The sequence below is a fragment of the Callithrix jacchus genome, chromosome 14 (assembly GCF_049354715.1).
Source record: "Callithrix jacchus isolate 240 chromosome 14, calJac240_pri, whole genome shotgun sequence".
NCBI classification, from domain to species: Eukaryota; Metazoa; Chordata; class Mammalia; order Primates; family Cebidae; genus Callithrix; species Callithrix jacchus.
In genome coordinates, this window is record NC_133515.1 from 87,771,395 (window position 1) to 87,828,381 (window position 56,987).

Genomic DNA, 56,987 nt, shown 5'->3' on the forward strand with positions numbered 1-56,987 from the left:
CTCACCCAAATGCCCGGCCAATGCCCCCTTGCTGTTTCTGGGGATATTACTGCAGAACTACAAATACTTTCCAATTTTACACTGGGAATTGCCAACTACCCTTTTAAAGTCTATAGGTGGGCTGGGCATTGTGGCTCATGGCTGTCTGTAACCCCAGCACTTTAGGAGGCTGAGGTGGGAGGATCACTTGAGCCCAGGAGACCAGCCTAGGCAACAAGGTGAATCCCCATCTCTACAAACAAAACAAAACAAAACCAAGAATGAAAACTGGCCAGGTGTGGTGGCATGCGCCTGTGGTCCCAGCTATTCCAGAGGCTGAGGCAGGAAGATTACTTGAGTCCAGGAGTTTGAGACCAGCCTGGGCAACATGGCAAAACTCTATCGCTACAAAAAAATAAAAAATACAGAAAATTAGCTGGGTGTGGTGGCATAGCCATGGTGGTCCCAGCTACTTGGGAGGCTTAAGTGGGAGGATCGTGTGAGCCCACAAGGTCAAGGCTGCAGTGAGCTGAGATCACACCACTGCACACCAGCCTGGATGACAGAATGAGGCGCTGTCTTAAAAAATATTTTTTTAATATAAAAAAATAAAAGCCCATAGGCATATCGACTTGCCCATGGCTGCATGTAGTTAGTTGTAAGGGCCAGCACCAGAATACAGCTGACAAACCTCCTGGACTACCTACGTGGAGGGAGCTGTCTCCTTTACTAGGTGGACAGTGAAGAGGTGGGAGGAAATGCCTGTAATAGCAAGCCAACGTTAGCCAGACTTCTTTCAAGGTCGGGGATAGACTCAAAGGATTCATCCAAGTGTCAAAAGGGACGTTAGAATCTGTAAAGTGCTTAGAACAGTGCTTGGGACATACATGTTTCTTATAAAAGAAATAGACCAAACCTCTTAAGTACCTCAGGAAGGACACCAACTTTTTATGCTTCATGACAATTACATGGCACATATGAAATTGTTTCTCAGTGGATGTGCGACAAGCTCAGCCAAAGGTACTGTATTAAATGGTTAATTTTGGTTAGGCATGGTCGCTCACCCTGTAATCCCAGGACTTTGGGAGGTCAAGGTGGCCAGATCACTTGAGGTCAGGAGTTCGACACCAGCCTGGCCAACATGGCAAACCCCATCTCTACTAAAAACATAAAAAATTAGCCAGGCATGGTAGCATGTGCCTGTAGTCCCACTTACTTGGGAGGCTGAGGTAAGAGAATCGCTTGAATCTGGGAGGTGGAGGTTGTAGAGAGCTTGAGATTGCACCACTGCACTCCAGCCTGGGTGACAGAGCGAGACACTGTCTCAAAAATAAACTAAAATAAAGGGCTAATTTTGTTTTTTGCTGAGAATTTTTTTCATTTTATTTCCTGATATTATAATAAGATCTACTTTCTGGTTGTACGGGAAAGAAGTTTATTCAACTTAAGCTGTGTTATGATTAGAAGAGCCAAAGAAAGGCTCAGGACAGGAACACCTCCCACCACTTAGCAACTGAGTAAAATACATTCGCTACTTGGCAGCCAACACTGCTTCTACTTGAGGGTGAGACTCTCCAAGTTCTGTGGGAATCTGTGTGTGACAGAGTCCTAAGTACTCATGAGTACTTGGGAAAATAATCTCTGACTTGTTCCACAGTTTAAGTAGGGAAATGGAGTCTCTAGAAAGGAGGAAAAGTTCTAGAAATGACACTATTTTCCAACTTGTATAACATAGTCCTACAGGTACCTGAGGGAGACCTTGTCAGGCAGGGATCTGGGTTTGGAAACTGGAAAGGGTTAACATTAGCAGGACTGGAGATCCCTATGCTCTAGGACTTGGCATTATACTTAACACCTTCCTTCTTCAAATAGTACCTGTGGTTGTAAATTAACATTTCTCTGACATGCAAACCCCTGGTCTGGTCTGTCAGACTCTCAACCTTCACAACAGAGTAGGAATCTTTTGCTGTGTTCAGTGTCTCCTCACCGTACCACAGACGCAATTTCCATTCCTCTCGAACTGGACTGTAAAGGAGACTCGTCTTTGTTCCTCACAACCCAGCTCACACCACATGGCACAGGCTTCCCTGACTGTATCTGTGCTGACCTCTTATAAAAACTAGTTCCCTACAGGACACCTTAGGTTTGTTCTCTGGTTGCTTAGATTTGTGGCTTTTCTTTCCCACTGGTTTTTGGGTAACCTTAAAACCAGAAATGACCTTTCCCAGAAAGGTGGATTATAAGGTCAAGAAGTCAAGTGTATGAGTCTCAAGGTGAGTGGCCCAACAAGCTACTGCCTTTTTTTTTGAGATGGAGTCTCGCTCTGTTGCCTGGGCTGGAGTGCAGTGCCACGATCTTGGCTCACTGCAACCTCCACCTCTTGCGTTCAAGCGATTCTCCTGCCTCAGCCTCCTGAGTAGCTGGGATTAGAAGCACATGCCACCACACCCAGCTAATTTTTGTTATTGTTAGTAAACGGGGTTTCACCATGTTGGCCAGACTGGTGTTGAACACCTGACCTCAGGTGATCTACCGGCCTCGGCCTCCCAAAGTGCTGGGATTACAGGCATGAGCCACCATAATCGGCTCCCACTACTTCTCTGAGCCAGTGTCCGTATCTGTGAAATGGATGGAAGGCTGGTAGGAGAAGTGAGAATATGCATCAAGTTCCTGCTCACATTAAGTTCTCAAAAAAAAAAAACGAGGCCCTTCTTTTCTCATCTCTAGAATATGCTGATACTCTCTGGGTGAAGTAGGTGCTCCCTGAATGATGTCAGAGCAGTTTGCACTATCATGTGCCAGTGTGCAGCAGTTTAATCTGTAGAAGCCACTGGAAGCCTTATGACCTGAGCCTGAAAACTGAGGGTGAGAATTGCCTTGCTCATCCTCGTACTCCCGCTAGACGTGGTGCTTTGTACTCAGAGGCCGCTAAGTTTTGTTGGAACAAGAAATGAGATTTCTCTAATCAAGTTCTTGGGATGGAAGAGCCGCTCCTCAGAAGCCCTCAACCACAGACACATGAGCTACTCCCCTCAGGCCCCTGCCCTGGGGTCTCCAAGCCAAAGTGCTCTCCAGCCCTCCATGGCATCTGCCCCTCTGTCTACTGACAGGCAGAGGCTCTCAGGGATGGGAGGTAGGAGGGGCTCCTAACAGTGACAATGGCTGAAGAACTCCAGGGTGAGGTTTTGAGAATGCAAAGGCAGCCTTAGCCACTGGAGGAGAACTAACCAGAAAGAGTGAAGAGTCAAGGCCTGGCATCAGACCGCAGGCTCAGCCTTCCTTTCACCCTGATGAGTGTTCTCCCAGTATCAGGCAGAGGGCAGATCTGTCAGGTTTTTGAGTCAACTGAATTGAGCAAGGAGGGCTGGACACGAGCCAGAGCCCCCAGGTAAGCTCTGGCATCAGCATGACATGGGACCCAGAGAACACAAACAGAGTAACACGCTCCTGTTGAGTTCCAAAGAGCCCCAAGTGTGAAAATGCCAAGTGTGGCTGCACAACCCTAGCCAGAGTCCTGCCTGGTGAGGCAGCTCTTGTAATTTGGGAATCTGCTCCATTTTCTAAAAGAAAGCTCCATTCTACTACACTCAGCATCAAGGAAGCAGGAAGTAGGGGCAGCTCAGCTATTTATTAAGTCAGTAGAAAAATGACTGTACAGGTTTAAGGTGCAGGAATGAAGATGGGGCAGACTGGGCCCCAGCATCTGAGGCCTCAGCCCCATGCCAGAGAGCTCCAGTCCAGAGCCTGAAGCGTGGTCGGCACATGTGAGCTATCTGAATGCCCAAGAATATCTAAGTGTGCTGCCCCCGTAGGGGGCACTGGGATTCCTTGCCCAGCAGCTGGGCCTAAAGAGAAGAAGCCGAGGAAGCCAGGCCCTAGAAACGGCCCAGCACAGTGGCTAACAGAGCCATGCGGATGTACATGCCATTCTCAGCCTGGCGGAAATAGGCTGCGCGGGGGTCCGAGTCCACTTCCACACTGCAAAAAAAAAAAAAAGGAAGTGCTATTGTGCAGCCCATGGATGGCCTGTCCAGGACTACGTCTCCTCCCCACCGCCAGCCCCGAGGCAGTCTCCGACTCTGATGCTTCGCCACCTTATCTCGTTGACACGGGGCATCGGGTGCATCACCACCATCTTCTTCTTGGCCCGAGTCATGATGTGGGGAGTGAGGATGAACTGACCAAAGCACTGCAAGGCAGATGAGGTCCCCATTAGTGCCTTGGGGTAGGTAGGGGTGGCTACAGAGGACACAAATCTGGGCTCCACTGGGGTCCCCTCCATACCCACATGCAGCAATGGCAACTAAGGGACATGAGGTTTACCAGCTGACCTAACCCTCAGCCCAGCCTTTCTGTCCTCACATCTGATGCCCTACGGCAGCAGCTCTGGGCTCTTCCTTAAGCCCAGCACTCACAGCTTCGTACTCCTGGGTAGAGCCAAATCGTTCCTTCTGGATTCGAGTCATGTATAGCACATCGGTGTCAGGCAGCGCCTCCTCAATGCTCTCAAATTCCTCCTGGAGGTTGAGGAGGGCCACGGTAAATATAGTGCTGGGTTCTGACTGCCCAACCCATGTCTCCATGGCCTCCAGGCTGGGCTGTGAGGGTCTTACCTGCTTGATGCCACGTGAGGCCACAAAGGCCCAAACAGTGGGTGGCATGTGCAGGCTGGGAGGTGCCACGTAACGCAGGCTGACACGATACTGGGTGAGCAGGCAGGCCAGGGAATGTACTGTGCGTCCGTGCTTCAGGTCACCCACCATTGTGATCTAGGGGAGAAACATAGTCACCATGTGGACCCCAGACCGAGCACCCCTCCCATCATTTCCAAGCTTTCAAAAGCCTCAGGAGCAGAATGAAGACCTCCTTGATGCAGCTGTCCTGGACCGGGGTAACCACTTCCTGCCTCCCTCTCTAGATTGTCCCCTAGCAGGGCTCCAGCCCCTGCCACCACACTTACTGTCATGCCATTGACAGTTCCCAGCTCCTCACGGATGGTGAAGATGTCCAGCAGGGCCTGAGTGGGGTGCTCTCCCACCCCGTCTCCAGCATTGATCACTGGCCTCCGGCAGTGCTTGGCAGCCAGCTGGAAAAATGGGGAAAATCCTGTCTTTTGCAGCTCAGAGGCTCCCCTTACCCCCCGCCAATCCCACTCTTCTGAGGTCCCCTCACTCATCTGGCCCAACCTGAGACCTGCAGTGTCACAGAAAATGTGGGCAGAAGGGACCTCACATCCCTGGGTCCAGCGTTTTTTTCTTCTTTGAGACTGAGTTTCATTCTTCTTGCCCAGGCTAGAGTGCAATGGCACAATCTCAGCTCAACACAACCTCCGCCTCCTGGGCCTCCTGGGTTCAAGCAATTCTCCTGCCTCAGCCTCTTGAGTAACAAGGATTACAGGCACCCGCCACCATGCCCAGCTAATTTTTTATATTTTTAGTAGAGATGGAGTTTCTGCATGTTGGTCAGGATGGTCTTGAACTCCCAACCTCAGGTGATCCACCAGCCTCGGCCTGGGTCCAGCCTTTTAACCCTATCTCCGTACCCAGGCTGGTCTCACCTCCACTGCTCCAGGCTGGGGGTGCCGGAGCACAACGACGTCAGCATAGCAGCTCATGGTCTGTACAGAGTCAGCCAGGGATTCACCTTTCTGGACTGAGGAGGTGGCTTCCGAGAAGCTGAGTACAGCACCTCCTAGCCGGGCCATGGCTGCTGCAAAGGAGCTGCTGGTCCGTGTGCTCACTTCATAGAACATGGAGGCCATGACCTTCCCCTGGGGAGAGAGCAAGGTGGAAGGTGTACATAAGTGTGTCCACCCTGGGGAAACGAGAGGAAGGCACCACCACCCCAAGTGACACTTGATGGATACTAGGAGGATCCTTCTGCACCCAAAGCTCCCCTGTTAGAACCTAGACATTTCCACCACTGGTGTCACTCTAAGCTAAAGGCTCTGCCTCCAGAAAACCACCCATTATTAAGTGTCTGAATGAGCTCGAGGAGAAGGACACACCCTAGCTCTCTCCCATGATTATGGAAGCCCAAACCAGATGACCCCCACTAGTGGGGTGATGGTCTCATACTCAGGACCTCCCAAGCCATCTCAATCCTGCTTTGGAGAGGGAAAACATCAGGGGAAGATCTACAGCAGCAGAGGGACAGACTAACATGAGGAGACAGGATGGCAGGGGAAGGAAGACCCATTGTGACCACTGTGCAGCCCTGCCCTGATGCGGCCCAAGGGCAGGCGATGGCGTGGACCCCACTCCACGGCCCTGATCCTGACCTTTAGGATGTCGAGGCTCCGCTCCTTCTGCACCATCATACGCAGTGTGTGTGCCACATTGAACAGGTGAGACATCTAAGAAAGAGCCTAAGTTAGCTAGAAAGGTCCTAGCCCTAACTTTCCAAATCCTCAAAGCTCTGGGTGGTCCCATCCTCCCTGCCCCAAGCACCTGATCCTTGGTGAACTGCTGGACGGACAGGATATGTTGGCCCACTAATGAGTGTAGCAGGGGTGAGGTCTGGGGGTGCAGCAGGCCAGGTGTGCCTAGGTTCTGGGGAGACGCCTGTCTAGGTACTGGTGGTGGAGGATAGCAGGTGCCATCAGGAGTTCCCATCAGCTCTGCAGTGAGGAATGGGACAGAAGAGGCTGGTCAGAGGGTTCCTCCTATCAAGGCAAGATCAGAGGTGGCTGAGGTGAGTCTGTGTCAGGGTAGAGTCTCACCTGGCTCAGCTGTCTTTCGAGAAGACTTCTCCTTTGGCTCCTCAGCTGCAAACAGGGCAAGAGGACAGATACACGTTTATGGCTGAGGTTTAGAAAGAAACCCCATATTCCCAGGAACTCTGAATCAGTGTATGTGTTAAACCAATTCACAACACAGTAAAATAGCAGGTTAAGGGAGGGCAGGGGACTGCAGCAGCTCTGGGCACAGACGTGGCTTCCCATGGGGCTGTGTTGTATGGGAGCAGTGGTGCCCTCCCGGGGCTCTCCCAGTTGGCAAAGGCATCCTAGGCAAGAGGAACGGCCAGATTCACACCAACCAACAACCTGGATTTACTCCACAATCTGCTGCCCCGTGGAATTCCAGCTCTTGAGTAGAGGAACACAGCTGCCCACAACAAAAAAGGGCCATGAGAAGCTGTGGGATGTCTACTCATACTGGGGATAATTGTTTAGACAAAGGACGGGACAGCAGATCGGACAAGGATAAAGGGATGGAGAGGAAGACATATAAGTAAAGAAAGGTGAGGCACTGGCAAGAAGTGGATTTCGTCCCTACACAGCGTCTGAGTCACAGCAACTCCACTCTTACCTGGCAAACCTGGGTCGGAGGCTCGATGGATTCGGGGTGGCAGATGGAAGCGGCCATCAGGAAGCCCTGGGATGCCCCGGCGGGGCCTTTCAGGTGTCTGGAGGGATAACATTGGCCCAGAGTTTTGTTTTGTTTTTCCGTTTGAAATGGAGTCTTCCTCTGTCGCTCAGGCTGGAGTGCAGTGGCATGATCTTGGCTCACTGCAACCTCCACCTTCTGGGTTCAAGTAATTCTTCTGCCTCAGCCTCCCGAGTAGCTGGGATTATAGATGTACATCACCACACCTGGCTAATTCTTGCATTTTTAGTAGAGATGGGATTTAACCATGTTGGCTAGGCTTGTCTTAAACTCCTGACCTCAGGTGAGATGCCTGCCCTGGCCTCCCAAAGTGCTGGGATTACAGGCGTGAGCCACTGTGCCTGGCCAGGCCCAGCATTTTAAAAAATTGACCCAACCCCACTTCAAATTCAGTCCCTCAAGAAAACCCCAACTGTTCCTGAACCACCAATGAAAATGTTCAAGCTGTCTGTCCTGCCCTGGGACTAACACCTCCCAGCCCCCTAGCCAAGCAGCACTGTGGATACCGTGGTCATCTCACTAGTGGCAGGGGCTGAGGGTGGGAGCTGGGGAACAGCCCCCTGTGGCCACTTCCGTACATCTTGTCCATAACCTGGGGGCACCAGAACCTGCAGGCAGAAGGCAGGGCACTTAGGAGAGAGCAGAGAGAACTCGGGTCCTAAAGGAGAGATGTCAGCAAGGACAAAAAGCGCCTTAGTGGAGCTGTGCCCTCTCCACCCCCCACCCCACTTCAGGTCCAGGGCAGTGGTGCTGATAGTGGGACAGTGTAGATGGGTAGGGAAAAAATGAACGTGGTGTGGAAGAGGACACTCCTGAGGCCAGGCAGGGGCCACTTGCGTACCTGCCCATCAATATAGGCAACCTCCCCTCGCAGGACCACACGGCGGACGGTGCCCTTCACCTTCTGCCCTTCAAAAGGTGTCCAGTGGGCCTTGGAGAAGGGCATGTGGCTGGGAACTGTCCACTCATGCTCCAGATCCACCTGCCCAGAGGATATGGGTTATGTTAGGGAAAGGCTACCCCAGAGAACAGATCCTAGGGCTGGAGAACCCCCCTCCTGCTCTGGGCCTTATTCCCACACCTCCACATAGGTGTCGTCCTGTGGGGGCAGGTGAAAGATGCGCCGAGGATTGTGGTGCAATCGCTGCAGCAGGTCATCCAGGCTGAGCCGGCCCTCGCTCACAGCCGTCAGCAGTAGTGGCAGCATGGTCTCTAACCCTGGGAAGCCAGGTGGGGGCCTGGACCCACACTTCTCCTCCAAGGTATGGGGAGCTGGGAGAAAGAAAGCCATTACCCTCAGGACCAATCACCTCCAAGCCTGGGAAGTCATCCACATCCCAGGACTGCACTTCCAACAACCTCCTTACGCTCACAACCACTCCCGATGCTCATTTTTTCTGGGAATTGGAAATGAGGGCAACAGGACTGCTGCTGTCTTCTGGAGCCCACACTTTACCCACATATTCTTTTATTTGCAGTTTTACTCACTGGCTCATTCATTCTTTCAGGCACCTATCACAGACCAGGCACCCTAGAGGCTAGGGTCCCATTCAGATAAATACCCTGTCCTCGGAGAGCCCTGAGGCCTGACCTGGCTCCCATTCTCTTGCTAGGGCTGTCCCACAAGCCCCACTGTGCAAGAGGTACATGCTGGCTGGGTTCCCTCACCATGGTCTGAGGCAAAACAATCGATGATAGCCATGTTCTCCCACAGGGCTTCCACATCTTGGCGGGAGCCAAGCTCAGGCCGGACCTCCCCCTTCCCAGGCCCCAGGCGTTCCAGGTCATCACGGCTTAGGAACAGGTGATGCGGAGCCACCTCGCAGGTCACTGGCAGGCCCCGTGCTTTTGCCGCTTTAATTAGCAGGATCTGGGGGACAACGGAAAGATCCAGAAGAGGCACCACCTATATACCCTACCCTACAAAGAGTCCCGTTGGCCAACATCCCTGCTCTGAAAATGATGAGGCAGAGCTGCAAGGACACTGGTTCGAGACTCTCCTCCCGCTGTCTCCTGTCCCCAAGGACTACCCTGACCTTTAATGTTACTGGGAAGGCAACAGGGACAGCAGGACCTCTGGTGAACTCTTACCTCCTCCTTCCGTGCCACGTGACATATGTGCACTGAGCGCTGAGTCAGCTGAGCCACCATGAGGACAGCAGCCACGCTTTGCTGCTCTGCGTGAGCCACAATGGGGAGGTGGCAGGGCCATGTCTCAAAATGCTGAGGGCAGAAAGAACTGATGAGGGAGTGTGTGGAATCTCTGACTGTGCTCATCGATCAGAGCCCAGAGCCCCTAGGAGCTTCCCTGAATCCTCACTGCTGTCAGCCCACTTAGGTAGGGGCCTGTAAGCCAGGAGAAACTGGGTGGTAGCTGCCTGCCACATGCACACTTCCTACCTCCATCCACTGGACCACACTGTCTAGCCGAAGCTCAGAGAAGGTCTCGCTGAGGTAGAGCTTCAGCCCGGCTGCAGACCCAGCCACAGTGCCCAAGGTTCCTGCATTTTCAGACGAGGCTCCAAGGAATAAGGCATAGTCACAGCGGGCACCAGCCTCTGCCAGCTGGAGAGGGTGCACAGAGGTAAGGGTCACTGGCATTCATTGGCACCCATGCCCACACAGGCTAGCCTGCACCAGTGGCCTGAGCCCATGGGGAGGGGCAGAGGGAAAAGGTCTCAGGGAGGCAAGGGTGGCTGGCGGGGGCATGTGGGTCTCGTCTCCAATACCAGGAAGAGGAGTGCAGTGGCTCACCTTCTGGGCCAGGGCCAGAGCAGGGGCATCAATGATGGGGGGCCGGGTATTAGGCATGGCACACACCATGGTGACACCCCCAGCCAGAGCAGCGGCCGTGCCTGAGGCAAAGTCCTCCTTATGTGTCCCACCTGGTTCCCGCAGGTGCACGTGGACATCAATCAATCCTGGGAGAACATAAAAGCAGCAAGATTATAGGAAGAGTCAAAAATAGGAAGGATGGGCCAGGGATGGTAGCTCATGCCTGTAATCTCAGCACTTTGGGAGGCCGAGGCAGGTGGATCATGGAGGTCAGGAGTTCGAGAACAGGCTGATCAACATGGTGAAACACCGTCTCTACTAAAAATACAAAATTTAGCCTGGTATGGTAGCACACGCCTGTAATCCCAGCTACTTGGAAGGCTGAGGCAGGAGAATCACTTGAACCTGGGAGGTGAAGGTTGAAGTGAGCCGAGATGATGTCACTGCACTCCAGCCTGGGTGATGGAGCAAGACTCCACCTCAAAAAAAAAAAAAAAAAAAAAAAAAATCCCAGACAAGGCCACTGTGGATCAAGGAATGAAAAAGTGGGAAAGATTCTGGGATCATCAGTCTGTGCAGTCCAGGGCAGAGAGTGGGCCCCCAGCCATCCTTCACCAGCTGGAGAGAATAGACAGAGGTAAGGGTCACCGGCTCTCACTGGCACTCACGCCTACACAGTCTCTGTGCACCAGTGGCCTGGGCCGTGTGGGTCTCTATGCCTGCTGTTGCCAGTGTCCAGAAGCCAAGTTCTCCCCAAAGACTTACCTGGCAGTCGCACAAGCTTTTGGGAGGTCATACAGTCAACATGCACCTTCAAAGGAGGGGCTGGCCCAATCTGGCCTAGGGCCTGCAAGTGGAAAGCAGTCAGCTTTGATTTAAGGGAAGGGTGATCCTGGGAGTTGTAGGTAGGAATTTACGTTTTCCCATAAACCAGGCTCTGCACTCTCCATATCCACCTTCTCTCCCTCTGTAGCCACAAACCTTTATTACTAGCATGGCTGTTCCATATCACTCCTCCCTCTTTCTTTCCCCCATCAACACTGGCAGTCTCCCTCCCAGCATGTGGGTTTCAGTTACCTCCACAAAGAGTTTGGTGCACTTGATATCGATGATTAGGGGCACGGAGAAATCAGCAGCCAAACGCCGGGTGCGGTAGCCCTTGGTGACAAAGGAAGAGAGACGCCGGCCCCCAGCTCCACGCATGGACAGGTTAATCACCAGCTCAAAGTTTTTCTCAGCCAGCTGCTCCAGGATGCTCCGCTGTGGTGGGCACTCACCATCCACAGCCTCCTCAAAGTGCCAGTCCACGGCTGTTACCTGTCAACCCGGAGCCAAGGTGAGGGCCAAGCTGAACCTGGGAGGGGTCACGAAGGCCAGCCTGAAAGGAGAGGAGCTGGCCCAAGAGCCCATGATAAGGAGACTGAGGACCCATAGGGTGGGGACCAGGAGCTGCCTCTATTTGATATTGGCAAAGTATATTTTTTGACAGGAAACATGTCAACACTAAGTAAGGTAGGTTACCAAGGACTAGGTGCAGTATGAGCTCACATACATGTACACAGGGAAAATTCTGGAGGGAAAAATATCAGAACAGTGGTAGAGAGATTTTTAAGAGACATTTCTCTTTGCTTTCTGTGTATTCTGCTTTCTACATGGAATATAGCTTATTAGTATAATGGTAATAATAAAAGTAGGGGAATAGGAGATAATTCCTTTTCCTTTTTTCTTTGAGACAGCATGTTTCCCAATCTGGAGTGCAATGGTGCACCCACTGCACACTCACAGCTCATTGCAGCCTCTACCTCCTGGGCTCAAGAGATTCTTCTGACTTAGCCTCCTGAGTATCTGGGACTATAGCCTTATGCCACCATGCCCGGCAAAGATAATTCTTTGGTGCAGTATTTTCACCCCCTTGGGGAAGTAGAGCAGTGGGGTAGGTTGGCAGAGCTCCTGTACCTTGACACCATGCTCAGTGTAGAAGTCAGCTGTGCCCAGACTGGCATAGAGGCTATAGCCCAGGCTCTCCAGCAGCCGCACAGTTGGGAGCAGCTCGCTTTTGTTCTGAAACCAAAGAGAAGGATGAAATTGTGTTCCTCCTGTCTTCCATTTCAAGGTCAGCCCTGGCGCAGGGAGTCACGGCCCTCAGGAAGCCCTCCTGGATTCTGGTACCTTATAGCTGCCAATGGTTAGCAGGATATTCTTCTTGGGGATCTTAAAGCCGGTGCTTAGCATGGCCTTGAGGTAGGCCTCACAGCGGCTCTCCCCAAAGCCGGCCACCTCCCCAGTACTGGTCATCTCCACACCCAATACCACGTCAGCGCCCGCCAAGCGGGAGAAGGAGAACTGAGGCACCTAAAGGAGCAGGAGGGAAGAGAGAGGGCCAAGGTGTGAGAGGACCTCCTCTCCCACCAGCAGAGATGGACACTGTCCTCTGTTCTTGATCTCACCCAAACGGCAGGGTCAGCCAGCCCTCTGACTGCTACCCTCTGTGTGCCCTACCGCTTCCCAAACATACTTGAGGTCTTCCCTCGGCTTCTGCTTAGCATGTGCCCTTGCAAATAAAAAACCTTAACCATCTTTCAAAACTGAATTCAAATAGCACCCCTTCTCTCAAGCCTTCCCAGATCACCCCTTTTGGAAACAGCACCTCCTGTCTCTGAACTCCTGCAGCATTCTGTGCATAATTCGAATATGTAGTTTTATCAGACTGTTCCATACCAAAGCTTTTTTTGGGATCCAACTTCTCTTGCCTCCCATTCCCATAAAGTAAGCTCCTAAGGGACAATGACCACCTCATTACCCCCATGATCCGGCACTGTGGTACTTGGTTTACATGCTGATTGACAACTCGATGTGTCAAGTGACCTCTCTGCTGCTGTTTTTCTGCTAACACTGAAGGTTTCAATACTCCTTACCTTTACTCCCACGACTCCAGAACCAGTCATGAGGCCCACAGGTTCCACTTCTTCCCCCATGATGACTCGCGTGGCCAAGGCTACTAAGTCCACGCCCAGTGTCTTGGAGACAAAGGGGAAGGAGCGAGAGACACGTACGTTGCATTCAATAACTTTCAGCTGGTCGTCCTGGGGCGGAGAAGACTGGTCAGGCCTTCTGCAGGCTGGCCGTGCTGACACTACCTACAGGCCTAGACTCTTCCTCTCAGTCACCAGTCTGGGGGATCAATCTAAGCAGGGTTCAGGGTGACTGACTGTCATAAGCCCCAACACCATGGGCTCTAGCTACAGCCTCTTCTCTCCAGCTTCCCTGCCTTCTTGGATGAAGGCAGGAGACAGTGCAGGGCTTCATGGCACTGTGGCCAGCACAGAATATGGAGGAGCTGTGGCCCTTTAGTCCTTTCCTTTAGCCTTGTTACCTTGGCAATGAGCTGCAGATTGAAAGGTCCCGTGACCTGTAGCTCCTGGCCCACAGCATGCACGATGGCTTTGATCCGCTCCAGAGTTTTGGCAGTGATATCTTGTGGGGGGGTGACCAGTGTGGCATCACCTGAATGCACACCTGCATTCTCCACATGCTCAGAGATGGCGATGGCTGCCACCACACCATCAGAGGCCACAGCATCCACGTCAATCTCCTAGTCAGGGGGACACAGTGCGACCTAGGGCAAGGGCCACTTTGTTTTCCCACTTACTCTAGGATTGTCTCTCCCTTTAATAAGCCCCACATAACCCACTGTTCCCAGCCCTGGTGCCTGTGATTCTGCCGAACAGAGAAGGGAGTCTCCTCCAGGGCTGGCAGCATGCCCTCAGAGACTTCGCTTCTGTAGCCTCCCACCTTAGCCTCCTGGATGAACTTGGAGATGACCACAGGATGCTCTTTTGAGACGGCTGCTGCACTGCTCAGGAAGCGCTCCAGGTCCCCATCTGTGTAGGCCACATTCATAGCAGCACCGCTCAGCACATAGGAGGGGCGCACCACACAGGGGTACCCCACAGTCTGGCAGAACTGTCGAGCAGACTACAGGAGGCAGTGGGCTTAGCTGGGTTGTTCACACTCACCCCTAAGCATCATCCAGTCTCTAGGTCTCCCACCAGGTCCCAGCCTACCTCTAGGTCACTGAGCTCCCTCCACTGAGGCTGGCTGATACCAATGGTGTCAAGGAGCCGAGAAAACTTGAAACGGTTCTCAGCTGAGTCGATGGCTTCAGGGGAGGTGCCCAGTACCCGGCACTGCTGCCGATGCAACGCCATGGCCATGTTGTTGGGCAGCTGTCCACCCATGGATAGGATCACACCCTCAGGGTTCTCAAGCTCATAGATGTCCATCACCACCTACAGTGCAGGTGGAGAAACCAGTGGTGGCAGCAAAAGAGGGCAAGAATCTGAGCCTTCCTGCTCACTGCTTCCCCCAGCCCCCACCAAGTTTCAAAGAATCTTAGGTCAGCTAGCTGTTCCACTCGACCCTGGCCACAAGCTACCAGGAAGCCCCCATCCCTCTCACCTCAAAAGATATCTCATCAAAGTAGAGTCGATCACACATGTCATAGTCGGTGCTGACTGTCTCTGGGTTGTAGTTCACCATGATGGTCTTATACCCCATCTGCAAGAGGGAGGGGAAGGATACTTAGCAGTCAGGTGGGAGGAAAATCATGGAGCAACTAAGCCAAAGCCCTCGACTTCAGAGAGTGCCAGCACAGCTTCCTCTGAAAGAGCTGTAGAGGACCCCTGCCTTGGGAGGGAAGGTACAAAGTGTTGAGGAGATTCATGTACTGTATGAGACATGAGAGATGGCCTAAGAGAACCCCTACCCCAAAGCTCTACGATCAAAGGGGTGGCAATTAATAGGAAATGCCAGGATTAGTGCCAAGCAATTGCTAGAGATGAACAGAGAACAAGGAAACTGGAAAGAAAATGAACTCTGACCTTTCGGAGCTGCTGGATGCAGCCTACGGCACACCAGTCAAATTCAACGCTGGAGCCAATACGGTAGACGCCAGAGCCAAGGACTAGGACATGAGGCGTTCGAAAGGTGAGGTCATGGGTGGTTCCCCAATATGTCAGGTACAGGTAATTTGTCTGGGCTGGCCACTCTGCTGCAACTGTGTCAATTTGTTTCACTGCTGGACAGATCCCCAGTTCCTGGCGCAGCTTGCGAACAGCCAGCTCTGTGCTAAAACAGAAGAAGAGTCCGAAACACAGGCCTAGAGAGTAGGGTACAGACTGATAGAGAGTTAAGACCCCAGGGCAGGGATGAGAGGAATATATCCTTGGGACCAAGGTCAGAAGCCTCTAAAGCTCCCCACACTCTCCCTCTCTCCCAGAGATCCCTCACTGATTCAAAAGTTCTCGGCCCTGTATTTCTCAGCCAGAAGCTCTCATTGCCACCTCTAACCTCAGAACTGCAAGGGCAATCTGCTTGTCTGAGAAGCCAAGACACTTGGCCTGTTGCAGCAGGTCTGGGGGCAAAGGCTGCCCACGGTGTTGTTCTAGCAGCTGGGCGTGTGCTATGATGCGCTTCATTCGGTGAAGGAACCAGCGGTCGATGCGTGTGAGCTCATACAGGCGGTCCACCGAATAACCAGCCCACAGAGCAGCTGCCACCACAAAAATCCGCTTATCTGTTGGAGTCTCCAACTCCTAATAGAAAGAGGGTAGACAGGGGGAAGCTACTGCCAGCCCATCTAAAAGCCTGAATATGAGTAGCTGCCTCTGTCTTAGGAAGGGGAAGTTATACACTAGAGCACAGGCTCTGTAACTGCAAACACCTGGATACCAATTCTGGCTCTACTTCTCACTGACTACGCGGCTTTGAGCAATTAATTTCTATAACCTAAGTCTCAGTTTACTCATCTGTAAAAACAAGTCTAGTGATACATCGTTGTGTGATAATGACACATCTCAAAATTCTCAGCAAAGTGAAAACAAAGCAAATGTCCAGTGATGACTGCTGCTAGTGTTACTGGTAGCAAGCTCATGCTCTGGGGGCAAAGAGAAGCAGGTGTCGCGGGGCGGGTGGGGGGGAGCTACTTACCATATCGCTGACTGGTTTCACTGTGTGATCAAAACCCACACAGTTCTCATCCACCATGCGCAGGGCCTTCTGGAAGGCCTCCTCAAATGAACGCCCAATGCCCATGACTTCACCTGGAAGAACAGAATGAAAGGACTGAAGGCGTGGAGGTAGAAGGGGTGGAAGGAAGGCACGTCCATAATGCCTAGTTTGTAGTCAAGACTCTCTGGGAGATTCTCAAGGCAAGTCCCATGATGGATGTGAAACACCCATTCATGGTGTTTCACAATTAAGAAACCTTAACTTACAAATCTTTTCCCTACCATTTTCATGAGTAAGTTCATGTTTTCTGCTTATTGGTGAACATGGAATCAATATGCCAAAAATGGGCATGGGGATATTAGAATATAGCCCCATATACTGGATATTCGAACAGTTTATCACAGTGGCCCAAACCACTGATGGCTGTCCAGTTATTAGGCTTGCTTAGTCACATAATGATATCACCTGTAATCTGTCTCATTCTTTAAAACTTTTTTAAAAAGTGTAGATAATAGGAAGATGATTGCTACTACTCATCCATCCAGAGCAAATCACATTTACAACAATCCTTTTAAGAGTTTTTCTTTCTGGACTTTTCTTCACAGGTATGTCTTACACATGATCACAAAATATATATGATTTCCATCCTGTTTTTTCCCTCATCATACATTTTTTCACATTGCCATTGTGGCCTCGTAAACACTAACTTAATTTTTTTTTTTTTTTTTTGGAGATGGAGTTTTGCTCTTCTCGCCCAGGCTGGAGTGCAATGGTGCAATTTTGGCTCACTGCAACCTCTGCCTCCTGGGTTCAAATGGACCAAGAAGCTGGGATTACAGGCATCTGCTACCATGCCCGACTAATTTTTGCATTTTTAGTAGAGACAGGGTTTCACCATGTTGGTCAGGCTGGTCTTGAACTCCCTTAGCCTCCTGGATGAACGTGGAGATGACCACAGGGTGCTCTCACCTCAGGTGATCCATCTGCCTTGGCCTCCCAGAGTGCTGGGATTACAGGCATGAGCCACCATGCCTGGCAAACACCAACTTGATTCTTATATGATTTGCCATAATTTAACTGCTAACTAAAGGACATTTAGCCTTTTTTTTTTGAGATGGAATCTCTGTCAACCAGGCTGGTGTCAGTGGTACAATCTCAGTTCACTACAACCTCCGCCTCCCAGGTTCAAGCAACTCTCCTGCCTCAGCCTCCTGAGTAGCTGGGACTAGAGGCGTGCACCACCACACCCAGCTAATTTTTGTGTTTTTATTAGAGATAAGGTTTCACCATGTTGGCCAAGCTGGTCTCGAACTCCCAAACTTCTGATCTGCCCACCTTGGGCTCCCGAAGTATTGGGATTATAGGTGTGAGCCACTGATCCCAGCCCATTAGCTTTAAGTGTTTTAAACAATTAGGCAGTCCTAGTGGCTCACACCTGTAATCCAACACTTTGGGAGGCTGAGGCAGAAAGATCACTTGAGGCAGATTAAGATCAGTCTGTATAACATAGAGAGATTTCCATCTCTACAAAAAATAAAGAGAAAAAAATTAGCAGAGTGTGGTGATGTATACCTGTAGTCTCACTCCTCAGGAGGCTAGGGTGGGAGGATGACTAAGCCTAGGAGATCCAAGCTGCAGTGAGCTACTATCATGTCATCGCACTCCACCCTGAGTGATAGAATAAAACTGTATTAAAAAAAAAAAAAAGGTTTTTAGCCAGTGGTGGTGGCTCATGCCTATAATTCCAGCACTTTGGGAGGCTGAGGCAAGCGGATCACCTGAGGTCAGGAGTTCAAGACCAGCCTGCTCAAAGTAGTGAAACCCTGTCTCTACAAAAATTAGCCAGGTGTGGTGGGACATGCCTGTAATCCCAGCTACTTGGGAGGCTGAGCCAGAATTGTTTGAACTTGGGAGATGGCAGGTAAAGTGAGCTGAGGCTGAGATTGCGCCACTGCATTCCAGCATGGGTGACAGAGCAAGACTCTGTCTCAAAAAAAAAAAAAAAAATTTTTTTTTTCATAACTTTAAGTTAGGCTGTGATGTTTTCTTTCTTTCTTTTTTAAAGAGACAGGGTCTCACCCTGTCACCCAGGCTAGAGTGCAGTGGTGCAATCACAGCTCACTGCAACCTTGAACTCGTGGGCTCAAGTGATCCTCCCACCTCAGCTTTCCAAAGTGCTGGGATTAATTACAGCCAGCATGCGTGGACTGGATGTGATGTTTTCTGTTTTGCATAATCTCCTTAGGATAAATTTCTAGGAGTGTAGAGGCAATAGGTAGGACAAATTTTATGGCCCTTGATAAGTACAAATAGCTTTATAGAAGTTTGTGCTATATAATACAAAGTTTAACCAACCTTCTGAGAAGTGAGCATAAAAACAGTATTTCATTTAACTAGATCTCTATTTACTAATAAAAGGAACCATCTTTTCCCCAGGTTTACTTAGTGATTTCTTCTTCTGTAAAGTTTTGTTGATCTCCTTTGGCCATTTACTCCAGGGGTTTAAGTATTTCTTACCAATTGTACTTTTATATTTACAATCCCAACATTTATGTTTCTTTAAAAAAGTTTTAAAAACACTATGATGCTAACAGTCGTGTTAAGAAAGTACAGTCACTGATTTTTTCAATTTCTTTGTACTATGGTTATATTATAAAACCTTTTGAGATTTGTTTAAAAAGAGAAACCTAAAAAGCAAAAAGAGAAACCTAACGTGCATACACATATGCCTAGAAATGTATGCAGTCAGATATGCGGCCAAATTAATCAATCTCTGTAAGGCAAGATTACAGGTGACTATTATTCTTTGGTTAAATTATCTTTTCTCATTTTCCTTGATTCATATTTCTTACTTGTATAGTAAAAGTTACAAAAAGTTACCAAAGACCACATTCCAAGAATACTTGAATAGATGTAAAACATTCAAATGTCTCATGTAGGAACCAATCTTTCATTGGTCTATTTTCAATCCACTTCTTTATGCCACAATTTAATTATGGCTTCATTCCCATGTTTATTCTGATTTTCATATAACAGAGATTCATATCCAGAAGGAACAAACTGGCAGTCTTGTAGAATTTCTAAAAATTCTGAAATAATATCTGAGCTCACACTTGTTTAAAGGCCACTACTACTCTAAATGGAAATTTGGAGCACCACAAAATGCTCTTATCCATGAAGCTGGTGGCACTGTGTCTAGTACATATATATTTTTGTTTCCGTTGAAATGTGTTTGTTAGAGGATGGTCTTAGCCAACTAAAAAGATACCACAAAGAAACATATTAACTCAATTCCAATGTGTTCTGCCACTGCTTGGTAGATAACTTTTATGGCCATTCATCATTTACTAATTTCCTTGTTACCAAAAATGTCTATGATACCCTGCTCTGATGTAAACATCATACTAAAAAAAAGTCATTTAGTGACCAAAGCAGGAAGTGACAGAGGAGGAGATACATTAAGAATGGCTGCCATTGGTCGGGTGTGATTTGGGAGGCCAAGGTGGGCAGATCACCTGAGGTCGGGAGTTCGAGACCAGTCTAACGTGGAGAAACCTCTTCTCAACTAAAAATACAAAATTAGCCAGGTGTTGTGGCGCACACCTGTAATTTCCACTGCTCGGGAGGCTCAAGCAGGAGAATTGCCTGAATCCGGGAGGCAGAGAACATGCCATTGCATTCTAGCCTGGGCAACAAAAGCAAAACTCCATCTCAAAAAAAAAAAAAAAAAAAAAGGTGGAGTGGGGAGGGGCCGGGCTCAGTGGCTCATGCCTGTAATCCCAGCACTTTGGGAGGCCAAGGCAGGTAGACCACGAGGTCAGGAGATTGAGACCAGCCTGGCTAACACGAGACCCCGTATCTACTAAAAATACAAAAAACAAAAAATTAGCTGGACATGGTGGCATGCACCTGTAGTTCCAGCTACCCCGGAGGCTGAGGCAGGAGAATCGCTTGAACCTGGGAGGCGGAGGTTGCAGTGAGCCAAGATCGCGTTATTGCACTCCAGCCTGGGCAACAGAGTGAGACTCCACCTCAAAAAGAAAAAAAAAAAAAAGAAAAAAAAGTGGCCAGGCTCGGTGGCTCACGCCTATAATCCCAAGACTTTGGAAGGCCGAGGCGGGTAGATCACCTGAGGTTGGGAGTTTGAGACCAGCCTGACCAACATGTAGAAACCATGTCTCTACCAAAAATACAAAATTAGCTGGGCGTGGTGGCGCATGCCTGTAATCCCAGCTACCCCGGAGGCTAAGGCAGGAGAATCGCTTGAACCTGAGAGGCGGAGGTTGCAGTGAGCCCAGATCACGCCACTGCACTTTCTCCTGGGCAACGAGTAAAACTAACTCCATCTCAAAAAAAAAAAAAAAAAGAATGGCTGCCATTTTGCTTATTTAAAAGGGTTCACGGTGCTTGTCCCTTGCCCCCTAGAGAAGAAGAGTTCGCAGGAAAAGAAAAAGAACAGAAGCTATCTGCCTGACACATTAGTATTTAAATTAACACAGTGAACAAAACGTCACTGGCATCAACAACCTAGTGATGATGCCATGGGCAAAAGCCACGATGAAGAAATATTGTGGGTAGAGTTCCATGGAACTTTCTGACACAACAGGCAACACAGGGGGAACAGAGGACACATAGCTAAGGGACCAGGACTAGCTTTCAGTTGCTGGCCTCTGCCCATTACTCCTTTGTGGGCCCTCAGCCCAGTCACCTTCCTCCAGTGGGCACCTCAGCTTACTCATGTGTAAAATGAGATGAGATAGTGTGATGGCTTGCACCTATCCCAGAGATTCTGCATTCCAACACAGATTTCCTCAGATGCCTCCCCCACACCTGACGAGGACTACAATCTTAGTTTGAAATGTCTCAAGCACCTGCTCCTATAGGAGCTAAAAGGCCAAGGCAGAGAATTCTGACATTTGAGATTCTCGGTCCAGGTGGGGCCCATGGGGGTGCCAGGGGCATGAGTCTCACCAACGCTTTTCATGCAGCTCCCGATCTTTGTGCTGACTCGCAAGAACTTGCTAAGGTCCCATCGAGGAATCTTCACTACACAATAATCCAGGCTGGGTTCAAAGGCTGCTGTGCCCCCTGTCACAGAGTTCCTGGAATCCAGCAGGTGGGGTGTCAGAAGGACAGTGAAGGAAGTGTAAAGGGTGAGCTTCCAGTTAGCAATCTCTATTCTCAAAAACCCAGGCCAATGTCCTTTTCATATTTCCTGTCCCATCAGTATTTTCTTCAGCCCCCGACCCACTTCCCCACTGTGATTTCTCCCTCATCCTCGTACCTGAGCTCAGGCAAAGGGATGCCCAAAGCTAGTTTGGCTGCCACATAAGCCAGTGGATAACCTGTGGCCTTACTGGCCAGGGCAGAGCTGCGAGAGAGCCTGGCATTCACTTCAATGATATAATACTGCAAAGAAGGAAAATTTAAAAAGTCACTGGCCTAGAAGCCCCTGTCTAGAAGAGGTCTCAGAGAGGAGGGAAAATAAGCCCTCCCTATAGGGATGGCTAGCAAAAGGACCCTCCCTATGGCCCAACCCTAGTAAAGATGATTCCAGTTTCTATTTCAGGGGCTGTAAGGCCAAAAGACCTCAACCTCAAATTATGCAAGAAGAGGGGGTAAGAACAAGACTATCAGCTCCACGGCCTAGAGCTTACCTGCTCAGACTCAGGGTTCAAGGCATACTGGACATTGCACTCCCCAACAATTCCCAGGTGCTGGGTCACCTTGATAGCCGTCTGCCTCAGGAGCTGGTACTCCCTGTCATTCAGTGTCTGGCTTGGGGCCACCACTATGGACTCACCAGTGTGGATACCCAGTGGGTCCAAGTTCTCCATGTTACACACCTGTGAAGGGGGGTGCCATGGAGATCACTGTCAAGAGGAGTCAGGAGAGGCAGAAGGCTGCACCCCAGGGCCCTGTTGCCTCCAGGGCTACACCTAACCTGGGTCTGAGAGACATAGAACTCTCAAAGACCTTGGCCTGGGCCTCTGCTCTTCCAAAAGCTCATCCTGCCTGACATGACTCCCACCCTTCCCTCCTTCACTCACCGTGACACAGTTGCCATAGGCATCTCTCACCACCTCGTACTCAATCTCCTTCCATCCCTTTAGAGACTTGTCCACTAGCACTTGGCTAGTATGGGCAAAAGCTGGGGCCACGAGAGTAGAGAGCTCCTCCCTGTTAGAGGCAAAGCCAGAGCCCAGGCCGCCCAGGGCAAAGGCTGCACGCACCAACACAGGGTACCCCAGTCGCTCAGCGGCTGCCTGGGCCTGCAATGAGTGGAACAGATGGACAGGTTATTTCCTGCTGCTCAAGGTGTGCCTGACCCAGAGAAAAAAGGATATATAAAAAATAGCACTACCAAAAAAAACAGCAGCATTCTAACTTTACCCAACACCCCTCCAACCTGTTCAAGAGAATTTGCTGCCTCGCTGGGGGCCACATGCTCTCCGATCTCTGCCATTCTGGCAGCAAAGGCCCGTCGATCCTCGGTCAGCTCAATGGTCTCCACCGGTGTGCCCAGGACCCGGACCCCATACCGAGCCAGCACCCCAGCCTTGGTCAGTTCCACACCACAGTTCAGAGCAGTCTGGCCCCCAAAAGTCAGTAACACACCATCAGGGCGTTCATTACGTATCACCTGAGGATGAAGAGGGGAGTTACAGGCATCAGAACCTTGTGGGTAGAGAGGCAATCAAAGAAGTTTTAACAACCCAGAGTGACCACTGGGACCCCTGCCCAGTCCTCTTTTCATTCCAGCCTTGCCCCAGTCATACCTGGGTTACATAGTGAGGTGTTATGGGAAGAAAATAGACCTTGTCAGCCAGCCCCTGGGAGGTCTGCACTGTGGCAATATTGGGGTTGATTAACAATGTCTGAATGTTTTCCTCCTTCAGAGCCTTAATTGCCTAAAAGAACAAGAATGGCATCTCAGCCTCTGCTGCAGAAGCAAGACTGCAAAACAGTTTTAGAGTGGCATTCTCCTCTTCCTTCCCTCCCTGTACTCTTGGCCCCTAATAACTGAGTTCTGTTTCTGACCACATTTTTCTTTACATTCCCCAGATCTAGTTCATTTCCTCCCTACAAGGTTAATGCCTCAGCCCTCCTCCTTAAGACTCTTTCCATTCTTGAGGGATACACATCCAGAAGAGTGGGGAGGACATGCCTCACCTGAGAGCCCGAGTAGTCGAACTCTCCAGCTTGACCAATGGAGAGGCCCCCTGAACCCAGGATCAAAACCTTTCGTGGTGGTGGAAGCCCAGAGCCGGGAGTGGGAATCCCTGGGGGACAGAGGCGCTCAGTCAGCCGCTCTTTAACTGTGGAAGCAAAGAAGGTCGTGAGCTGAGGTCACCAAGAGGTCATCTGGATTAGCTCCATCACTTTCAGAAGGGTCCAGAGCAAATTACACATCTAATGAGCAGCAGAGGGAGGACCAGAACCCAGAACTCTGGAGTTCCTTTCAACTAAAGCTTAAACGATATCTTGGCTTGGTTGCCACCCACCCCCAATCCCCTTAACCTCCCAACATCTAGGAGTTTCCCAGGGCATATCCATCTTATGCCCATCCTGGAGCCAACCCTGTTCTTAGGTCCTCAACCCAGTTCTACTCAGGATCTTACCTGTCTGGCCCCCAGGGTTCCCAGCTGTGGCCTCTTTCACAGTTTCCAGAAAGATATCAAAAAGCAGTTCCATATCTGAAGGGCCAGCTTGGTGCTCTGGGTGAAACTGGACACTGTTGAAGAGATCACATTATGAAAACTATCAAGGTCCCTGGCATGACACTGGCAGCCTTGGAGGTGGGTAGTGGGATAGAGGACTCGGGTTTACCGCCGTGCTTTCCTTTTCCATCACAAAGGCCCACAAGGCTTCAAAGTTGCACAGACCCAGTCACCCAGGCTCACCTGAAGAAGGGCAAGCTATTGTGCACAATGCCTTCATTGGAACCATCATTGGCATTGGTGAAGAGAGGAGCCCAATCTGCTGGCAGTGAGTCTGTTTCCACAGCAAACCCATGGTTCTGGGATGTCAGAAAGCAGCGCCCAGAGCCCACCAACAAACAGGGCTGGTTATGGCCTCGGTTCCCATATCTGGAGGTAGAAGCATGCCGAGTCATAGGCCCTGCTCACCCTCTCTTCATTACAGAACCTATCCCAGCTCTCACTGATCTCCTATTCTCAGTAACCCTGATCCTGTTTCCTTTTTTTTTTTTGAGACAGGGACTCCCTCTGTTGCCCAGGCTGGAGTGCAAAGGCATGATCTCAGCTTACTGCAACCTCTGCCTCCCAGGTTCAAGCGATTCTCCTACCTCAGCCTCCAGAGTAGCTGGGATTACAGGCGCCTGTCACCATACCTGGCCAATTTTTGTATTTTTAGTAGAGATGGGGTTTCACCATGTTGGGCAGGCTGGTCTCGAACTCCTGACCTCAGGTGATCCACCCACCTCAGCTTCCCCAAGTGCTGGGATTACAGGTGTGAGCCACCTCACCCAGCCAACCCCCACTCCTGTTTCAACACCAATAAATGCCAACTCTCTTCTCATTCCCAAGATACCCCACCCATCATGCCACAAGTGTGGGCCCCTTCTGCTCCCAACAAGTCCCACCTCATCTTGTAAGTCTTGGCCCCAATGGCTAAGGCCAATAGCTGGTGTCCCAGGCAGATCCCAAAGACAGGTCGGGGATTAGGCTCGGATAAAACATGGCTCAGCGTGGATACAACACTGGGATAGGAGGCAGGGTCACCAGGGCCATTACTTAAGAAGAGACCCTCATACTCTGGAGTGGGCAGAAAAGATGACATCAAAATCAGTATTTCAACTAGAGGAGACACACCTGCAGCCCCAGCGTTAATGTAAGTCTCAATGTCTATCTTCTTCACTGCAACTCATCCTGACTTTAAGCAATTGGACCAAGGGACATATCTTCCACCCAAGCTGTTTGTCTGAGGCCCTGAACAGGCCCCAGCTACTCACCTTGGCTGTCTAGAGCATGGTCCCAGGGTACCACAGTGACCTCAGCCCCACGCTGGCAGAGGCATCGGATCTGATTATACTTGAGGCCACAGTCTAAAGCAAGGATCCGAGGGGCACCCCCTGTATTGAATATCCGTGGAGTCTGAGAAATAGAGGAATAAAGGGCAACCGTTGACAGCTGTGCTCAGTGGGTATAAGATATGCCTGCAGCAACTCCTTTGATTCTCTCATGTGTTCACCCTCCCCACCAAATGTGGGCAGAATATAACTACTGTGCTACAGCTTGCAACTCTCTCACTCTACCTCTGTACCTTAATGGAGACCTCTGGAACCAGGGGGCGGGCATTGGGATCCAAGAATGGCAGGGATGAAGGTTCTGTTCCATTCTGGACCAGCTTCCCCAGCAGAGATCCTTGTTCCCGCAACTTCTTGGTCAGCTCCCGAGTATCTACTCCTGTCAAAATAGCACAGTCTTAGGGATCACATTCCCCCAACTCAGTCACCTGTGAGGTTAGACTTCCAGAAGCACTTCCATTCCAGAGCCCTAGTCACACACAGTTGTTCTATGTGCACCAAAATCCTAGGCCATTGTGATAGGACTACACTACCATGAAGTATTACTGCCAAAAATATCAAATCTGAATTGAACCACAACTCTAAATCTATCCATTTATAGAAAATAATATCAAGGGAAAAACGAATACACTAAGTAACCCTAGAGGAACGAAACCAAGTAAGTGCAGACTATGGGATACTAGACACAGGAAAAATGACCCATTTTCAGACAGGTTACAAGGTCCACAGATTAAATTTAAGAGACATATCAACCAAATGCAATGCATGAACCCTGTTTAGAATGAGTTTCAAACAAACAGTAAAAAAAAAAAAACAAAAAAAAAAATTACAGGAAATTGTAAACATTGCCTGGACACTTATATTAAGAAATTATTAATTTTTTTAGTGTATGTTATTGTGATATTTTTTAAAAAGATTCTTTTTCCACAGATATTAAACTATTCGTAGAAAAAACGATATGATGTCTGAGATTTGCTTCAAAATAATCTAGTGGTGGTGATGAAATAAGATTAGTCCCGAGCTGATGATTATGGAAGAAGGGAGTTCCTTTCTGTGTTGGAAATTTTCCAAGTGATAGCTCAATTCTTTCCCCCAGTCTAACTCCAATCTAAACCTTTCAACTATCACAATCTCAGAGTCAGGTCCCAGCAGACTTACAGAAACCTTCTTTCCATCCAGGCATGCCATGCTCTGCCCAAATATGCCTGTGCTTGCCATCATACCTTGCAAGCCAGGGATGCCATGCTGTTGCAGCCACTCATGTAGGGTGCGGGTGGCATTCCAGTGGCTGGGAGTAGGACAGCATTCTCCCACCACCAGTCCTGCCACGTGGATGCCCGAGGATTCAAACCACTGTGGATGGAAAGAGATTGAGAGGAGCTTCAGGCCAAATTATTTCTTTAGAGTATTATCCCCATTGTGTGGCCATTAACCCTATATTCAACCACACTGAATGGTCTTCAATATACCAAGCATTTGGTGCTTTTGCATAGATATTTCCCTTTACTGACAATGCTCTCCCCTATATAAAAAACAACCCACAGGCTTAGGGTGCCCAGTTCATCACTGAAAATGACATTTTCCTTTAAGTAATTACTTTATTTGAGAGTCTCACTCTGTCACCCAGGCTGGAGTACAGTGGCACGATCTCAGCTCACTGCAACCTCTACTTCCCGGGTTCCAGCGATTCTCCTGCCTTAGCCTCCTGAGTAGCTAGGACTATCAGCATGTGTCACCATGCCTGGCTTCTTGTATTTTTAGTAGAGACCGGGTTTCAGCATGGTAGCCAGGATGGTCTCGATCTTCTGACTTCATGATCTGTCCACCACAGCCTCCCAAAGTGCTGGGATTATAGGCATGAGCCCCCGCGCCCGGCCATTTTTTTTTTTTTTGGAGACAGGGTCTGGCTGCCCAGGCTGGAGTGCAGAGTACAGCAGCACGAACATACAGTTCACTACAGCCTCAAACTCTTGGGCTCAAGTGATGCTCCCATCTCAGCCTCCTGAGTAGTTGGGACTATAGGTGTGGACCATCCCACCTGGCTACTTTTTAAAATTTTTTGTAGTGACAGGGTCTCACCATGTTGCCAGGCTGCTCTCCAACTCCTGGGCTCAAGTGATCCTCCCACCTTAACCTCCCAAAGTGCTGGGATTACAAGTCATGAGCAACCGTGTTCCGCCTGTTTCTTCCTTTATCTAAAACTGAAATAACAAATCCCTTCTCTGTGAAGCCTCTCCCACTCACCCAATGCAGCTTGTGCCTCCATCTTAGAGCTCTCCTAACACTTCATTTCCTCTCTTGCTATTTACACTGTATCATGAATATGTATTTGTGTCTTTGTCACGAAACAGAGAACTCAAGAGCAAGACAAATGGTGTCAGTCAGACATTTATTGAGGTGCAGGCATTGCAAAAGATGCTGAGAAAAGAGCAATGAGCAAGAAAAGATGAGGTCCCTGTCTTCATGATGTTTATTTCTGACTTAGGGAGCCAGAAAACAAGGTAACACTCATGTAAGAAAGATATTATAGAGTGTGGTTAAAAACTGAAATAAATACATTACTAAGTAAAGAAACAAAGGTTCAGGGCACAATACTAAGCATGACCCCCAAACTTCGTTTGAGATTATTATTTTAAAAAGATAATATACCAGCCTGGACAATATGGCAAAACCCAATCTCTACAAAAAATACAAAAAAATTAGCCAGACATAGTAGCATGTGCCTGTAGTACCAGCCCCTTGGGGGGCTGAGTTGGGAGGACTTCTTGAGCTCAGGTGGTGGAAGCTGCAGTGAGCCATGATCATGTCACTGCACTCCAGCCTCGATGACAAAGTGAGACCTTGCCCCCTCTCCAAAAATAAAAAGGTAACATAACCTTGTTACTCAACAGCTAAGCATTTAATAGCTACACAGAAACAGAAAGTTTATGTGGGAGGGATATTTAAACTGCATTCAGCTCAGTGAAGAGTTTAAGGAACCTGCATTCTGAGACCGTCCAGGAGTCTGAAGGATAGTTTGGCAGAACCCTCCCCGGCCAGGTGGAGTAATCCATTTATATGCACAAGTGGCTCCAGGAGGTCTTGCCCACCTTGGCCCTATTAGGGACTCAAATTTGTAGTTTTATAAACTCAATTTTGTCAGTGTGCCTAGAGCTGACAAAAGTGATGACTGATACAGGTTAATCAAATTCACAAGAAATGGTACTATCAACTAGAATGCAGTGTATTTATAGGTTTGTGATTAACCTATAAATTCCTTTCCAGGACGAACAGTATGTATATCTTCTATCCAGAGCGCTCTCTCCCCAGTGTCAGGGTGACTGGGAAGGCAAATTAAGAATTAAAGGCTTAGATGTGTGCAATGAGGCCAAACACATTTGTGAAATGCTACTCTAGGCCAGAATGACTTTCTCTGTTACCTTAATTACTATATGTTGGTTTCTAAATGCTTGAACTGTCAGAGGGCAACTTAGTTTCCAAATTTCAGAGGTGAAGGAAGAGGGGAAACCTCACTGTAGGAAGAAATTCAGTTTTCTCACCTAGAGGTAAGAACACAACTGAAAAGCAAAAAAAATCAGACGGGGCAATGTCAGTAGGTCTAGAAGATGATAATCAATGATACTGGTTTTGTAGGTAAACTGGCACTCACTGTCACTGCGAAATGTGTGACCCTAGTTTCCAGTCTCTTTCCACTAATTTATGTAGTCCTAAAAAGCACTGCTCCCATCACATGATTGTTACTTTAAAAAAACAAACAAACAAAAAAAAACCAACCTTCAATGGATCCCTTACCAAATTAAACTGACTCTGCTTTGGCTCAAGTCCCTCCATGCCCACTGTATCTTATTTATCTGCAGGCTTTTTTCTCATGACTTCTGCATTCCTAACAATTACCTCTTTTACTTTCCTTGAACCATGCCATACAGAATGCTTAACAAAGGCTGTAGCTTTCTCCTGAGGCCTTCAACACTCTGTGCCTCCCACGGTACTTAGCAACCCCTGCCTAACTAGTTAGTAGTAAGTAGTCTTAGTGCCTGACTTACTACTTCAGTGGGTATGTTTTCTGAAGGATGCCCAGCAGGGTGTCAACGTCTCCTACTTCACTAACAGTTAACAACCGCTGATTTGAAAAGGAAAGCACTGGGTGTGGCTACCTTGCAGAGACCGAACTCATCCATTTCATCTGGGGGGATGCCATAGTTGCCGATCAGAGGATAGGTGAGCACTAAGATCTGTGCTTTGTAGGAGGGATCAGTGAGGGCCTCGGGGTAGCCGACCATGCCGGTTTGAAACACTGCAAGAAAGAAGCAGGGCTGGGCTCCGGCAGAGCACTCCCAGCGCGATGAGCACGCCCCAGTGGAGGCTGCCTTGGTCGCGAGAGGTGGACACGCTGAGGCCCATGGGCACCGAATTGGGGGGGGACGGGGTGTGCTGGCGGGAAAATGGCGGGGTCTGGACAGGGAAGGTGAGGCGGAGAGGCGCATCAGAGTGGGATAAGGTCTGCAGCCTACCCGGACTTGCTTACCCACTTCCCCGGCAGTCGACACGGCGGCCCCAAAGGGCTGGCCCCGCAGGACCGACCCATCCTCCAACACTAGGGCCGCCATGGGAAGGGAGCTCAGAGGCGGGGGCGAGTACGGAGAAGCGGGAAGGATGCAAACTCCACTGGAACCACGTGAGGATGGCGCGCCGGAATCGGTCCACGTGGCTAACGGCGCGGGGCGCTGGAGAGAAGGCGGGCGCGGCAGGCGCAAGAGCCTCTAGCGCGCTTGGAGGCGGCAGAGACGGCGGCGGCGCGGACACCGGTGGCGTCAGGGGCGGGGCTGGGCACGTAAGGGGCGGGGCTCCAGGAGCCAAGGGGAGTGACCCCTCGTGGTATCCGCACTGCAAAACCAGGAGGAAACCTGAAAAAAAATCGGCTGCCTTAAAGTAGTCTTTCCCACCCAAAGCTAGAAACAACTAAAGGCAGGACCCCTTTACTTAAAAAGAAAGACAGAAAGAAAAAAAAGAAAAAGAAAAGTGTTTATTATAGGCAACAACACAAATGGGAACTGGTACTTGTCTATACCAGGGGAGTGCAATTTTTCAACTTCCAATGGCGGCCTCAATCTTGAGGCAAATCCACTGACCAAAGATGCCTGTCTAGGAAGCAGAGCTCCGTGGATGGGCTAAGATAGATCAGATTGATCTTAGGTCAATGTAAGACCTATGTGGTTCATGAAGTCTTCGCTTTTCGGCGTTGGGTCCCCCAAAGCAGAATGGAGATGGATAGAGTGGTGGATCCCAGAATCCCGAAGAACATAAGCAGTGAGAACGAGCCCTGTGAATAACAGACCAAAACATATCCCATACAACGTTACACAGAGGGCGACATCCTAACACCTAGTTCATTCCCAAGGTATATCATCTCGTCTAGGACAATTCTATAGTTTTCTCCCTAGAGGTAATTTGTATTAGCTCCTGGTCTGTGACTCTCCTTTCTGAGAGGTGTTGCTCTATGCATTCCTTGTATCCCTAGTTAGAAGGCCTTATTCCTCACCTGGCGCATACACTTATATCCGTGGAAACCATCAGCACAAACACACTGCAAAAAACCTGGACCATTAGGTACACAAGATCCATTCTCAGGACACATTTCTGGGGACCAGAGAGAAATAGAGAACATCACTGCATCCATCTCATTAGGCATATTTCTCAATTATCTGTTTCAACTTAGATTCTCTCAATCATTTCTAGGATAAAGGAAGCGGAAAGATTACAGATAAAAACAGTAACAGTAATAGCATATGCCTTAAGATCTTTTCTTTCAAAGGGGTTAGAGCCCCAGAACTCTGAATGAAAGGCATTTAAGCAACTTTGTCTTCCTGATCTAAAGTGGAAAATACAAGGAAGAAAAGACAATTCCCAGAAGCTTGGAGGTAAGAGAGCATACCTGGGTTCCCAGTGTTATTGCAAAGGTTCTTTTGGCCTTGACAGATCTGGTTGTCTATATAAGAGGTGACAGTATTCCAGGCATTAATTCCTCCAGGACAGTTGACATCTTGTGGCAGTATCCTAAAGACAAACGTGGTCATAACATGCAAAGTTGCTAAACTCACAGCATTGCCCCTCTTTGATTCTCTTCCCATACCCTTACTCACAGAGTCTGGAGCTGAGTAAAGCCACGGAAGGTGTTGGCCAAGTCACCTTTGAGAGGGTTTGCTTGCAGATCTCTGCAAAGCACACACTGTCAGCACTTTCCCATCAACCTACACTATATTAGCCTTTTGGGTGGGAGGTGTCTAACTACTTACATGATGATAGTGGTATGTGCCTGATGAAAGTCTGGACCAGGGTCCTCCAGAGAACAGTTCTGGAGATCCAGCCTGAAGACACAAAGTAATCAACATAACTGTGTGTTCCCCTTTTTCTTCATCCACAGCAGTTTGTATTTGACTACACAACCCCCTTTTCAGCTAATAGTAATTGAACACAGCTGTGTTCCGACTCACATACTAGGTGCTGTGGTAGACATTTTAATCCTACATTATCCAATAGAGTCGCCACTTGCCACATGTAGCTACTTAAATTTAAATTAATATAATCTTAGGCTGGATGTAGTGGCTCACTCCTTAATTCCAGTACTTTGGGAGGCCACTGCAGGAGGATCACTTGAGCCTAGGAATTCGAGACCAGCCTGGGCAATATAGTGAGACCCTGACTCTACAGAGAAAAATTAACCTAAAAATTCACTGTCTCATTTGCACTAGCCATATTTCAAGTGCAAATGGAATAACCACGTTAGTGGCTACTGTACTGGTTAGTACAGATATGGAATATTTGCATAATCACAGAAAGTTCTATTGGCCAGCAATGTTCTAATAGGTTATGCATCTATTGGGAGAACTGTGTTTCTTGTCTATATTAGTGAATCTCATATTATGATTTTCAGATCCACAGAGGGCCTTTAAAAAAAAACACAAGTCACATAAATAAAATGTTTTCCGCATGTATTTTCTACCACAGATTGGTTGTAAACTGCTGGATATTAAGGATCATGCCACATTTTTTCTTCACTATCTACTGCTGTCAATTCCTTTATTCTACAAATATTTACTGAGTGCCTACTAACTGCAAACGCTGGGAGAATGTTAAAAATATATAACACAGTATCTTAGACTTGAGTGGTTTGCAATGTGGTTAGAGAAACAAGACCACTGCCCAAAATAAAAACACTGTATATATTAAATTACAATATGAAAGAAACCACAGGACAGTGTATAAAATATACACTAAAGATTACAGGAAGTTTCAAAAAAAAGTATTACTCTGGAATTTAATAGTAGAAAATATTCAGAAAAGATGTTGGAATTGAAGGATGGATATGTCCTAATTTGGTGGAGGAAGGCAATTTCAGGTATGGAGAGAGGCCTGAACAAAGGTAGAATGCCTTTGAGGGTAGGCAAATCTGGTGCCAGACCTCTTATGGAGGTTTGAGTGGACACGTAATTGGAAATAATGTTGGAAAAGTGGGTTGGGACTAGTCTATGGTAGCTCGTGGTTTGAATTTTATCCTGAGAGCAACAAACAGTTACCTAAATATAGTATTAAAGCAAGAGAGCGATAATGGAAAATGTTGGTTTTCTGAAAGCTTAATATAGAGAAGTATTTAGGTAGATTAAGGAAGAAGAGAATGGAAGCAAAACACAACATTTTTAGTTTGAAGTTAGGATGCACTTAGTAGGAAATGTTTAACAGGAAGAGCAAGAGGTACCCATATGTACCTGGGGTGTGGAAAGGCAAAAAGACTCTAAAGAGATCTAGTTTTGGTAGACACCTGCGTGATGGTTACAGCTGAAACCATAACAGGTGGATTCTCAAAATAATATAAGGGTAGAAAAGCAGCCAGCCTAAGGAATGGCCTGTATCCAATATCCAGGGATGTCTTCTCCCTCACCCCAAGATGGTGCCATTCTGATTCAGGCAGCAACGGGCATGTAGCATTAGCTCTCCTGTAGTTTTACAATAAAGGGCCACTTTTGACAAATTTTGCACACTCCCTGGACATTGGGTGCATATCTGCAGAAGAGAAAGAAACATTAGAACTCCGGAAAGAACACACGGGGATCAAGAATTAACTGCCAGCACACCTTTCCAGAATTCCTCTAACATGGGGCCGATAAATGGCTCGTGTCCTACCCTCATAACAGGCTAGACTAGGAGATGCCATTTCTTCCTCTAGAGTCCGGTGCCCAATCAGCTCCCCAGAGACTTTTCAGTAACAGACATCGCCCAGGGGAAGGTCCTCATTTCTGAAGATTACTATTCGAACATATTTATTATGCCCTCTGCAGAGACTTCTCAATCTGACAGCCTCAGTTTGTCCCGGTGTAAAAGGACCGCGGTATGTAAGAACTCATCAAGCATTACAAAATAAAGTGCAGCCCTACCACCGCACGATACACGGCATTCGTACGTAGAGCTTACACAAAGAGCCAGAGGACCCGTCTGTAGAAAGAGCTTATTCTAAAATTAAGGAAAGAGATCAAGTTTCACAGGTCTTTGAAAGTCGGCAGGACGGGGGCGTCGAAGGCCTGCACGACGTGAGCACTCGGGAATAGGACCTGGCTGGGCAGGGTCGGGAAGCGTCAGGGACGAAATCAGAGCCGCAGGCCGGCAGAGGGGAAGGGGGAGCCGCGGGCGAGCGCGAAGCGCTGGCCATCGACCCTGCTTCAGCCGGACTTCAAACTTGCTTCTGTACCTCGGGTAGAGCCAGAGCCCTTTCCACGCCCAGAGCAAGGAGCAGGGTGGCAGCCCAGCGCACCAGGATCGTAAGAGTACCCCGGCCGCGAGGCGCCATTTTCCGCTCCCTTGGTTCTCCACCGCTAGCGCGACCCGACCCCCGCAGCCCCGCCCCACGGCGCGTCAGGCCCCCTTCGCCGGGCGTGGCCTAAACGGCCGGGTTTAGTAGCCCTGGGGCTGGGTGGGGGCTGCTCCTGCTCGGGGAGCTCAGCTTTGGTCTTTAGGAGCCCCAGCCTTCTTTCGGGGACACTGGCCGACCACCTCTTCCTTTTCCCCTTTAGTGAAGGCCTCCGCCGTCGCCGCGCCGCTTCCTAGAGCCTACTGCAGGCTTCTTCAGCCCAGCGTTCCCCGCGCCTGGATGTCGAGGTCGCGTCTCCACGGAGACTCGGGCCCGTCCATCCGCCCTCAGTAAACATGGCGGCACGGCGAGCTGGGCTGGCGGAAGGCGGGCGGAGGGCGAGGGCGGGGCCCCCCACGGTCTCCTGGTCTGCGCGCCGCGGACGGGCTCTGGCTACCCACGTGTGGAGAACAGGCAGGTGGGCTTGGAGAGCGTGAGTCAGCACCGAGAGGCCCCGGGGAGCGGCGTAAGAGCGGGGGCGGGGGCGGGGGCGGGGGGCGGGGGCAGGGGGCGGGGAGGGGCGGAGCGAGCCAGCCCCGGGCTGAGAAGATCTGAAATGCGAGCGGTAGTAACGTGGTCGTGGTCGCCGCGTGGAGGGAATCTGGAAGCCAGGAAAGAACGAGGGTGAGGGTGATGGAGCAGGAAAGGGCAAACCGCAAACTCTAGCGGGAGGACACGAGCCTGGAACGCCCTGGGCACCTAGTCACCTTCACCTCAGTCGTGATAGCGCGCAGCGTCCTGGAGCCTGGCGAGGAGGTAGGAACGGGATAGACGCTTCCCTAACTCATTTTCTTTGCCTTCTCAGGCAAAGGGAGCGATGTTGATTTCTGGAAGCACAGGCGGACCTTCCTAGCCCTGGCTGAACCACGGAGGTAAGGGAGTGCGGAAGGGTGCCAGGGGGAAGCCCTGCTCCCGGAGTGACTGTCTTGGTTCAAGCCAACCACAAAGCTCCTTAAAGCCGACCCAAGCGATCATCTCTAGTTGCCGACCCAGGCTTCCCTTCCACATTACCCTCCGGTGTCTGCCTGGACATTCCTGAAAGATTTACGTTTAGCTGGTTGGCAAATTTTCTAAGGTGTTAGTAGCTATTAGCATTTTTTTTTTTTATTTGAGACAGAGTGGTGCAATCTTGGCTCACTGCAACCTCCACCTCCCGGGTTCAAGCAATTCCCCTGCCTTAGCCTCCAGAGTAGCTGGGACTATGGGCGCATGCCACCACACCAGCTAATTTTTTGTGTTTTATTAGAGATGGGGTTTCACCATGTTGGCCAGGATGGTCTCCATCTCCTGACCTCATGATCCGCCTGCCTCAGCCTCCCAAAGTGCTGGGATTACAGGTGTGAACCACCTAGCCAGGCTGCTATTAGCATTTTAAGGAGGGCCCCCAAAGCCTTTCACACCTTGAGGAATTATAGCCCCAGGACAGATTTTGAGGGGATCTTTTTGGAACAGTCCTGCAGAGGACAGTGAGACCCTTTGCCTTTTTTTGTAAGAGACAATTCCATCTACTGCAGTGTGTGAACAAAATGAGTTAGAGGTTTTTTTTGTTTGTTTGTTGTTTTTTTTTTTTGAGACAGAGTTTCGCTCTTGTTACCCAGGCTGGAGTGCAATGGCGCGATCTTGGCTCACCACAACCTCCGCCTCCTGGGTTCAGGCAATTCTCCTGCCTCAGCCTCCTAAGTAGCTGGGATTACAGGCATGTGCCACCATGCCCAGCGAATTTTTTGTATTTTTAGTAGAGACGGGGTTTCACCATGTTGACCAGGATGGTCTCGATTTCTTGACCTCGTGATCCACCGGTCTCGGCCTCCCAAAGTGCTGGGCTTACAGGCTTGAGCCACCGCGCCCGGCCTAGAGTTTTTAAAAGGGGTCCCACAATCTGCTGTTTGTGCCTTAGTGTGTTATAGTTCTGGTGAAACAAGAGATAGGTCTTCCTTTTGGCCCTCCCTTCCTGGAGACATGTAAGGGTTTGGATCAATATAGGGTTTTTAGAAAACCACAGATCTGTTCTCAGAATCTAGTCTGTTACTGAGTCAGGTTTTTTCTGTCTTCCTTGGCTCTCTCTTGTGGCATCCGGGAGAATTCTCCACACATCATGCAAATAGAGTTTTATCAGGAAGTCCTATCAGCAGAGTATCTTGAAGGTCTGTGTCCCACATTGGGAGTTTCCTATCTCTGACCACCTGCCTATCTATACCATCAACCCTGTAGTGTTGTATGTTCTTTGCACACAGCAGACATCATCTTTCCTCTTACTCCCCAGTAGTTCCCATCATCTCTATCATAGCAGTAAAAACTTGCCAAGGACAAATGGGAAAACTCAGGGTGTCGCAATGTGCAAAGCCCCAGGACATCTTTTGGATAAACCAGAGTTTAAGCCCAAGCTGGACATGGTAGTTCTTGCCTGTAATCCCAACACTTTGGGAGGTTGAGAGGGGTGGATCACCTGAGGTCAAGAGACCAGCCTGGCTCACATGGTGAAACCCTGTTTATACTAAAAAAAAAATTAGCTGGGTGTGGTGGCACATGTCTATAATCCCACCTACTTGGGAGGCTGAGGCAGGAGAATCTCTTGAACCCGGGAAGCGGAGGTTGCAGTGAACCAAGATCTGCACCATTGCTTTTACACTCCAGTTTGGGCAACAAGAGCAAAACTCCATCGCAAAAAAAAACAAAAAACAAAAAACAGCCTGTTGGGAACCTTGTAGAACATGTGATCCAAGAGTTGCCAGCTCTGATTTCCTCTCTTTTTTGGCCCCAAGAAGTTCAGAGTTCAGGTTTAGTCTCCATGAGGCCATAGCTTGCTAGCCAGCCAGTGTCTGCCCAAGAACACACTGTGGGAGAGCCAGAAGTCAGCCTAATCTTTCTCCTAGTGGGCAAAAGCAGAAGACACGTTTAATCTGACTCTTGGTTGGTTGAAATCTAAACTATGTCCTGTGAATGACTGATTACCTCACTCCGCTCCTCCCCTGGTTCTGGAAGTAGTGAGAACAGGGCCCTTGGTGAGCACCTGTCATAGCTGCAGACAGTACTGCTTCTTTCTCTCTTGTTTTGTATCATGCTGCGTAACCTTGAGCAAGTTATTTAATCTGTCCGTTTTCTTGTCTGGAGGGTATTCATGTCTCAACCTGAGACATGGTGTTTTCAAAGTTATTACTGCGTTATTTATTATTGCAAATGTTTATAAAGCACCTCACACACTGCTGGGTTACATAGCAGGTGTTCAAGGAGTGTTAACTGTCGTCATGTTAGGCTGTCTGACTACATGGCATTCTCTGTTTTTTCCCCATACCAGTAAATACGCCAGAGGATTGCCTCTGAAGACAATAGGATATGCATGGAGAACAGACAGGGTGGATGGTGAATCCCTAGACCTGGGTTCTAATTTACCCTCTGACAATAGTAGGCTCTGTGGTTTTGGAAAGGTCACTTGAACCATCTGAACCTTAGTGTGTTTATCTGTGAAATGGTCAGTGGTGGGGGGTTTGTTATAATAGTGGTATCCAAAGATTTAAGATTTTAAATATTATGATCCCTTCCTTCTTTCTCTGAGGATTGTGGTATATTCTTGGAGGATTAACATATCTTGTGTAGGAGTTAAAAAATCAACTTTCAACTTTCCTGTCTATTCAGTTCCTGCTTTCCAACTCCCTCCTGCACAGAGTGCCAAGAGTACTTTAGGCTGAAAGCCTAATCCATCTAGGAATGCTGTTGAATGTGAGCTCCCTTTTACCTCTTCTGGAGCCTCTAGGGCTGAGTTGGAGTTTGGGGGCCATAGGGTGACAGGGTCATTTGGAGCACAGCAATTGGTTACCTGAACAAATGACTGCTGAGTGCCACCCCACCCCCAATTCCTGATCTCACCACAGCCTCTCATAGAGCCAGATCTTCAGCTCTGCAACTCCAGGCAACTGTGCCTCAGGACAAGGATTGCTTCTCCAGGTAGGTATCTGCCCCCAGCAGGATGTGACCACTCTCACTGGCTGGTGCCTTTGCCTCTCAGCTCCTTGGCTGGGTTGCTTCTCTCCAGAATGGAGAATCATAACTCTGAAACCCTGACTCTAACGTGGTGCCCTCTCACCTTTCCCTTCTCATTTTTGAATCCAACCACTTTTCCTGCGTCTGCTGTTGGCTATGGTGTGGCAAGTAGAGGGGTTGAGAGGTGGGTGGCAGCGCTTATTTAGTGATGTTGGGGAAAACCTAGTGGTTGGCCTGGGGCTGCCACAGAGGCAGTCTTACTGATGATCAGTTAGGAGGGTGACACTGGAGATCATGGGTGGCAAGGGCTGAGGCCAGGGGCAATAGGAAAAGCCCTGCTGCCATTAGTCTCCATGTTGTCTTTCCTGCTGGGCTGTGGCGCCAGGCTGGCTCTGCTGGCTTAGTGTATTGTAGTGACTGGGTCTGTGCCTTCAAGTGGGGCCAGGAAATTCTTCAAAGAAACTTAGCCTAGAGTTTATTTTTCTTTTGCTTCTTGGATGGAGACCTAAGAAGTTCCTTGAATTTCACAGCTCTTGCATACCCAAAGGTCCTGGCCAAGTTCTATTGTCTCTTGGCTGTCTCAGTCTGCTGCTTCCCCCTCACTTACCGCTCCTACCAAACCCGTATCAGGGCCTCCATACCCTGAAGGGCTACCACTATGCTGGCTGGTCCACTTCTGGTGGGCGTGGGATATACAAGGCCCAAGGGTGAATGGCTACCAAGATAGGCCTCACTAAGAGCTAATTCCTTTGCAGCTCACCCTGGACAGTGTCATTCCGTGGAGGAAGACTGTGAGACCTTGGCTGGGAGCCAGGTTGTAGCCACCCATCCGCCCCTGCCCTAGCCCAGAGCCCTGGAGCATCAGCTGGCTGCAGACCACAGATACAGTGAGGATATGAGTGTAGGGGTGAGCACCTCAGCCCCTCTTTCCCCAACCTCAGACACAAGCATGGGTACGTCCACCTTCTCCCTTGTGGACTATGTAGTGTTCATCCTGCTGCTGGTTCTCTCTCTTGCCATTGGGCTCTACCATGCTTTTCGTGGCTGGGGCCGGCATACTGTCGGCGAGCTGCTGATGGCGAACCGCAAAATGGGCTGCCTTCCAGTGGCACTGTCCCTGCTGGCCACCTTCCAGTCAGCCGTGGCCATCCTGGGTGTGCCGTCTGAGATCTACCGATTTGGAACCCAGTATTGGTTCCTGGGCTGCTGCTACTTCCTGGGGCTGCTGATACCTGCACACATCTTCATCCCCATTTTCTACCGCCTGCACCTCACCAGTGCATATGAGGTGAGCAGGGACGGAAGGGAGAAGCACATGGGACCACTGGGGTTGGGGTGGAGAGGATGGACAGACACATCTGAAGGACCTGGGACTCTGGACCTTCTCTACCTAATGAAATGACAGAAAATTCATTATGTATTTTTAGTTCTTCGATTTCAGGAGTGGGAGCAAGGTTGTAGAGGGTGCATGCCAAGTAGGACTCAGAGAGGGCATGGGTTGGATATTCCCTCGTGCTCCTGAGCATCTTGAGGGAAGTTTTGTGTGAGTTGTGGGGGTGAAGTCAGGAGGAAAACCTTTTTTCTACATACCCAGTACCTGGAGCTTCGATTCAGTAAAACTGTGCGAGTATGTGGAACTATGACCTTCATCTTTCAGATGGTAAGTAGAATGAGCATGGAAACCAAGCCTGGGGCATGTTGGGGGACCTGAACTCAAGTGTGCTGAGGGAATTCGAGTCTCCCCTTGTCTCAGACTGGCAGGATTGAAATTCCTGCTAGAGGTCAGCATCTGTAAAGCCCCCGGAGGCCTATTCCTTCTAATTCCAGCACAGATACTATAGTGGCAGCAAGCCAGAATTTGGAAGGAGGAAGAAGAGGGAAGGGAGCCTAGGTGAGAGAAAGCCATGGGCATATTGGCGTTGAGGCCCATCTTTCTTCCTCTCTCTTCCCACCCTCCCCCTCGCCCCCCTCACATTTTTTCCACAACCAACAGGTAATCTACATGGGGGTTGTGCTCTATGCTCCGTCCCTGGCTCTTAATGCAGGTGAGGAGTCACACAGCCATGGGAGGCTTGGAAGGCACCTTTGGGAGGGGCAGATGGAGAAGAGTGTGTGGAAAAGAACCTGACCTTGGACAGGGAATTAATTTACTGCTTAGGCCCTTGGATGGGTCTCTACCAGAGGGAGGCTTAGTCCACCTCACTTGAAAGCTAGTGACCTGTTACCAGGCCTCATCTGAACTGGTTAAGCAATACCTTTTGGTGGAGCTCTGCAAACTTTTTTTTCCCATTGTGGTGAATGATTAATTCCATTGTTAATCACCAAGTGCTTTATCTCTGTGGCATGACATGATTGCCCTACCAGGGCTTCTAAGCTCATGTGGCTTGTGTGCTTACAGTGACTGGCTTTGATCTGTGGCTGTCAGTGCTGACCCTAGGCATTGTCTGTACCATCTATACTTCTCTGGTAAGTGCAGTAAGTCCTGGTGAGGGGGAGGAGAAGGGATGAAGTAAAGAGGGGAGATGGGAAGAGAAGGAAGAGAAGAGATAAGCTGAGAATATAGGTGAGGAGAATATAGGTGAAATTCTAGGGTGGGATGAGGTAAGATTTATAATAGGATTTAGCAGTGGGTATGGCATATGAAGGTAGAGGATGGGATGGGAATGATGTCAATAGAATCACAGCAATTATGCCTAACGGAGGAGAGTCCCCTCATTGGTAGTATGTCCTTAGGGTGGATGGTTACGGGAGTGTCCCAAGAGAGAGAATATAGTCATGGGTTTTTAGTTTCCGTTTCTGGTTGGGTTAGTAAAGCCCCATCCTCATTTCTCTTTTATACTTATCACTAGAGACAGAAAATAAAAACTGGCTTCAGGCTGTAAAAAGTCTAAAACAAAACAACAAAATAAGGCAGGTTATTTATTGTTTGGAAGGCCTCTGTGGTAGGTTTGCTGTGCTTTCCTTGCAGGGTGGGCTGAAGGCTGTCATCTGGACAGATGTGTTCCAGACACTGGTCATGTTCCTCGGGCAGCTGGCAGTTATCATTGTGGGGTCGGCCAAGGTGGGCGGCTTGGGGCATGTGTGGGCTGTGGCTTCTGAGCACGGCCGCATCTCTGGGATTGAGTAAGTATACCCCTATCCCTGGCTGGGGTTTGTAGTGCCTGGGTGCTGAGCCCATCTTAGAGGCTGGTCTTAGGGCTCTAGTAAGTAGAGGGCAAATTGGGAAGCCTGAGGTATAGCAGCAGACAGCGGGAAACTGGCCCAGCAGAAATGGAGGGTGATTACGGTGCCCAGCTAGTGTTTATGGAGGGTCAGGACGTTACCTGGGATGAGTACCTGGAATGAGGCTGTGGTGGAAGAGTGGAGCCTCCCTCTAACTGGCTGTGCTGTCTCTTGAGTGCACACAGCTCCTTGCCTTCAGTCACTCCCCTTGGCCCTAGCAGTGGTATCTCTTCTTTCCTCTCCACTGACTCCTGTTGCCAAGAGGGCAGGAAAGCTGTGTCTCTGGGGCTTTGCACAATGACTGGGTGGTGTCTGTTACAGGCTGGATCCAGACCCCTTTGTGCGGCACACCTTCTGGACCTTGGCCTTCGGGGGTGTCTTCATGATGCTCTCCTTGTATGGGGTGAACCAAGCTCAGGTGCAGCGGTACCTCAGTTCCCGCACGGAGAAGGCTGCTGTGCTGTGAGTTCAGGGCGAGGAAGAGAGTGGAGCAAGGTCTAGGGGAAGGGCTTCCCTACAGATAATTGGGGTGGGGCAGGATGCCAGAGTGCTTACACATCCACTGCGGTGGGTCTCCTTTCTGGAGGTCAGGGGCACATGCCTGAGGGTGCCTGTTAATATAGGCTCTCCTCTTGGCACTGACCTCTTTTGCAGCTCCTGTTACGCAGTGTTCCCTTGCCAGCAGGTGGCCCTCTGCATGGGCTGCCTTATTGGCCTGGTCATGTTCGCGTATTACCAGGAGAATCCCATGAGCATTCAGCAGGCTCAGGCAGCCCCAGACCAGGTGAGAAGGCCCTCTCCTGTTCCCGTGAGGGCAGTCTTGGCCCCACCAATAGGAGCGTCTAGGTAGGAAAGGGCGGACTGACTTGCAGAAAGGACTCCCACCCTGGGTGGGAGATGGTTGTAAAGTCCTTTCCCACTCCGAGATGCTAGCAGTCTAGCTTGTGAGGATCCCAGCCTCTAGCATCACTAACCACAGTGCTCATTCTTTTTTTTTTTGAGACGGAGTTTCACTCTTGTTACCCAGGCTGGAGTGCAATGGCGTGATCTTGGCTCACCGCAACCTCTGCCTCCTGGGTTCAGGCAATTCTCCTGCCTCAGCCTCCTGAGTAGCTGGGATTACAGGCACGCGCCACCGTGCCCAGCTAGTTTTTTGTATTTTTAGTAGAGCCGGGGTTTCACCATGTTGACCAGGATGGTCTCGATCTCTTGACCTCGTGATCCACCTGCCTCGGCCTCCCAAAGTGCTGGGATTACAGGCGTGAGCCACCGCGCCCGGCCAGTGCTCATTCTGTTGGGGTGAGGACCTACCCTTACTGACTCCTGATTGGGCTCCATGTGCTCTGCTGGGAGCACTCACATCCCTGGTCTCATCTAAGCCTCCCAATGGCCTCATTTCACAGAGGAGAAAAACAGACTCAACAAGGTAGCCAGTAAGCAGAAGTCACACTAGTAGCCAGAGACAGAGCTGTGGGCAAATTGTCATTCCCTCTGCAGAGCCCATTTTCTCTCCACTTAATGTCCAGTCACTTGGGCAGCAGAAATGCCTGGGCCCTGGTTTCCCTTCTAACACACCCAGTCTCAGTAGACTCGCTGGGGCATGTGCAAAGGGAGCTTCCCTACAGAGCCACCCTGGGAAGACCCCTCTCTGAGGACAGCTGTGCACCTCCCTCTCTGCTTGCAGTTCGTCCTGTACTTTGTGATCGATCTCCTGAAGGGTCTGCCTGGCCTGCCAGGGCTCTTTGTTGCCTGCCTCTTCAGCGGCTCCCTCAGGTACCCGCTTTGACCATTTCACTCAGGCCTGAGTCACCTGACCACCATTTGGTACGAGGTGATGAGTGGAGTTGGGTGGTGAGGGTCAGGGGAGGGGAATCCCTCTGAGTTTCTTACTGTGCCTGTCCCATCTGTGTGGGTAACAAGGGATAGCTCATCTCTGTAGGCCAGAGCACATTTTCTCTCAAGAGATACCCCTGTTTTGGTTAAGAGTTTTTATATGGTACCATAAATTGATCTACTTGAATGAAACCCATATCCACATTCAGAACAGGACTGTGTCCTTGCCTTCCAGGGCTGATCTGAGGTGGCATTAAGTCCAACTATGAGGAGGTTTCCTGGTGGTACATGCCATCTCCCCACTTTAGGGCACCATTTCCTCCATGGAGTCCCGTAGAGCTGATAGTTCTGCCTTGCTCAACTCCTCATCCTCTTCTTCCTCTTTTTCAGCACTATATCCTCTGCTTTTAATTCATTGGCAACTGTGACAATGGAAGACCTGATTCGACCCTGGTTCCCTGAGTTTGCTGAAGCCCGGCCCATCATGCTTTCCAGAGGCCTTGGTGGGGTTATGCTTCCTTATTTCTTCAGTCTGGGTCTTTCTTTCTTTTTTTTTTTTTTTGAGAGGGAGTTTCGCTCTTGTTACCCAGTCTGGAGTGCAATGGCGCGATCTCGGCTCACCACAACCTCCGCCTCCTGGGTTCAGGCAATTCTCCTGCATCAGCCTCCTGAGTAGCTGGGATTACAGGCATGCGCCACCATGCCCAGCTAATTTTTTTGTGTTTTTAGTAGAGACGGGGTTTCACAATGTTGACCAGGATGGTCTCGATCTTTTGACCTCGTGATCCACCTGCCTCGGCCTCCCAAAGTGCTGGAATTACAGGCGTGAGCCACTGCGCCCGGCCAGTCTGGGTCTTTCTAAGCTACACCCTGATCACTGTCATCAGTCTGCTGTCAAACACCCCCTTTATCCAGGGCTCAGCACTTGCCTAATGAAGCACACAACCTTCCCTCCGTGCATGGTTGTTTATCTCAGGGCATGGCCTGGGAAGGTCTCTGAGTCACATAGGAATGAAGACTTGGTGGGAGGAAGCTGGAGCATGATGTAATACGCCTTTTGTTTCCAGGGAGACAGAGGTGGTAGTTTGGTTGGGCAGGGAGCCTTGCTTTACCCCATTGCTTGTATTAACTCACATCTTCTTGTTTTCTCTCCTCTTCTTTTTCCCCAGCCTTTGGCTATGGGCTACTTTGTCTGGGAATGGCCTATATTTCCTCCCAGATGGGACCTGTGCTGCAGGTAATAACTATAGAGGGTAGAAAGCGATTTTAAGGGAGAGAAAGAATAGATTGAAACAGGAAGTTGAGAAAGCTATATTGAGGGGAGTGACCAGGGGGCAGGTGTAAGAGATTCCCCTTTGATGGACCACCTTTACTGTGAACAGACTTTCAAGCAGCCAGAGGCCCCAGGTCATTCCTGGGATGTTGTAGGCTCACAGAGCTAAGGATCAGCCTCAGAGGAAAACCCGAAGCACATCTCTCCCCGTCAGCCCTTCAGCAGCCCTTCCTGCCCTCTGGAGTTCTTTTTTTGAGACGGAGTCTCGTTCCATTGCCCAGGCTGCAGTGCAGTGGCGCGATCTTGGCTCACTGCAACCTCCACTCCTGGATTCTAGTGATTCTCCTGTCTCAGCCTCTTGAGTAGCTGGGATTACAGGCATACACCACCACACCTGCTAAGTTTTGTATTTTTAGTAGAGACGGGGTTTTACCACGTTTGCCAGGCTGGTCTCGAACTCCTGACCTCAGGTGATCCACACGCCTTGGCCTCCCAAAATGTTAGGATTATAGACCTGAGCCACGGTGCCCGGCCACTTCTGGAGTTCTGATTGTTCCCATACAAGAGACAGATCTGACAAGTGGGACTCTGAGGCCATGGTGGGTGGCTGTGCCCTATGGTAAGTCTAGGCATCTCTGTGTTCTTTTTTTCTTCTCACCCTGCCCTCCTAGGCAGCAATCAGCATCTTTGGCATGGTTGGAGGGCCACTGTTGGGACTCTTCTGCCTTGGGATGTTCTTTCCTTGTGCTAACCCTCCTGTGAGTGATGTATCTGGATCCACAGCCATGTGCAGTGGGATGGGTCTGGGGGACAGGTTGGCAGGGCTGTCACCAGGAGAGCTGGGGACTGCTGTGAGGGCTGGCAGGGCTGGCCTTGTGACAGGTGTGCACTGTGTCTCGCCAGGGTGCTGTTGTGGGCCTGTTGGCTGGACTTGTCATGGCCTTCTGGATCGGCATTGGGAGCATCGTGACCAGCATGGGCTCCCGCATTTCACCCCCTCCCACTAATGGGTCTAGTTTCTCCCTGCCCAGCAATCTCACCGTTGCCACTGTGACCACACTGATGCCCTCAACTACCCTCTCCAAGTAAGGCGGGGCTTGCTATCTTTCTCCTTGTTTTCTCAAAGTGAGGGCTTTCACAGGGGTCTTACTAAGGGATAGGCTACCAGAGGCCCCAGGGAAATGTGGGTATTGGGTCCCAAGACCCTGGGACCATGCGGGCGATTGGAGACTGGTGCCCAAGAAATGCTCTGCCAATGAATTGCTGATTGTCCTCCCCTCTGCTCTTCTCAGGCCCACGGGGCTGCGACGGCTCTATTCCCTGTCCTACTTATGGTACAGCGCTCACAACTCCACCACAGTCATTGTGGTGGGCCTGATTGTCAGTCTGCTCACCGGTGAGGGTGTGGGATTGCAGTGCAGATGAGCACTAAGGGTCTATGGGAGAGCTCTAGGGGACTCTACCCTCTGGGGAGAAAGGCTCCTGCCCTCTGAGCTCTTGGGTGTCCGTAGCTGTCAGGTTTTTCTGCTGGGATGTAGGAGGTGGGTGGGGGCTGGGGCCTCTGCAGCCCAAGGGAGGACATGGGTCCACTGCTGTGGATGGTTCCACACAGAGACTCAGAAGCACCTCTGCCTTCAGGGGGAATGCGGGGCCGGTCCCTGAACCCTGCAACCATTTACCCAGTATGGTCGAAGCTCTTGGCCCTCCTGCCCTTGTCCTGTCAGAAGCGGCTCCACTCTGGGAGCCACAGCCAGGTAGTACCTGCTGTCCAAGTGACCCCTCCCTGCCCTTCTCTGCAGATGCTGACCCTGCAGGTTCCCTTCCACCCCTTTTCTCTCCCCTTTCCCTCGGTGCCCCTCTCTCTCAGGATCAGCTAAGCCTGGACTGTCCCACATGGCTGTCTCAGCTTCTACCCATAGGGGATGCACTGGCTTGTGGGATAGAAGGATCTCAGGGCTCAGAGGAGATCAGCCCCAGCCTGGGCTGGTCAGCTGCCCTCCCCTCCCTGCGCTTCCCACTGTGCTGTCTAGTGGGGACCTTTTCTGTGTGAATCCCGTCACCACCCGTGGTCCATATTTACCAGCTCCACCCCCTTTGCTCTGTGTTTGCAGAACCACCTCATAGATGGTGAGCTGTTTTCCAAGAAGCTGAGGAATGGTGTGCTGGGGGACAGCAGAGATAAGGAGGCCATGGCCCTGGATGGCATGGCCCATCAGGGGAGCAACCCCACCTGCGTCCTCCATGAGACCTCCTTGTGATGTTGACTCAGGACCCCGCCTCTGTCCTCACTGTGCCAGGCCGTAGCCAGAGGCCACCCTGTAGTACAAGGATGAGTCTTGGTGTGTTCTGCAGGGACAGGCCTGGATGACCTAGCTCATACCAAAAGACCTTGTTTTTAGAGTTTCTCGCCGGCAGTAGAAGCTGTCATATCTCAAGCACGTGAGGCACTGTTTCCCTCGTCGCCTGCCAATCTATTTTCTAAAGGACCAGGCTTGGAGGGAACAGGATCATGTCAGAAATAAGGATAGAAGTGCATCCTCTGGGGAAAAGATAATGGCTTCTGATTCAACATAGCCAGAGTCCTTTGAAGTGGCTAGAAACAGCACTCCGGTTATAACTGCCCCAGGGCCCAATTCAAGAATAACCGTCTCCACCATGAAACTGGAAGCTGCGTCCCTGTAGTCCACATCTCAGCACCAGTTCTGCAAGCCACAGTGGGCCCCTGTGATTACTTTCAGATTGTCTGTGACTCAAGCCCCTCTCATTCTTATCTGTCTACCTCTATTGTGAAGAGGGAGGTTTTGGTGTCCCTGGGTCTCTGGGAATAGAAGGTCCATTTGTCTCCTTTGTGTAGAACAGGCAAGTTTTCTGCCTTGCTGCCTCCATCCTCCACCTCTGAGATGGACACTTAGAGACGGGGTAAATGTAGATCCCAGAAACCAGGGCCATGACTGGGTCCACTGTGGAACAGCCATCTATTTACCCAGCTCCTGGGCCGGGCCACCGTGGTGTCATTTCTGTCATCTCTGCCCCATTTCCTTTTGGAGTTTCTTCCCCACATAATTGTTCCTGAGGAATAAAAACTACCATTGGACCTAGAATTTGGGCTCTTGTACTCTCTCCACCTGTTCTTGTCCACCCTGTTGCATCCCCTGAATAAGGAGACCCATCCCATGTACAGGTCTTCCTGTGCTGAGGAGGGGGGCTGCTGCCAGGGACAGCATTGTGCTCACCAGGGTGGAAGATACACACTCTTTCCTATGGCTTCTCGTTCCCTGGGACTTACTTAGTCTCTTCCTTCTCTGGCCCCACTTTCCCTTTGCCAGAACAACCTTTTGCTCTCAGGTTTTTACTTTTGGAACTGGAGGAAGAATGTTCCCCTATGATTTTAGAAACGGAACATTCTAGCTGGACTTTTATGGTCTTATGAAGGACAGCGTGCTCATACCCTCCCACACCTGGCCTGTGCTCCTGCCCGGCCCTGTCCAGCTGCCCACATCAGCTCTGTACAAGCTCTCCAGGGTGTGGAACAGCCATCTATTTACCCAGCTCCTGGGCCAGGCCACCGTGGTGTCATTTCTGTCATCTCTGCCCCGTTTCCTTTTGGAGTTTCTTCCCCACATATTGTTCCTGAGGAATAAAAACTACCATTGGACCTAGAACAGTAGGTCCAATGGTAGAGCAGAGACCTGGTCCCAGGCATATCTGAGTTCAGCCTTATCTGAGGCCTTCTCCTGGAGCTCCTAGAGCACATTCTAGCTGTTCTCACATTCAATGCAGCTCAGGCCTGGCATGTTCCGTGTCCCTTTTTCTACCTCTACACCGCCTCACTCAGTCACCCCCCAGCCCCTTTCACCTCTGCCCTGGCCAGCCCTGTGGAGGAACGGGGCCCGGTCGTGTCGAGAGTCCAGACACTAGCCACTCCCAACCTGCCCAGTCTGCATTTATATTCATGACGATAATGATGCCTCCTAATGGATCTTAAACCCGCTGCCCTGAATTTTTTTTTTTCTATTCCACAAGGCTCTGGTCTTGAACATGGACATTCCTTCTCAGTATGGACTTTAGATACCTGGTCATGATCTATTCTAGGTCTAGGAAGGTACTTTGACAGGCCAAAGGTATGCCCACTGAATTTACCATATTTCACACATGTCTGAGTGCTACAGGGAGAATTGGGAGAATGATATACCCAGGGTTTAATTTGTTGAGTTAGGGTGGAAGTGAGTCTATGTGAGAGGACATGGAAACATTTTAGTAGGGGCCTCTGGCCTCAGGCCTATTTTGTTTTGTCTTGTGAATTAAAAATTCAATGATGAAGAGATGTGAATCCTATAGTTATTGTTTAGAAAAGAATCCTTTGGGAGACAGGCAAGAGGATTGCTTGAGGCCAGGAGTTCCAGACCAGCCCAGGCAACATAACCAGACCCTGTCTCTACAAAAACAAAAATTAGCCTAGCCGGCATGCTGGCATGTACCTGAGTCCCAGCCACTTGGGAGGCTGAGGTGGGAGAATTGCTTGAGCCCAGGAGGTTGAGGTTGCAGTGAGCCAAGATTGTAACACTGCACTCCAGCCTGGGCAACAGAGTAAGACCTTTAAAAGAAAAAAGAAAAAAAATTCCTCTTCTTTCATAGATTGTTTTTGGGGAATGTAATTGAATCTATCATGCCAGGGTCCCAAATTCAAGCCTTATTTGTTTCCCGATTCAGGTGCCCTAGTAGAGCTGCTTCTAGGACAAGATCTCACCAACCGAGGCAACAGAAACTGAGAATGTCTATGAAAACTAGAAGGAGACAATTTATAGCCCTACAGGAAGGAGAGACTGGTGATTGTATGTCATCAAGAATTGTTGAGGGAATGGGATCATGTCTGGATTCTTGGGGCCTGACCTCTGAACTCATTTTCAAGCCAGTGTCTGCGGGAGAGTTAAGAGCAGGATACCCCTCACTGCTGCCCTTGGTCCAGGACTTTAGCATAAAAAAAATACATTTGTCATATCTGTAAACATTGGGATTGTAAAGTGAGTAATGCTCACAACTGCACTCTCTAATTCCTCCAAGAATTGTGCGTCCTTCCAGTAGAAGTGAGGAGAGTCCCAGAACATGCCATGTTGACCCTGCCCAGAGATCTGCCCTTCTCTCTGTAGTCCCTCCCCCTGGGACCCAAGGGCACTGTTTCTTGGCTAACAACCTCACCCACCCTACCAATCTGCCAAAAGTTCTAGACTTAACTGGGCCCTCATTTGTTCAGTATATTTATCAATCACCTACTACATGCAAAGGCCTAACCTTTTTTTTTTTTTTTTTTTGAAAAAGAGCCTTGCTCTGTTGCCCAGGCTGGAGTGCAGTGGCACGATCTCAGCTCAGTACAACCTCCACCTCCTGGGTTCAAGCAATTCTCTGACTCAGTCTCCTGAGTAGCTGGGATTATAGGCACCTACCATTATGCCTGGCTAATTTTTTGTATTTTTAGTAGAGATATAGTTTCACCATGTTTGCCAGGCTGGTCTTGAACTCCTGACCTTGTTATCCACTTGCCTCGGACTCTCAAAGTGCTGGGAATACAGGCATAAGCCACCACACCGGGCCGGGCCTCACCTTTTATACAGCTAAAGAAACTGCTATGACAACCCAGGACTCTACCAGGTGTCGATCTGAAATTCTTGCATTTTAACTATATTTGCACTGTAAAGGAAATACGAACACTGCAGGATTAAAAACTTTCAAGAGTTATGATATTTAGGGGAAATGGCAGAAAGATCCAATTCTTCATACAACTTTCAAATCTTATAACAGAGAGCAAAGATGCTCTTTCATTGCTAACATAGTAACCTTTTTCTTCATGCAGCATTTTAAAAGTCTGAGGGTGTAGTCTAAGGCTTGGGTTCAAATACTGGTACATCTATCTAACCTTAAGCTTCAGTTCTTCATCTGTTGCATGTGAAATTCACAGGGTTGTTTAAGAACTCAAAACTATATTGCATGCATATATGTACATATATATATATATATGCATGCCTTAAATATCAGTTATTGTAATAATTATTCATTGTAGTTTTCAAAGCACTTTTCATATACTACCTGATATATGTTATTCTTCCTTGGTAAAGAAATACTTCCCATATCATCTGGGTTTTTAATATGCAAAGTAACTGGATTGCTTGGCTGGTAAGTGCTTGAGGCAGAGCTAAAATCAGGGTCTATGACTCCCAGTAGCCCACCAAGTTATATTTGTGTTGTCATGGACACAATGTCTTTTTGGATAGGATATTGTTATCTGGGTTCAAGAGTGTTTCCTGGGGCATCAGTCCCTAGTACAGTGAGGCGCTAAGTGGGGGGGCGATGGTACTATATCGTTCTAGAATCTTTCTGGGCAGTGGCTTGAAAACTTTTTTGACTGAAATCCACAGTAAGAAATATACTTTACATCATGATCCAACATACATATAAATTGCATTTTTTCTCTTTTTTTTGAGACAGGGCCTTGCTCTATTGCCCAGGCTGAAGTGCAGTGGCGCCATCTTGGTTTACTACAACTCTGCCTACTCAAGCAATCCTCTCACCTCAGCCAGGGCTCCATGGGGAGGGAGTTAGCCAGGGAACAACCCATAGCATAAGATGTGAAGAACTCACATCAATTACAAACAAAATACAATTTGGAGCCATCGCTTTGATTCATGCCAAGACGACTGCAGTTTTATCCAAATTGCTTTTACAATATCACTGCAGATATTCATAGAGTGAAAAGGGCAAATTACATTTTGGTCTTACTATATAAGAAAACAGTTTTAACGTTAATGACTCCCTGATAGGATCTCAGGGACCCCTAGGGTTCTGTGGACCACACTTTGGGAACTGTCGCCCTAAACCAGGAGACATACAAGAACTATCATAATAACATATTAACCTCAGGCCAGGTGCCATGGCTCATGTCTGTAATCCTAGCACTTTGGGAGGCCAAGGCAGGTGAATCACGTAAGCTCAGGAGTTCGAGACCAGCCTGGCCAACATGGTGAACCCCTACTAAAAATACAAAAAAAAAAAAAAATTAGCCATGTGTCGTGGTACACCCCTATGATCCTAACTACTCTGGAATCTGAAGCAGGAGAATCACTTGAACCCAGGAGGTGGAGGTTGCAGTGAGCCGAGATCACACCACTGCACTCCAGCCTGGGCAACAGAGTGATACTCCATCTCAAACAAAAAAGAAAAAAAAAAAAAAAAAAAAGAAAGCAAGTCACATCACAGAAGGACACACTGTGATTTCATTTGTTAAAGTTCAACATGGAAAAAATTAAGCTCTATTGTTCTTGGCCCCATAGGAAGGTGGTAAAACCACTAAAAAAGGCAAGGCAATGATTAACCTCAAAGTCAGTATAGTGGCTCCTTGAGGGAAGAGGGTGGCTAATGTGATCAGGGAGGGCCTTTAAAGGTACCAGCACTGTTGTAGTGGACATCACAGAGGTTCACTTTATTTATTTATTTATTTATTTTTCTCTTTGAGATCGAGTTTCACTCTTGTCACCCAGGCCGGAGTACAATGGCATGATCTCGGCTCACTGCGACCTCTGCCTCCCAGGTTCCATAAATTCTCCTGCCTCAGCCTCCTGAGTAGCTGGAACTACAGGGGCCTGCCACCATGCCTGGCTAATTTTTGTATTTTTAGTAGAGATGGGTTTTCACCATGTTGGCCAGGCTGGTCTTGAACTTCTGACTTCAGGTGATCTGCCCACCTCGGCCTCCCAAAGTGCTGGGAGCCACTGTGCCCAACATAGAGGTTAACTTTAAACATTACAAATGTGTATGTATTAAATGTGTGTATCTCACAGTAAATATTTTTTCTTTTCTTTTCTTTTTTTTTTTTTTTTAAAGAGGGGGTTTCACCATGTTGGTCAGGCTGGTCTTGAACTCCCAACCTCAGGTGATCCACCCGCCTTGGCCTCCAAAGGGCTTGGATTACAGGCATGAGCCACCACACCTGGCCAGTAAATATTTTTAATCTGTTGATATCATATACAGATCATTGGCATCACTATCTATTTTCAGTATGTTATTAAGGAGAAAAAGCAAGATGCAGAATAACATATAATATGCCACCATTTCTAGTAAAAATGATGAGCAAAAGAATATGTCAGTATTTGTCTGAATATGCATAAACTATCTCTAGAGTACTATAGAAGAAACTAACTATGATGACTGGCTGAGAGAGGGGCCAGCAGGAAGGGAGACAGGGGTAAGAGGGGCCTGATCTCTTACCTCTCTCTGTCTTTTCTTTTGATTTAGACATGGCTATCAGAATTTCTATGCCTTTTTAAACAATTTACAAAGGGTAATATTTTAGTATTAGTAATACAGGAACAAAATTTTTTTTTTTTTTTTTTTTTGAGATGGAGTTTCGCTCTTGTTACCCAGGCTGGAGTGCAATGGCGCGATCTCGGCTCACCACAACCTCTGCCTCCATATAGGAACAATTTTAAAATTTATGAAAGCAAATTTCTCAATCTTTTATGGCTCCTGGGTTGGTTGGTTGGTTTGTTTTTGAGATGGAGTCTCACTCTGTTGCCCAGGCTAGAGTGCAATGGAGTGATCTCATCTCACTGCAACCTCCGCCTCCCGGGTCCAAGCGATTCTCCTGCCTCAGCCTCTGGGAGTAGCTGGGATTACAGGCATGGACCACCACACCTAATTTTTGTATTTTTAGTAAAGATGAGGTTTCACCTTGTTGGTCTCCTGACCTCATGATCCATCTGCCTCGGCCTCCCAAAGTAGTGGGATTACAGGCATGAGTCACCACTCCTGGTCCAGCTCTTGTGTTTTGTATCTCGTTGAGAAAGGCATTTACCAACCCAATATTACTAAAAATATAGTTTAAACACCTTTAATGTTTCAACTTTTTTCTCTAAATGCTTAATTGTTTTACCACCTGTGTTCGATGTGATGGGGCAGCAGATTCAATCTAATGTTATTTTCTCTTGAGTGGATAGCCAATGATCTCACACAATTTATTGAAAAAAACCACTCTTGCTTCAAGACCTTAAATGCCACCACTATCATAAGCTACATTTATATTGCAAAATCAATTTCTATTTATAAAGCTTTCTGTACATTTAGATCCACATTTTCATGTATGGCAGGGAAAATTCCCACTCATAATCTTTAAAAAAAATTTTTTTTTGGCTGTTATTGAACATTCTCTCTTCCAAGAGAGAGTCAGAATTCTCCAATTCCAATTTTAAAACCCTACTAAGATTTTATTAGGATTGTATTAAACTTATAGACTAATTTGATTGTCTTGCATGACAACAGCAGAGAAACTGCTTTCCCTGGACCACATGAGTGCCAGATCTGCTAGGCTTTCCATTCCGTTTTTTATGTGTGAATTTTTGTTATTTGCTTTTGACAGGCAATCTCAGAGAGCCCTCTCTCTGTCTGAATTATCCACAAGGGGTCCCCAATATCCAAAGTATGGATGGCACTTAGAGTGGGCTCCCCTCAGACTTTCCCTAGGCGCTGTTATTTCAAAGTGGCAAGCAGACTCAGATGATCAAGGCTCACTTAACTTGCATTATTTACACGTAGAAATGCAGTAGTGATCCTAATCAATCTGGTTTAATCACCTCAACAGATTGAGAGATGATTTCCATTTACTCTGCAAAACATGCTGACCAGTGGGCAAAGCCCACTGAAATCCCACAGCTAGTGGCTACTCTCTGAAGCAATCGCACACATGTGACTCTCCCACTGGGTTGCCAGGAATCAGTTGTGTTTTTTTCTCAAATCTGTGTTTGCTGATTGTACAGGTATTCTAATCACCTTGTTGTTATCAGGTGGGCATAGAAGGCCAAGTTCCCCACAGAGCCCCCATTAATACCCTGGGAAGAGCACCTCATTACTTTCAGGCAAGGGTGTTAAGTTCAGGCTCCCCACTAACCTCTGCTGACACACCCTGGCTAGGGAGGAGTGCGTGGCCTCCAGTTACACTGTGGGTGTGGGACTCTACTTTCTGATGCTAGGGATTTCCATTCTGAACATTTTATGTAAATAGAATCATAAAATATGTGGCCTTTTGTGCCTGACTTCTTCACTTACCATAATGTTTTCAAGGTTTATCCATGTAGCATGCATCAGGACTTCATTCCTTTACATTGTAAAATGATACGTCATTGCATGGGTATGCTGCATTTGATAATATTCCATTGCATGGGTATACTGCATTTTGATAATTTTCCATTGCATGGTTGTACTGCATTTGATAATATGCCATTTCATGCATGTACTGCATTTGATAATATTCCATTGCATGCATGTACTGCATTTGATAATATTCCATTGCATGCATGTACTGCATTTGATAATATTCCATTGCATGCATGTACTGCATTTGATCATTTTCCATTGCATGCATGTACTGCATTTGATAATATTCCATTGCATGGTTGTGCTGCATTTTGTTTATCCATTCATCAGTTCATGGACATTTGGGTTGGTTTAATTTTTGGCTACTATGAATAATGCTGCAGTGAACATTCATGTACAAGTTTTTGTGTGGACATGTTTTCATTTCATTTAGTTACATATCTAGGAGTGGAATTGCTGGGTCATATGGTAATTACTTTTAGCCTTTTGAGGAATTAGCAGACTGTTTTCCAGAGTGGTTGCAAACTTTACATTCCCAGCAGCAAAGTATGAGAGTGCCTATTTCTTCAAATCCTTAACAACTCTTGTTAGTGTCCATCTTTTATTTATTTATTTATTTTATTATTTTTTTTAAAAAAAAGATGGGGTTTCACCATGTTGGTCAGGCTGGTCTTGAACTCTCGACCTCAGGTGATCCACCTGCCTTGGCTTCCAAAGTGCTTGGATTATAGGCATGAGCCACCATGCCCAGCCTAGTGTCCATCTTTTTCTATCTTGGTGAGTATGAAGTGGTTCTCACTGTAGGGGTTTTCTTTCTTGTATTTTATTTTTATTTTTAGAGCAGTTTTAGGTTTTTTTTTAAGATGGGGTTTTGCCAGGTGCAGTGGCTCAAGCCTGTAATCCCAGCACTTTGGGAGGCTGAGGCGGGTGGATCACGAGGTCAAGAGATCAAGACCATCCTGGTCAACATGGTAAAACCCCGTCTCTACTAAAAATACAAAAAATTATCTGGGCATGGTGGCGCGTGCCTGTAATCCCAGCTACTCAGGAGGCTGAGGCAGGAGAATCGCCTGAATCCAGGAGATGGAGGTTGTGGTGAGCCGAGATCGCATCATTGTCCTCCAGCCTGGGTAACAAGAGGGGAACTCCGTCTCAAAAAAAAAAAAAAAAAAAGACGGGGTTTCACCATGTTGGTCAGGCTGGTCTTAAACTCCCAACCTCAGGTGATTCATCCACCTTGGCCTCCAAAGTGCTTGGATTACACGTCCGGCCGGTTTTTTTTTTAATTGAAAGGAGGGTACAGGGAATTCCCATATACTCTCTCTCCCTGGGCACACATTTCCCCCCACTTTTTTTTGAGATGGAGTCTCGCTCTGTCACCAGGCTGGAGTGCAGTGGTGTAATCTTGGCTCATTGCAACCGGGTTCAAGTGATTCTCCATTCTCAGCCTCCTGAGTAGCTGGGACTATAGGCTAATGACATCATGCCTGGCTAATTTTTGTATTTTTAGTAGAGACAGGGTTTCACCATGTTGGTCAGGCTGGTATCAAACTCCTGACCTCATGATCCACCTGCCTCAGGCTCCCAAAGTGCAGGGATTACAGGTATGAGCACTGCTCACTCAGGCTAGGGTGCAGTGGTGCGATCATGGCTCACTGTGGCCTCAACCTCTGGGCTCAGGTGATCTTCCTACCTCAGCTTCCTGAGTAGCTGGGACCACAGGTGCATGCCACCACACCAGCTACTTTCCAAATTTTTTGTAGAGATGGGCGTTCACCATGTTGCCTAGGCTGGTCTCAGACTTCTGGGTTCAAGCAATCCATACACCCTGGTGATGGAGAATGCCATGAGCCAAGATCGTGACACTGAACTACAGCCTGGGCAACAGAGCAAGACTCTGTCTCAAAAAAAATAAAAAATAAATAAAATGAAAGCTTGTATACATGTTTATACACTTGTCCGCTTATAAAAATCCCTGGAATACAAAAAAAAAAAAAAAAAGAAGAGAAAAAGAAAAAAAATTCCTGGAAGAATATGCAAGAATCTGATAAGAATGGTTGTTTCTAGAAAAGGGAAAAGGGAGACTGGAAGGGAAGGGAGACTTCTGTGTGTGTGTGTGTGTGTGTGTGTGTGTGTGTGTGTGTATAATCTATGCAAAAAATTTTAAAATAAAATGTTTGTGGCCGGGTGTGGTGGCTCATGCCTGTAATCCAAACACTTTGGAAAGGTGAGGTGGGTGGATCACTGGAGATCAAGAGTTCAAGACCAGCCTGGCCAACATGGTGAAACTTCATCTCTACTTAAACTACAAAATTTAGCTGGTCCATGGTCGTGGGCGCCTGTAATCCCAGCTACTTGGGAGGCCAAGGCAGGAGAATCGCTTGAACCCAGGAGGCAGAGATTGCAGTGAGCCAAGATGGTGCCATTGCATTCCTGCCTCAGCCA

General features: G+C 48.8%; 3 protein-coding genes across 30 annotated transcripts; 1 reads left to right on the forward strand and 2 right to left on the reverse strand.

Moving 5' to 3' along the window:
* Positions 1–3,588: 3,588 nt before the first annotated feature.
* Positions 3,589–30,019, reverse strand: CAD (carbamoyl-phosphate synthetase 2, aspartate transcarbamylase, and dihydroorotase). Of its 6 annotated transcripts, XM_078349641.1 has the most exons (45): positions 29,726–30,019; positions 29,355–29,494; positions 28,620–28,757; positions 26,424–26,553; positions 25,437–25,579; positions 25,126–25,267; positions 24,757–24,928; positions 24,056–24,241; positions 23,774–23,886; positions 23,325–23,470; positions 22,931–23,062; positions 22,561–22,794; positions 22,202–22,423; positions 21,809–21,997; positions 21,436–21,560; positions 21,123–21,253; positions 16,131–16,243; positions 15,492–15,736; positions 15,023–15,269; positions 14,601–14,699; positions 14,207–14,431; positions 13,935–14,117; positions 13,516–13,734; positions 13,058–13,225; positions 12,312–12,494; positions 12,099–12,203; positions 11,220–11,459; positions 10,908–10,989; positions 10,122–10,288; positions 9,768–9,932; positions 9,459–9,590; positions 9,036–9,237; positions 8,449–8,639; positions 8,209–8,349; positions 7,874–7,975; positions 7,290–7,386; positions 6,701–6,745; positions 6,429–6,598; positions 6,260–6,334; positions 5,537–5,749; positions 4,940–5,065; positions 4,593–4,748; positions 4,395–4,496; positions 4,074–4,168; positions 3,589–3,957 (listed from the first exon to the last, which is right to left on the reverse strand). In XM_078349641.1, the coding sequence occupies exons 7-45, from the start codon at positions 24,759–24,761 to the stop codon at positions 3,855–3,857; spliced, it is 5,874 nt and encodes a 1,957-aa protein (XP_078205767.1). In that variant the 5' UTR covers positions 24,762–24,928; positions 25,126–25,267; positions 25,437–25,579; positions 26,424–26,553; positions 28,620–28,757; positions 29,355–29,494; positions 29,726–30,019; the 3' UTR covers positions 3,589–3,854. The 6 variants fall into 6 exon arrangements, with proteins under 6 accessions (XP_078205767.1, XP_035129446.3, XP_078205768.1 ...); XM_035273555.3 differs by lacking the exon at positions 28,620–28,757; XM_078349642.1 differs by lacking the exon at positions 28,620–28,757 and having other exon boundaries at positions 26,359–26,553.
* Positions 30,020–30,208: 189 nt separating this feature from the next.
* ATRAID (all-trans retinoic acid induced differentiation factor) lies at positions 30,209–34,573 on the reverse strand. 4 transcript variants are annotated; one of them, XM_017964469.4, is made up of 7 exons: positions 34,501–34,573; positions 33,137–33,258; positions 31,494–31,565; positions 31,341–31,412; positions 31,133–31,254; positions 30,740–30,837; positions 30,209–30,520 (listed from the first exon to the last, which is right to left on the reverse strand). In XM_017964469.4, the coding sequence occupies exons 2-7, from the start codon at positions 33,181–33,183 to the stop codon at positions 30,416–30,418; spliced, it is 516 nt and encodes a 171-aa protein (XP_017819958.1). In that variant the 5' UTR covers positions 33,184–33,258; positions 34,501–34,573; the 3' UTR covers positions 30,209–30,415. The 4 variants fall into 4 exon arrangements, with proteins under 4 accessions (XP_017819958.1, XP_008979242.1, XP_008979241.1 ...); XM_008980994.5 differs by lacking the exon at positions 34,501–34,573 and adding an exon at positions 34,243–34,368; XM_008980993.5 differs by lacking the exon at positions 34,501–34,573 and adding an exon at positions 33,941–34,083.
* Positions 34,140–47,506, forward strand: SLC5A6 (solute carrier family 5 member 6). 20 transcript variants are annotated; one of them, XM_078349650.1, is made up of 19 exons: positions 34,140–34,517; positions 34,905–34,971; positions 37,969–38,041; positions 38,833–38,984; positions 39,213–39,365; positions 39,672–39,737; positions 40,071–40,122; positions 40,476–40,543; positions 41,046–41,200; positions 41,621–41,761; positions 41,954–42,083; positions 42,984–43,072; positions 43,523–43,635; positions 44,302–44,369; positions 45,077–45,163; positions 45,309–45,490; positions 45,698–45,801; positions 46,044–46,159; positions 46,517–47,506. In XM_078349650.1, exons 4-19 carry the CDS (start codon positions 38,973–38,975, stop codon positions 46,661–46,663), a joined length of 1,683 nt encoding a protein of 560 aa, XP_078205776.1. In that variant the 5' UTR covers positions 34,140–34,517; positions 34,905–34,971; positions 37,969–38,041; positions 38,833–38,972; the 3' UTR covers positions 46,664–47,506. The 20 variants fall into 20 exon arrangements, with proteins under 20 accessions (XP_078205776.1, XP_078205778.1, XP_078205773.1 ...); XM_078349652.1 differs by having other exon boundaries at positions 34,140–34,513; XM_078349649.1 differs by lacking the exon at positions 34,140–34,517 and adding an exon at positions 34,643–34,723.
* Positions 47,507–56,987: the final 9,481 nt, after the last annotated feature.

Excerpts from the sequence above, each read along its gene's own strand:
- CAD (XM_035273555.3), bottom strand. The coding sequence starts at position 29,807 with ATGGCGGCCCTAGTGTTGGAGGATGGGTCGGTCCTGCGGGGCCAGCCC. Across the intron at positions 22,424-22,560 it reads CAGCAAATTCTCTTGAACAG|GCCCAGGCAGCCGCTGAGCG; the intron begins GTTGGAGGGGTG and ends CACTCATTGCAG. Across the intron at positions 12,495-13,057 it reads CTGGAGTCGTGGGAGTAAAG|GTGCCTCAGTTCTCCTTCTC; the intron begins GTAAGGAGTATT and ends CTGCTCCTTTAG.
- SLC5A6 (XM_078349647.1), top strand. The coding sequence starts at position 38,973 with ATGAGTGTAGGGGTGAGCACCTCAGCCCCTCTTTCCCCAACCTCAGAC. Across the intron at positions 41,762-41,953 it reads ACGGAGAAGGCTGCTGTGCT|CTCCTGTTACGCAGTGTTCC; the intron begins GTGAGTTCAGGG and ends CCTCTTTTGCAG. Across the intron at positions 43,636-44,301 it reads CATGCTTTCCAGAGGCCTTG|CCTTTGGCTATGGGCTACTT; the intron begins GTGGGGTTATGC and ends CTTTTTCCCCAG.
- ATRAID (XM_008980993.5), bottom strand. The coding sequence starts at position 34,039 with ATGGCGCCTCGCGGCCGGGGTACTCTTACGATCCTGGTGCGCTGGGCT. Across the intron at positions 33,259-33,940 it reads GGGCTCTGGCTCTACCCGAG|ATATGCACCCAATGTCCAGG; the intron begins GTACAGAAGCAA and ends TCTCTTCTGCAG. Across the intron at positions 31,566-33,136 it reads CAGAATGGCACCATCTTGGG|GCTGGATCTCCAGAACTGTT; the intron begins GTGAGGGAGAAG and ends TTGTGTCTTCAG.